Raw genomic sequence first — 67,681 nt, 5'->3', positions numbered from 1 at the left:
TTCCTCCTTGGCACTGAGTCACAGATGTGAGCCCATCGCTGCTCCGGGGCCTGATTTCCTGGTGTTCAGAGAAAGCTCTTCTGTGGAGAAAGAAGGAAGGGCCCAGGGGGAGGAAGACCAGGGATCAGGGGTGCAGGGCGGGAGGAGGGGAGCGGGGAGAATTCCTCTTGGCACAAAGCCACTCCTGAAGCAAGCTGAAGTCGAACCAATCTTCTGTGTATTTTGGTTCAATGAGTCAATCTCCCTCCCCGCCATTGACAGTTTTGTTGTTGGTGTTTTAGTTGACAGACAGACACGTTGCAGTATGAGTCTTGACTAAAGCATTGCTTTACCGTACCATGCACTGATGACCTGTAGACTGTGTGTGTGTGTGTGAGAGAGAGAGAGAGAGATCTTTTTAGCAGTACTATAGCTTGTAATGTGAACCTAGGGCCTCATGCTCACTCGGCAGGTGCACTTGAACCTCTTGCTCTTTCTACTTTAGGTTTCAGGTAACATTTCAAGCTGTGGCCCAACAACCAGCCTCAGGGCATGACAGTCCTAGATATGCCTCCCTGCAGCTGACATGCCAGGCATGAACCACCATGCCCAGTTGTGTGCGGGTGCATATGTGTGTGTGCTGTTGTATGGTTGTTGTTGAGATAGTGTCTTGCTAACTTTTTTTTACCCGGGCTAGCCTTGAACTGCGTTCCTCCTGATCTCTGCTTCCTGGGATGACAGGTGTAATCGCCGCTGGGAGCTACTGATCCCAGTCTTTCACTTGGGTTTTAATTTTGTCTCATTCCTTATTCCTCATTCCCCGCCCCCTCCCAGATCCTGGGCTCTTTTAGGGCACGTGTGAAATGTCTCCCCAACTCCTTACAAAGTGCTCCTTTGGTTTTGAATAGATTAACTGGGTAGAATTTGATTTCTTCACGTGTGGGACAGGGACATGGTACTGTAGTGTTCAAAATTTTCCGAAAATTCCCGAAGCACCCAGGGCTGCAGAGGACTGCCACGAGAGTCCCGAACTCCCCCCGGCAGGACAGCTCCTCCCCGTTCCGTGACACGTGTGTCCCCAGGTTGTGAGGCCAACCAATGTCCAGCTCCTTCGGCGGGGCGGAGGATGGGGTGGGGGGTAGGAGCGGGGGGGGGCCTGCAGGAAAGCCGGCTCACGCGGCCCCCCAGAAGTACAGTCAGCCCTGGAGGGGTGCTGAGATTATCGGCATGGGGGAGGCATCACACACGTGTACATACACTACCACACAGCCGCACACACCTCGCACGCCCACACACCAGGAGCGTGGCCAACACACCACACAGTAATCTCTCTCTGTGTGTAACATCTTTCTCCAGCAGGGGATTTCAGGGGCTGGGAGCTGGCAAAAGCCACCATGAGGTCACGAAGTCACCCCGTAATAAGAATCACGTCCCAGAGCAGACAAGCGCCTTGCGGGCCCTGTTACCAGACACGTGGTCAGCTGAACCCAGGACCCTCAAAGACTGACAGAGCCGTCTGTCCATCCCAGCTGTGCCTGTGTGGAGAAATCACCTGGGGAGCCCCAACTGTACCCAGAAAATGAACTCACACTCCATCTCTGGGCAGAGTCGGGCATCGATTGTGCAGCTACGGTGATGATTTGTAGGTTCAGATAAGGCTGAGACTCAGCTTGGGTGACTAAGGGTAGATAGAGACAGACAGACAGACGGACGCACACACAGAACTGTGGGCCCAGCTGACCACCAGAGGGCGCTGTGGAGCAGAAATCTCAACATTGGTTCCACACACTGTCCCCCAGAATCAAAAGGCAGAAGTCAGGCCTGTTACCCAGGCAGAGGCCCAGGGATGGGGCAGCCGGGGTTTGCTGGGGGCCAGGCTGTGCCCGCCCCGCCCCGTGTTCTCTGGGCCTCCCACCACTTCCGCTTCCAGGAAAAGTGGGTGAATTTCCATCTTGGTGCCAAAGCTTCAGCCTGCCAGGGGCCCTCACCTGTCCCCCCCCCCCCCCGCCCCCTTCCAAGTTGAGGGAGTCTCAGTCCGGGTGCTGGTGGCTCAGGCCACTGCTCACCTGGTCATCCTAGCCACTTAGGAGGCTGAGATCTGAGGGGTGCTGTTCGAAGCCAGCCTGGGCACGAAAGTCTGAGAGACGTTCATTTCCAATTAATCACCGAAAAAAGTGGGAAGCGGTGCTGTGGCTCAAGTGGTAGAGTGCTACCTTGAGAGAGAGAAAAATAACAACTCAGGGACAGCACTCAAGCCTTGAGTCCAAGCCCTAGTACCAGCATACACACACACACACACACACACACACACACACACACACACACACGCAGAGTCTCCACAAGCACAAAATGCACCGTGATTAATCACTGTGAGTGGGTCACGTGATGGCTCTTTCAGGCTTATTTCTTACCTTGACTGGAATTAGATGTCCGTCGGTATCATCTCCCCGGTCTGTGACACCCCCACCTCCATTCTCGGCTTCCGGGGTGGGGTGGGGGGGCTGTGGCTTGCTGAAGGTCCAGTTTCTGCCTTCCAGGGGCCTTGTCTGTTCTGAGGACGGCTACCTCCGCTTCCAGGTGAGTGGGTGTCAGGAAGCGTGTGTGTGTGTGTGTGTGTGTGTGTGTGTGTGTGTGTGTGTGTGTGTGTGTGTGTGTGCTCTAACACAATGAACCATTTATTGGGAAAACTCACTTTCCTTAAGAGGGAAATTGTGTCATTTTCCATAGCTGTCCTCATACTGTCACTGGCAAGGGGCCCGATTTCGGCAGCCAAGGAAGAATCCGGCCCTTCCAGGCCTTGGGGCGGTGATGGCAGGCAGGGCTGGCCGCTCCTGTGAAGGGTACAGCACCCGTGTTGGAAGCAGAGCCCTGGCCCCAGCCTTTCCCACTGGGGGACCCCTTTGCCCCCCTGTGGTGTGAGCAGCTGCCCACCCTCAGCTGGGTGAACAAGTGGACAGTGTCCACACTTGGGTTTGTGCAGCCGGCGACTGTCTCAGCGAGCCACTAAAGAGCTGCCGGACTCCTTCATTTCTCAGACTTTTTTATTTTTTGGTGGTCATGGGGCTTGAACTCTGGGCCTGGGCGCTGTCCCTCAGCTCTTCAGCTCAAGGCCAGAGCTCTACCACTGGAGCCACAGCACCACATCCGGTGGTTCACTGGAGATAAGAATCTCATGGACTTTCCTGCCCAGGCTGGCTTTGAACCATGATCCTCAGATCTCAGCCTCCTGAGTAGCTTGTATGACAGGCGTGAGCCACCGGTGCCCAGCTAATTTCTCAACTTTTATATATACTTTCCCCTTTCTTTCTCTCCTTTCTTCTCTTTTACATATACCCCCAAATGCACCCATTTACTTTTTTATTTACTTGCTCATTTATCTATCATCTATTTATTTATTTATTTTGGGCCAATACTGGGGCTTGCACACAGGCCCTCACGCTTTCGCTCAGCTTCTTCTACTCAAGGCTGGTGCTCTCTCTCTTGAGCCACACAGCTCCACTTCTGGCTTTTTGCCAGTTCATTGGAGCTAAGAGTCTCATGGACTTTCCTGCCTGGGCTGGCTTTGAACTGCAATCATCCGATTTCATCCTTCTGAGTAGCTAGGATGACAGGCGTGGGTCACGAACCTGGCTTTAAATATTCATTTTGATGGTACTGTAAATGAAATTATTTTTCCATTTCATCTTCAGATTGTTTGTGTGTAGAAAACATAAAGATAAAACTTTGGAAATCCGGGTGTCGGTGGCTCACTCCTGTAATTCTAGCTATTCAGGAAGCTGAGATCTGAGGATCGCAGTTCAAAGTCAGCCCAGGCAGGAAAGTCCATGAGACTCTTATCTCCAATAAACCACTAGAAAAACAGAAGTGGCGCTGTGGCTCAAGTGTTAGAGCGCTCACTTTGAGCTGAAAAGCGCAAGAACAGTGCCCAAGCCCAGAGTTCAAGTCCCACGACCAAAAAAAAAAAACACCAAAAAACCCCCAAAACCCCCAAAACTTTGGAGTGTCCAGTGTATAAAAATACTCGTGTTTTGTTTACTGATTGATTTATTTTGGATGTAGATCTAATCTCCTGCAACAAGCTTGCGAAATGCAGTTGTGTGTGAGAGAGAGATTTCTTCGGATTTTCAACGGATAAGATCTTGTGAGGAGAGGAAATGTCGCTTCTTCCTTTTTCAACCTGGATGGCCTTTATTTTCCTTGTTCTCCTGGCCTGGCTTAAGCCTCAGAACAATGCTGAATAGAAGTGTCCAGAATGGACATCCTGGCCCTGTTTCCTGTCCTGGGAGAGGAGGCCCTCCGTCCCCACGAGGTGAGCTGCGGCCTGACACCTTCGTCACCTCGAGGAAGTCCAGCCCAGAGTTCTGGGAATAGAACCCCAAACCTCGAACATGCCAGGCGAACTCTCTACCCCCAGGGCTACACCACAGCCTCAGGAAGTCCTCTTCTGCTGCTGCTTCTTGAGTCTTCACGTTTCTAAGTCATGAAAGATGGCTGGAATTTGCCAACTGCCCTTTCTGCATCTGCTGAGACCTGAGCATCATAGTAATCCTGTGACCCCCACCTACTCAGGAGGCTGAGATCTGAGGATCATAGTAATCCTGTGATCCCAGCTACTCAGGAGGCTGAGATCTGAGGATCATAGTCAGCCTAAGCAGGAAAGTCTGTGGGACTCTTATCTCCAGTAGACTACAGCGCCAGGGCTGGAATTCAAGCCCCAAGACTAGCACAAACATCAACAACAACAAAACAAACAACAACAACAACAATATGCCTTAGCTGAGCACCAGTAGCTCACGCCTGTCACCCTGGCTGGGCAGGAGAGAGTCTGTGAGACTCTTCTCTCCAATGAACCACCAAAAAGCCAGACATGGAGGTCTGACTCAAGTGGTAGAGTACCAGCAACAAACAAACAAAAAAACAAAAAAACCGAAGTGAGAGCAAAAGGCTGTGAGCTCAACCCCTAGCACCCACCCCAAAACAAATACTTATGTAGAATTACATATGTTCAGAGCCTCCCTGAGCAAGCCTAAGCCGGTGTGTGGTTAAATCACTAGGTTATTCAACGCCATCCTGTTACCGTGTGTGCACACCTAGACAAGCTGGTGCAGAGAACTGATCTCCCTGGGGGAAGGGGGGGGGGAAGGGCGGGACTCCAGGCGGCAGGTTTGGTCTGGATTTTGAGTTGTTTCTACCTCAAGGCCGCAGAAATTCCTTTAGAGTGGGGCATGGTGGTGCCCTGAGGTTCAGCAGGTTGGTGTCCGCCCAAACGTCATTGATGCTTTCCTCATCAGATACACGGCAGACCAGGGACTCAAGGTGTATTGGTTTGGTGGCCCTGGAGTTTGACCTCTAGGATTACAGGCGGGAGCCGCCACACTCAGCTTCCAAGTGTTGAGCATGGGTGTTGAAGATTTAAGGAGGATACGGCCTGGCGCTGGTGTGGTAGTCAGCCTCTACTAGGCTCCCACACAGTAACCAGGAACGCCCAAATCCGGGCAGCGCCCTGTAGCAATGGCTCTCATTCCTGTTGGGCCGTGTGGCTGGCTGTGACCCTGCTGCCCGGGACCTTGCACTCTAAGCCTAGCAGGGATTGTGGTGTCCCTGAGGCCGAGAGAAAGCCCAGACAGCTGGAAGGGGTCCCCATTCGGGCTCTGAAGGCCTCCAAGCTGGCTCATCCTGAATCATGAGACAATGGGGCGATATTTCCTTCCTCAGGGTCCCAACTGAAAGTTCCTGAGGAGGAGGGGGCTGGCTTGGGGGGGGGGGGCGGGCAGCAGCCAGGACACTGCCCTGGGCTTGGGAGCAGTGGTGGAAGAGTTGCGGGAAGAGTGTGTGTGTGTATGTGAGTGTGTCTCCTTCCAATAAACAAAGCCTGCCCTGGAGCTGGCCCTGGTAGGCGGGCGTCTGGAGCCAGCGGAAGTGCTGTGGTTCTGATTGCAGTCAACATCAGGATGTAGGAGGTGTGGGCAGTTGTGCAGACAGAGATAAAGTCCCCCCCCTCTCTATTTCTCCTCCTCCTCCCTCCTCTGTTCCTCTTTCTCTCCTCTCTCTCCATTCCTCTAGTTGCTTTGATAAAAAGAACCAGATTGCTAAGCCAGTGCAAATTCAGATCTAACAGACTTCTGAGGCTTGGGGGCGTGGCCGCGAGGCCCGGGGGCGTGGCTTGAGGGGGTGTGGTCGTGAAGCTGTGAGACTCAGGGGGCGTGACAGTGAGGCCTAGGGGCGTGGCCTGAGGCCTGAGGGCGTGGCTGGGGGTGGAGCTCCATCCTCCTGTGCCCCAGCCCTGGTCCCAGCCCTGGTCCCGGCCCTGGTCCCGGCCCGGCCCTGCAGGCAGGTCCGTGGGCTTCCTGAGGCTGCTCCCGCTCTGGGTGTTTCCGGAGCCAGGCCGCACTTCAGACCCAGGTTCCACTTCTGGGGTGCGATGCAGGCGCACTCAGCAGTGGTGGGGCGGGGGTGCAGGGGTCCCCCCGAGTGTCCCACCCACCCCAGTCCCCGCTGCCCCCCGACTGTGCCGGCTCAGCCACGATCGGGGCGTGAACCCAGGGCCTGGACGCTGTCCCTGAGCGCCTTCGCTCAAGGCTGGTGCTCTATCACTTGAGCCACACCTCCAAGCCCTACAGACTCTTTTAGTCCTCATAAACACACTAGAAGGCCTGAGGGGGTGTAGGTCAGTGGTGGAGCACATCGCAGGGCCCCATTCAATTCCTAGCACCTGAGGAAAGAAAAGAGAAAGGAAAGGAAAGGGAGGGGGGGCAGTAGTGAGGGAAAGAAGAAAGCCAAACAAGGGAAGACAGCACCCAGGAGCACAGATAGGGTTAGTAATTTGTCCCAGATCACACAGCTGGAAAACAACAAGGGCTGGAACTTGACCCCAGACAGGGGGTCTGTTACTCAGAGCACATTGCCTCCAGCAAAGAGGTCGGTTAGAGCCTGTCTGACCTCATGGCTCCTCCAGGCAGGGAATTCGGCCCTCCAGGCCTTGGTGCCATTCATGCTTCTGGCCAGAGGAAAGGTGCTCAGAGAGCTGGAATCATGACACAGATGATCGGCGGGCGCCAGGGGCTCATGCCTGTCAGGAGGCTGAGAGCTGAGGACTGTGGTTCAAAGCCAGCCTGGGGCAGAAAACCCTGTGAGACTCTTATCTCCAATGAACCACCAGAAAACCAGAAGTGGCGCTGTGGCTCAAGTGGTAGAACACTGGGCTTGAGCTGAGGGACGGGGTCCCAGGACCAGAGTTCAAGCCCCATGATCGACAAAAACAACGAAAAGCAACTAAAGATGGATGGAAGGATGATAGGAGAGGGGAAGGTTAGACTTGGGTCAGTAGAATTCCCCAAACTTTCCAACATGGTGCCCCTCCTCTTTTTTTTTTTTCTTTCTTCCAAGCAGTTTATGACCTGGGAAAGTCTAAGAGTTTCCTTTGGGAAACCAGTGTCACCCTGGAGAGCATTGGGTGACCTTGGCTGCAAGGTCACCTGGGTGTTGGAGAATGGATTCACAGGGCCAGGGACCCATCAGCCCAGCCCCGTAGAAACTGCTCAGGACCTGGTTGGTGCAGACTGGTGTGGGGCAGAGATGGCATTTGTGGGTCACTGCAGAAATTTGGGGGGCAGAGGGGTGTGTGTGCGCCAGGCCAGGATGGGACTTAAAACCTCCTGATCACCTTGGCCAGACTTATCTTGGCATCTGTCCCATATCTTTCTGCTTACCAAATACCGCCCTGACCGCATCTGGCTCCCCTCACTCCCTGGGGGGAGAATTCTTTAGTCTGGATTATTCCAGTTCGTTTCTTTTGGTTTTTCGGACCAGGGTCTCCCCCAGTAGCCCTGCCCAGCCTCAAACTCAATGATCTTTCTTCCTGGTTCTCTCAGCTGCTGGGATTACAGGCGTGTAGCACTGGGCCTGGTGAACCTTTCCTTTGCCATGATCTGTTTGATCCAGCAAGAGCGGGTGGGGCTGCAGAGGGGACTTGGGCATGGGGGGGTGGGATGGGAAAGAAGCCAGGGATGTGTGTGGTGGCCCTGGGGACAGAAGAGGCCACTCTTCCAGCTCTGGTTTAGTCTGCAAGGAGTGGGACTCATGGGCTGTGAGCCATGGCAGTCATGAAACCAGAAAGGCTCAGGACCCATCCAGGAGGATCGCCAGAGCCTGGGGGACCCTGTCCCATGGGGGGGGGGGGGGGTCTGTCCTTGTTCGGGCCTCCATCTCCTCCTAAGGCCCAGAGCCTCCATCAGCTCTCCTGGCTGCCCCTTTGGGGGGGCCTCCTCCTCTCACGTACCTCCTCCTGCCCCCTGCCCCCTGCTCCCGCTGCTCCTTTGACTGTGGTTTAACCCCTGCCTTGATTTAAGGTTCTCCAACCCCACTATTGTTTTGTGTTATCATTAGGATTTACTTGAGTGAAGTCTGTTTTCTTTGTTCCATGATCTCTTTTTTTTTTCTTTTTGAAAGAAAGGAGTGCTTTGTTGTCGCTAGTGGCTCCTACCTGTAACTCCTAGTTACTCAGGAGAGGCTGAGATGGGCAGGGTCGTGGTTTGAGGCTAGCCCAGGCAGAAACGTTCACAAGACTCCTCTCCAAAATCAACAGCAAAAGAAAAGACAAAGCTGGAGGCTTGTCTCAAGTGACAGAGTGCCAGGCTGCTGAGCACAGGGCCTCAAGTTCAAACTCCAGGCAGCCTGGGAGGGAGCGGCTGGGCTGCATTCTTTTCTTTATTTTTGTGCTGGCTCTGGGCTTGAACTCAGGGCCTGGGCATTATCCCTGAGCTGTTTTATTCCAGGCTAGTTAGTGCCCTACCACTTGAGCCACAGCTCCACTTTGGCTTTTTTTTTTTTTGGTTGCTTAATTGGAGACAGCAACCTCACGGACTTTCCTGCCTGGGCTGACTTGGGCCTGCGATCCTCAGATCTCAGCCTCCTGAGTAGCTGGGATGACAGCTGGGAACGTAGCTTCCGATTGCTCGGAGGAAAGTCTTCCTCCTTCTCCTGCTTCCAGTCACCCAATTTCCCTTTCTTGGGCAGGTCAGGGTGTGGGGAGTTGTGGAGGGGGGAGGGAGAGACTGCAAACATCCCACCATTGTTTGTTTATCCTTCTAGAAGCTCCACATCGGGACAGCCCGGCTGATGGGTACAGATAGACACGTGCCGTGCATCCTGCACCTTTGTGCTGACATGACCTCTCTTTGCTATTTTCAGAAGCCCCCCCCTCCCCTGCAGGCTTGTGGGGTGCTGGGTGAGAGGGCGTGTAGGCCTCTGCCTGCAGAGCTGCCCACACCCCCTCTCCTCAGGGGGTGCTTGGGCTCTGGTCCAGGGGGGTCCCTCTCCTCATGGAGGCCTGGGTAGCTCTTCTTGGCAGCCTGGGAAACTGCGAAGGAACTGACCAAGAGCAGAGGCCCCGGCCGAGGCTTGGACGGCCTGGGGAGAAAAGGGTTTTGTTCTGGGCTCTCTGCAGACTGGCAGGAGTTGGCCTGAAGGGCCGCACTGCCTTTCTGTCTACCCTCTCCAGGCGCAAAAAGGTTTTCTGTTTGTGCCAAGGCCCAATGGCAGCCTGGCGGCCCCGTGGGGGTCCCCCGAGGGGCCGGCTCCCACGCCCCACGTCCTTTATGCATCTCGTGGGAGACAGGCAGCTGCAGGGGTCCCTGCCAGAGCCTGGAAGGACACTTGGTGCCTGTCCTTGGGGCGAGCCTGGCGGCTGGGGGCTGGGCGGGGGCCGCGGGGCCTGGCTCATGAGAAAGGGTCCTTGGTGGTGGGTGTGCGACTGTGCCTTCTCCTACAAAAGAGCGCGTTTGCGCCTCAGGGTCACAGCCCAGCCCCGGCCCAGCCAGGCTCAAAAGCAGCTTCTTCCCCAGGCTGCTTCCGGTCCCCCTGGGGGAGGAGGGATGCTGGGAGCAGAGGGCTGTCCCATGGCCATTCTCCCAGGGGAGCAACTGCCCCCCAAGCCAGCGGGCACAGAGTCTGGCCTTCCCAGGCAGGGGCCTGGCAGCAGCTGTGTGCCTGGGCAGACAGCTCATAGGGGAGGCGGGGGGGCTCTGCACCTTGCCCTCGCCCCTGTGAAATGGGTACAGTCAGGAGGTTTGATAAAAACTAAGGGGCCCAGCAGGGTGCCGGTGGCTCACGCCTGTCACCCTAGCTACTCAGGAGGCTGAGATCTGAGGGTCATGGTTCAAAGCCAGCCCAGGCAGGAAAGGCCGTGAGACTGATCTCTAATGAACCACCAGAAAACCAGAAGTGGTGCTGTGGCTCAAGTGGTAGAGCACTAGCCTTGAGCTGAAGAGCTGAGGGACAGCGCCCAGGCCCAGAGTTCAAGCCCCAAGCCCGATCAAAAAAAAGAAAAGAAAAGAAAGAAAACTAGGGGGCCCCGTGGAGGTAGAGGCAAGGAGGTGCAGCTACCGCAAGTCTGCAAGGGACAAATTTTGCTGGAAAAGCAGGTATGGAAAGCCACGTGTGAGCCCAGTGCCGGTGGATCACGCCTGTCTATAAAAAAAAATCTTAGCTACTCAGGAGGCTGAGATTTGAGGATTGGGGTTCAAAGCCAGCCCTGGCAAAAGAGTCCTGGTGAGACTAGCTACTCAGAAAAAGCTGGAGGTAGAGCTGTGGCTCAGGTGGTAGCTTGCTAACCTTGAGTACAAAGAGGCTCAGGGACAGCACCCAGGCCCCGAGTTCAAGCCCCAGGACAGGCCAAAAAGAAAAAAGAAGAAAGAAGCCAGCTGTGGTGGTGCACACCTGTAATCCTGGGGAAAGGCTGAGGGGCGGGAGGATGGCGAGTTCCGGGCCAGCTTGAGCTAGAGTGAGACCGTGTCTCCTACACACACAGAGTTAGCTCCTTTCCGTAAGGGAAGCCCTGGCGCGGAGGGGCGTGGCCCTGACACTGTCGCCACGGCCCCTTCTAGCGTGTCCCACCACCTCCTCGCTGGGAACCAGCAGCCAGGCTTGGGCTGTGGGCCACACCGGGCTGGGCCGGTCGGGCCGGGCTTGCAAAGGGCACCGAGGGCCGGGTTGGGAACGCGGAGGCTGGTGCCAGCCTGTGGCCACCATGCTCCTCTGTAAGGCTCTTGTTTGCAGATACGGGCCTGCACCTACTTCTTTGATTATTGTTCCACTTCCTTACTTTAAACTGACAGGATTGTGGTTACTTAGCGGACGGAGTACCTTATTCCTATACCGTTCATCAGATTATAACGTGAGTTAGAACTGGGTCTTGATTCCTTCCTTCCTTCCTTCCTCCCTCCTTCCCTCCTTCCTTCCTCCTTCCATCCTTCCCTCTCTCCCTCCATCTCTTTCTCTTCCTTCCTTCCTTCCTTCCTTCCTTCCTTCCTTCCTTCCTTCCTTCCTTCCTTCCTTCCTCTCTCTCTTTCTTTCTTTCTTCCTTTCTTTCATTTTTGTGCTTGAACTTAGGGCCTGGGCACTGTCCCTGAGCTCTTTTGCTCAAGGTTAGATGCCTGTGGCACACAGAGTCCCTAGGCTCCCTCCTGCCCTGTCTTAGCCTAGAAGTATTTGGGGAAACTGAGGCTGGCCTTCTCCCTGCCCCATCTTAGCAGCCGGGGCAGCCGCCTGGATTGTCCCAGGATGTGTGGACTCTGTCCAGCGCCAGCGCCAGCACGCCTCACACACTGTACCGGGGAACCGAGGCACAGGGATCGCTGGAAGAAAAAGCCCCTTCGCCCCCCCTCCCCCCCAGCTCAGGGGACACGGGAAGAACACCCCTCCCCCCCATACAGAGGGGAGGGCAGGATTTGCAAGGGGTGATTTCAAAGCTTCAGCTGCATCTAGAGTAGCTTCCGGGGCCTGGCTGGGCTTGGGTGGGAGTGGGAATGAACCCAGACCAGGCCTGGGGCTCAGCACCCTCCGGCACTGGGGTGAATCCCGGCGGAGTCAGCAGGTATGAGCTGGCTTGTTGGGAAAATGCAATTTGTGTGTGTGACTCTGAAGGGGTCAGCGCGCCCCACAACCCCCCCCCCCCCCCCCCCCGCTCCCTGCCCGTCCCACCAGACATTAGTGTGGAGTCCAGATTCCAGAAGGACAAACAATTTTGCTCCCAGGAGGGAATGGACTCTGGCTCACAGCCCACATCCTGAACAGTTCTTGTCAGGCTGCAGGACTCTCAGGAAAGCCAGGGTGGGACAGCAGGGCTGGAGACCAGGCTAGCCCCTTGTGGCCCCGGGAGCCAGGCCTAGCGTCTTAGGGTGTGCATTCTCAGGGCTCCGGGCTGAAGGCCAGGATCAATGTAGACTTTTAATCCGTTGCGGAGCTTGAACTCAGGGCCTTGGTGCTGCTCATGGGGACAGGTCTACTTCCAGCTTTTCGATGGCTCCCTGGAGATAAGAGTCTCACAGACTTTCCTGCCCAGGCTGGCTTGGAACCTTGACCCTCTCAGATCTTAGCCTTCTGAGCAGCTAGGATTAGCGAGGTGAGCCAAGACATTTTTTGTTTGTTCCTTACAAATTCTTGGTTGTTTACTGGGTGGACAAAAACATGGACCTGATGCAGCAGTGGAGGGATGGGACGGGACTTTTAGAACAAAGGGAGATGAGAAACTCTGAGGCAGATGCGGCTGTTTACACACCTGGTTCTGTCTTCTGCCACCTGCCATCCCAGAGCACACTTCTGGGAGTCTTACTGTCCCCTCTTCCCTGGGACTAGGCTACGCCCAAAGAGAGCTCTGAAGAGCCTGCTTTTAGCTAGATAAAAGGTCTCTCTGGGGGCTGGGAAGGTGGCTCAGTGGTAGAGCACTTGCCTTGCATGCCAGAGGCCTGGGTTCGATTCCTCAGCACCACATAAGCAAAAAGAAAAAAGCCGGCAGTGGCGCTGTGGCTCAAGTGGTAGAGCGCTAGCCTTGAGCTGAAGAGCTGAGGGACAGAGTTCAGGCCCCACGACCGGACCAAAAAAAAAAAGGTCTCTCTGGGACATTTCCCCCTCATCTGTGGGATCTGAAAGGTACTCCTTAAATTCGTCGTGAAAACTGGGGGTGAATTGCCTTCTGGTTGTTAGCGGTGGTGATGACTGGGATTTGAACCTTGGGCTCAGTGCTTGCTGGGCAGGCGTTTTCTACCACTTGAACTCTATCTGTCATCCTTCAAACATTGTTCTTGGATAAATGAGTGAATGAGCGAGTGAACATCCCCTAGGGTTAGCGGGGGAGGGGGGGCTGGGGGGAGGGGGGCTGGGGGGAGGGGGAAGGGGGCGCTGTTAAGGGAAGAACTGGGCTGGTCACTCCTCACAGTCTCCCTTCCTCCCCACCCCATCCTGCCCAAGTTAGGACTGGCTCGCTCCCTCCCTCCCTCCCTCCCTCCCTCCCTTCCTCCCTCCCTCCTCTTCAAAGCTTCTCTTCACAGCTGAATTGACAGACTGGCCCACGGTGTCCAGCTTTCCTCCATGGAGCTGATGGAGTCCGTGGACTCCTCTGCCTGGGCTGGCCTGGAACCCCCGTCCTCGGCCCCTCAGCCTCTCACGGGCTCGGTGGCTGAGTGCGAGCCGCCTGGCCCGATTCTGGCTTTCTTTTGATTCGTTCTTCCGGAAGTGCCCTTCCTGCGGAGTGGGCCCTGAGATGTGTTGTCCAGATGTCTAGCTGGACCTCTGAAGAAGGCTTCGAGCAGCCCCATAAAAACATCTTATCTAAGACATTTCCTTCCATAACCTTCTACTCTGCCGACCAAATACGCACCCCAGGCCCGGCCCTTTCTACAAAACTTCAGCACCCCCCCCCCCTCCCCAGCCACAGGCCAGTGTGTGGGAAGGAGGAAAGGAAGCAACTTCTGTTTGGTTTTTGTTATTTATTCATTTGAGACAAGGTCTCACTGGGTAGCCTGGGGTTGGTCTTCAACTTGAAATCTAAGAGCTGGGATTCCAGGTGTGAACCACCAAGCTCAGCCTGAGAGGGTAACTTGTGGAGCAGCCTGGCCCTCAGCGGAGCCTCTCGAAGGTAGGGGAGATGGGAAATTGGGACTCAGATCCGGGGCCCAGGCCTTTTCCCGTCTCATGCAAGGGCACTGCTCAGCTGCGAGCCAAGGCTCAAGGGTTGGTGCCAAGTGTCAGGGCTGTGGATGTCCAGAGAAGAAATCAGTCAAGACGTCAAGGAAGCAGCAGCTAGCCATGGAGAATAGCGGTGGTCAGAATTCCCCAGGGCAGTGTGGAAAATCCCGCGAGGAAGAGGAGAATCGGGGCCACCCACCCACTTTCCTGGAGAAAACACTTGTCTACTTGTCCACTGTTTACCCCTGGCCCTGGCCTCCCGCCCTTGGCCTCTGGCTTGAACACAAAAGCGGGTTGTTTGGTCCCAGGCTGGCATTGGCTGGCAGATCACGCTGTGTAGCCAGAGCATCTGGTTTGGAAGTGGCAGGCGAGGAAAGTGCGATGTGGCGCTGCTGGTGGTGTGTGGATACTGGAAAGGGAGCTGGAGGGGCTGGGCCAGCGGCTTACACTCGGGGCCTGGGCGCTGTCCCTGAGCTTTTCCGCTCAAGGTGCGTGCTCTACCACTTGAATCACAGCTCCACATCTCTTTTGGGTAGTTCATTGGAAATAAGAGTTTCAGGGATTTCTCCTCTCAGGCTGGCATCTTCAGCTCTCAGTCTCTCAAGTAACTGGGATTATAGGCGTGAGCCACGGTGCCTGGCCAAGAGCTGTTTCCTGTCACCTCCTCTGGTGGCTCGGAAGCTGCCCAGGGGAGACAGTGACAGTATTCAGCCACTGGATACTTGGGGGAGGGCTTTCCTTCGTGCTGGGCGCTGTGAGCAGTCCCAGACACAAGGAGATCTCCTGCTCTAGGTGACTGAAGTCAATTACCTGGTGATTGACTTCAGTGTATTTGTCAGCCGAGGCCGGGCAGAGCCTCAGTGGTATCCCGGGTCCCTTCTTTTGCCTAACCCTACACGTCCTGTCTGCTAAGTTGGGTGATCTTCCAAAATACATATGGTGTTGTTCATCCTCCATTTCCCAACTCCCCTTCTCTGCTTCAGTCTCCCGAGTGCTGAATTATACAGGTGTGTGCTACCAGGTTTAGCTCCTGAAACAGTCTAATGAAGAGTGTCTTGAGCCAGACGCCGGTGGCTCATGTCGGTAAATCCCAGCTACTTGGAAGGCTGAGACCAGGAGGGTCTCAATTTGAGGATAGTTTGGGCAGAAAAGTTCCTTAGACCCTTTCTCAACCCATAGATGGATGAAATGATGCAGGTCTGCATCTCAAGCTGGGATGGAGATCTGGGAGGATCGAGGTTCCAGACCAACCTCGGCAGAGACTCCGTCTCTACAAAAGGGCAGTAAGTGAGATCGTCTTTCAAAAACAACCAGCAGTCGGATGATGGTGGCTCATCCTTGTCATCCTAGCTATTCAGGAGGCTAAGATCTGAGGATCACAGTTCGAAGCCAGCCTGGACAGGAAAAGTCCTTGAGATTCTTATCTCCAATGAACCCCCTGGAAAAGCTGGACGTAGAACTGTGGCTCAAGTGGTAGAGTGTCAGCTTCAGAGAAAAAGCAAGGGGCGTTGCCCAGGCTTTGAGTTCAAGTCCCAGTCTAGGCATAATAAATAAATAAATAAAAACAGGGCTGGAGGCATGGCTCAGCAGTGGTAGAGCGCCTTGCCCAGCCAGTGGAAGGCCCTGAAATCAGAACTCCAGTGTGGGTGTGGGTTTCCACACCGGCTCCGGGGCTGACGTGTGGCTTGCTTGTCGGTTTTCATGTTGCTGGGCCGACTGGGGCATCGCTATTAAAATCATTTATTTGTAGACGGATTGTACTTGGGGAAGCAAGGCATCAGGCCACACACGCTGCTCACTTCCTTGCCATTGTAGACGGCTTCTTTCCTGAGACAAGGACAGACATTTGTTGTTACCTCGGAGACCTGAGGGCCCACGAGTTCTAAAATATTTTGTTTGGAATCTTTACAGAGACTGGCGGCTGATTCCTTTTTTGGTCTTTTTGCGGTTGCTAATGCCGCTGCTCTGCCTTATTGCAAATGTCGCTCCCATGCAGGGTTCAGAGGTGCAGAGGCCTGAAGCCAGAACTCCAGGGTCTTCCCCTGTGGGCATTTGTCATTCTGATTGGGTTTAACCAGAAAGAAGCTGAGCCAATGTAGGCCCCCTCCAGCCGGGCACAGACAGAACTGTTAGCAACTCCAAGCTGGCCAAGCCGATACATGACACACACACTCGAGTGTGTCTGCTTCTGAATAAGCTTTAGCGTCTTTATTTGAAGTATCTCATTGATTCATTTGTGAGACGTACGTGTGTAGGGTCGTTGGAGATAGCGTCTCACTGACTTTCCAGGTCAGGCTGGTTTCAAACCTCAGTCCTCAGATCTCAGCCTTCTGGGTATCCAGGATTACAGCTGTGAGCCGCCAGCACCTCGCCTCTTACATATGTCAGTAACATTTATTTATTTACTTGCATGATCTGTCAGCAGCTGTGCACAGCGGCTGCCCTAGGACAGAGCAGTTCATGCATGTGGATGCATCTCCGCCAGGGTCCCCCGTTTCATGACTCTCTCCCACAGCCTTTGTTTTTTACAGAATTCTTTTCTTGTTTGTTTTCACGGTGCTGGGCACTGGAATCCAGCCAGCGTTGCAGCTTGCTAAGCCGGCAAGCATTCTGCTCCTGAGCCCGAGCCACACCCACCCCAGGTTTTGGAGGCGGGGCCCCAGGCCCCCCCCATACCACGTCGGCCCACCCCAGTAGTTCAGCCCCGCCCCCAGCACCTAAGACCCGCCCCCATGAACGAGGCCACGCCCCCGTCAGCTCAGTCCCACCCAGACGCTCAGTTCTGCCCCCGTCGGTACAGCCACGCCTCCAGCAAAGTCTGCCCCGCCCCCAGCATGGAGACCACGCCCCTATATCGCGACCACGCCCCCAGGCCAGCCACGCCCCGAATCGTCTCGGTGCCGCCTCCAAGCCCGCCTCTGACTGGTCTGGGCGGAGCCGGTGGGCGGGGCTGAGCGGCCGTATTTATTCCGGTCCGGAGCCGAGCCGCAGCCCGAAGCCGTCCCGCAGCCCGTCGGCCGGTGAGTCCCGTCGTCCTGTCCCGTGCGGGTGTCCGCGAGCATGCCGGGGCCCCGCGTGCTGGCCGCGCTGTGCGGCGCGCTGCTCTGCGCCTGCGGCCTCCTGGCCGACTCCGGTAGGTGCCCGCGCCGCTTTCCGGCCGCTCCGAAGTTCTCTCGGGGCGCCTCCCGCCCCCCTCCCACGGGGCGGGCGCCTCCCCCTCCCCCCACGGGGCGGGCGCCTCCCCCTCCCCCCACGGGGCGGGGCACCTCCCCCTCCCCCCACGGGGCGGGGCACCTCCCCCTCCCCCCACGGGGCGGGCGCCTCCCCCTCCCCCCACGGGGCGGGCGCCTCCCCCTCCCCCTCCCACGGGGCGGGCGCTTCCCCCTCCCCCCCACGGGGCGGGCACCTCCCCCCTCTCCCTGCCCCCACGGGGCGGGCGCCTCCCCCTCCCCCCCACGGGGCGAGGTACCTCCCACCCCCCCCTCCCACGGGGCGGGCGCCTCCCCCTCCCCCCCACGGGGCGGGCACCTCCCACCCCCCCTCCCACGGGGCGGGCGCCTCCCCCTCCCCCCACGGGGCGGGCGCCTCCCCACGGGGTGGGCACCTCCCCCTCCCCCCACGGGGCGGGCGCCTCCCCCTCCCCCCACGGGGCGGGCGCCTCCCCCTCCCCCTCCCACGGGGCAGGCGCCTCCCCCTCCCCCCCACGGGGCGGGGCACCTCCCACCCCCCCTCCCACGGGGCGGGCGCCTCCCCCTCCCCCCCACGGGGCGGGCACCTCCCACCCCCCCCTCCCATGGGGCGGGCACCTCCCACCCCCCCTCCCACGGGGCGGGCACCTCCCACCCCCCCTCCCACGGGGCGGGCACCTACCACCCCCCCCTCCCACGGGGCGGGCACCTCCCACCCCCCCCTCCCACGGGGCGGGCACCTACCACCCCCCCCTCCCACGGGGCGGACACCTCACAGCCCCCCTCCCACGGGGCGGGCACCTCCCCCTCCCCCCCTCCCACGGGGTGGGCACCTCCCCCCTCCCCCCACGGGGCGGGCACCTCCCTCCTACCCCCACAGGGCGGGCACCTCCCACCTCACCCCCCCATCCCACGGGGCAGGGCGCCTCCCACCCCCCCTCCCACGGGGCGGGCACCTCTGCCCTCCCCCCCTCCCACGGGGCGGGGCGCCTTCCATCCCCCCTCCCATGGGGCGGGGCACCTCTAGTCCAGCCTAGGGGAGATGGAGAGAGGAGGGAGGGAGAGAGGGGGGAAGGAGGGAAGGGGGCGCCCATGGGGCCTCCCGCTGCGGGCAGGGTCGGGACCCACACGAGCCTCACACACCACAGAGGCCGGACCTCTCTTTTCCTGTCTGTGAAATGAGGCCGTTGGACTCGATCTGGAAGATTCGGGGCTCCCCCCTCCACCTCTGACCCCTTTGCACTGGGCGTGGGCTGGGGTCGGCGAGGGGCAGCCCCGGGCCGGGGGGACCTTGGGGAGCCGCCGGGCAGGGTCCCGGCCCCGCGGACGGCTGGGCCTCGCTGCAGTGGGCAGCGCCAGAGAGGGTGCAGCAGGACCCAGCTCTGCCACCCCATTCAAGTCGAAGCCTGCCTGTCCTCACGGCCACCCCGGAAAGATGTCGGGTGTCCATGGCCCTGCCCCCCTCCCCGCCCCTCTGAAACCCCAGTGCGGATTCTGGAGGGGAGGTGGGGAGGCAGGGGGGTTGAGCTGAGTTGGGAAGCCTGGGGTCTGTCCCCTCCCAGACGCCCGGCCCCCTCTGTGCCAGCCCCCACCCCCCACCAAGTCTGTCCAGGCCCCAGGGATGGAGGACAAGTTTCCCTCTTCCCTTTCTCCTGGGGGCTGTTTGTTGTCCCTGGAGAGAGAGCCCTGGTTGGGCCTCAGCCTAGGCGCTGTCTGAGGTCTGCCAGGTCGGGGGAGGGATTAACCTGCTATTTAAAGTCAGTGACTAATAGCTCTCTGGGAGCTGCCTTAAGCTCCCCAGGCCCCTGGCCTGGGCAGGGGGGCGGGATCTTACCGGCCCATCCTCATTAGTGCAGCTTGCCTGAGGGACATGGGGACGTGGGGACCTCCTTCCAGCCCAGGATGGTGATGGGGTGGGCGTGGGGGGGGAGCATGCGGCCCCGGTCTCAGCCCCTGTGTGGGCTCTGGGGTGCTAAGACCAGCCAGGGGGGCCCTCCTCAGGTCCTGCCCACCTGAAGGCTGCTTGCTGCTCACTGGTTGGACCCCAGATCAAGGGTCTGGGGTCCAGCAGAAGAGGGGGGGTGGGCTTCTGGGGGGGGGCTCCTGCTTGGGCATGGGGATGGGACGGGGTTTGAGGGCCATGATACCACAGCCTGTCCTGTGTTCTCCAAACCTTGGAGAACCTGAAGCCTTGGTTCCCCCCCCCCCCCCCTTAGCCACTGTTGGAGGTGGCTCTCAAGCTCTGCTTGTCTCCTTCCTCCTGACCTCCTGTCCCCATTTCCTAGGGGCTGGGTGGCGGCCACCCTGCCCTCCCTACCCCTTCTCTGCAGGTGAGATTTTCACCCAGGATGGGGCAGGCTTCTTACTCACACCCAGGGAGTGTGTGTGTGTGTGTGTGTGTGTATGTGTGTGTGTTTTCTTTCTTTTTTTGGGGGGGGGTCAGTCGTGGGGCCTGAAGTCTGGGCCTGGGCGCTGTCCCTCAGCTCTTCAGCTCAAGGCTAGTGCTCTACCACTTGAGCCACAGTGCCATTTCCGGCTTTTTTCTTTTTGCTTATGTGGTGCTGAGGAATGGAACCCAGGGCCTCTGGCATGCAAGGCAAGCGCTCTACCACTGAGCCACCTTCCCAGCCCGTGTGTGTCTTCTTGGTTGTGCTGGGGTGGCCCAGGTAGGGGCAAAGCTATGATCGGAGAGGGTGAATCCGGTGGTGAGCTCTGAGTGGATCCCTCCTACCTGTCTGCAGGATTTGCACTCTGAACTTGTCCCTCCCAGAGGCTCCCTGCCCTGGCCTCAGCCCACCATTCTCTCATTGGCTCTGCTTCCTGTGTGTCTGTTTTTCTCCAGAACGTTCCTCCTTCCTCAGCCCGGCCCCGCCCCAGTCTGTCTTTTAGACCCAGCTCCCGTGTCCTCTGGTCTGTGGGCTCCCGACAGTGTTCGTCCGCCAGCTGGCCGTCCTCCTTCCCGCTGCCTCCCGCCTTGTGAGGGTGCCGCCTCTCGGGCGGGGTGCGGGGGGTGACGGGTCTGCGCTGCCTTGCAGGGGACTTCTGTGACCCCAGTCTGTGCCTGCACGGCGGGACCTGCTTGACCGGCCACGAGGGCACCCCTCTCTACTACTGCCTGTGTCCCGACGGCTTCACGGGCCTCACCTGCAATGAGACGGAGACAGGTAGGGGCCTTGCCAGGGCCAGGCCTGCGCCGCCTCCCAGACCCCCGCCGTCCCCAGCTCCCCTTCCCAGGAGACCCCTGGCTTCTGAGTGACTTCCCGTGGCCGTGGCCTCAGCAGGCAGGCTGGGGGCGGGGGGGAGGGGGGAGCGCCCCTCACCTGCCCGTCTCCGCCTCCGCTCCAGGTCCCTGCTCCCCGAACCCCTGTCACCACGACGCGGAGTGCCAGGTGGCCCGGGACGATCTCCGAGGGGACGTGTTCACCTCGTACGTGTGCCGGTGCCCGCGGGGCTACTCGGGCACCCACTGCGAGACCCGTGAGTGCTTACGGGGGTGGGGGGGCCCTGGCTGGGCTCAGGGGGTCCCGGGGGGACTGGGAGAGGGGCGGGGAGAAGGGTCCCCTGTCCCTCCACCCTGCGTTTGCCTGCACGCCTCCCCTGGGACTGCAGGCCCGGCCGGGGTGGGGTTCGGGTGACCCCGAGGTGGCGGGCCTGCTGTTACCCCGAGCCCACGGGCGGTCCAGACACCCAGGGCTGGCGTAGAGCCTGAGATGCGCCTACCAGTGGGGCAGACACACACATTCTTCATCCGTAGCTCCATAGCTCCTTGCGTCGGCCCTGGCCCAAGGTGGACCTGTGGCTTTACGGAGGCTGGGTGGAGGGAGGCTGGGTCTGGAGCTGTGGGTGGAAAGATGCAGAGCTGTGTTTCAAGACTAGTGGAGTGTGGTGGGGTCAGGTAGACCGAGCTCATTTTTGGGGGGAGGGTCTGAGCAGGAATTAGCCCCTCGGTCTTTCTTCCCCCAGCTCTGGGCCTGGGGTCCGCCAGGCTGCGCCAGGCTGGATGGCCAGGGCTGAGGCGCGGGCCGCGGCCCCTCTGGCTTGTGGCCGCTTCCATTTCCCCGGAGCCACCCGTTGGTCCCACACTTGGGCCCTTGTCCCATTGGACGTGCGCCCACCTGCGCCACGCCGTCACGGGTGGCTGGCGGGCCGAGGACAGGGCAGAGGAAGTGGGAGGGGCCCCGGAGAGCGGGGTGGGATCAGCTCCGGCCCAGGCTGTGCCCGCCAGCTCCGGGCACGCTTTGCATGCGTTGCTGCTGCATCAGGGCTTCGGTGCCCAGCTGGCCAGACCCCGCTCCCAAAGAGAGGATCGGAGGGGCCCCCTGGCCCGGTTCCCCACCAGAGACCCTTCTGCTCCGTCCCCAGCAGAACCCTGGAACCGGCAAGGGGGCCACCTGGCCGCCCAGAACCCCTCGGCCTGCGCCACGCCGCTGGGCATGGAGGGGGGCGCCATCGGCGACGCACAGCTCTCCGCCTCGTCCGTGCACCTGGGCTTCCTGGGCCTGCAGCGCTGGGGCCCCGAGCTGGCCCGCCTGCGGCGCAGCGGCCTGGTCAACGCCTGGACCGCCAGCAACTACGACAAGAAGCCCTGGATCCAGGTACGCACAGCCCAGGCGGCCTGGGCGGGCGAGGGGTGCTGGCGCCGGGGGCGGCCTCCGGGTCTGGGGGGACCACAGCAGAGCGTCAGGAGAAGGGGACACTCAGCGGAGGAGGGCTCCCGTCCGTACCCATGGGATCTGGCCCCTTGTGCTTTCCCACTCGAAGGGAGAGGCCAGGAGGAGAGGCAGCCCCAGGGAGGGGTGAGGTTACCCCCGCCAGGGAGTGTGTCCAGCTGCCCCTCTGCTGTCCCTCTCTGTGTGGGTGGGTCTGGGGCTGAAGGACTCAGGAGATGAGGACCACATCCCCCCCGCCCCGCTCCAGGTGAATCTGCTCCGGAAGATGCGGGTGACCGGCGTGGTGACGCAGGGCGCCAGCCGCGCGGGGACTTCCGAGTATCTGAAGGCCTTCAAGGTGGCCTACAGCCTGGACGGACGCAGGTTCCAGTTCATCCAGAATGAAGAGGGGACTGGAGACAAGGTAGCCCCGTGAGGGGCCTGGAGAAGGGTCCCGGGGTCAGCAACCCCCCCCCCCCCCGCCCCAGGGACCCCCAGTGAGGCAAAGCATTCTGGGTGGGTGGCCACGAGGCGAGCTTCTCCTGGTTTCTGGAAGCAGGGAGACCCAGATTGCCCCGGGCTCGGCCTAGCGATGACACCGGAGAGGCTGGGAGCGGGGTGGTGGCGCTGGCCTGCGTTCTGGGTCTTCGGGGCGGCACACTGCGCACGAGGCACGGGCAGTACAGGTGTTGGGGGCCGCGTCCTTGGGCGGCCACTGTGTCTTTCCGGATGGGCACTGCCCTCTGGGGTTGTAAGGGGGTGGCCCTGCGAGGTGTATGCCCGGGCTGCTCCCGTGATAGCCAGGGCGGTGAGCGGAGGAGAGCTTGGTGCTGGTCCGCCTCCCGGGCCCCGAAGAAGCTCCCAGAATGGGGCCTACTCGGCCCCCGAGCTGTGCCTCCAGCCCAGCCCCCTCTCTCCTCAGGAGTTCGAGGGCAACATGGACAATGACAGCCTGAAGATCAACATGTTCAAGACCCCGCTGGAGACGCAGTTTGTGCGCCTCTTTCCTGTGGCCTGCCGCCGTGGCTGCACCCTCCGCTTCGAGCTCCTGGGCTGCGAGTTGAATGGTGAGAATGGGCACGCCTCTCTGAGCCTCGCCTCCACCACGCGTGGTGCCCGGGGGTCCTGAGCCAATCAGGATGTGCGCACACACACACACACATGCACACATGCACACACATGCATGCACACACACATGCACACACGCGCACGCACATGCATGCACACACACATGCAAGCACACACACACACACACACACACACACACACACACACACACACACACACACACGCACACACACAGGGCAGCTTGCCCCTTTCCTGGGCAGTCTGCTTGGTGAAGGAGAGTTTTCTTTTTTCCTTTTTGTGCCTCTGCTGGGGCTCTTGACCTCAGGCTTCAAGCTTGCGTTTGGCTTTCTTGCGCATGGCTGGTACTCTACCACTTGAGCCATGCCTCTAGTCCAGCTTTTTTGCTGGTTTATTGGAGTTGACCTTGCAGAGTTTTCTGCCTGGACTGGCCTTGAACTGCAACCCTCCAGATCTCAGCCTTGAAGTAGCTAGGATTACAGGCGTGAGTCACCAAGCCTGGCTGGTTTTCCAAGTATTCTCCCTCCCCTCAGCTTGGTTCCTGGGGCGGCAGTTAGTTGTGTTTTTCCGAGGGTGAGCTTGCCAATGGCAGAGAACCCTTCTGTACTGTGCAGACGAGCCTGCAGGACTCACAGGTAAATCTTGGGCGAGAGCAGGTGGATGAGTGAGAGGTCCCAGGCTCCACGGCTGCGGCGTGAGGAGCGTGGGGTAGATCCTGAGCTCCGACCCCAGCACGCAGCCCAGTCAATACCAGCCTGGTGCGGCTCGGCCCTGGTTCTTCTTGCTGCCTCTGCAGACCAGGAAGGGACAGGTTTTTCTGCCTCACCAGGAGAGCTGTGCGTTGGGTGCTTGGCTGGGCCCAAGCCCTCTGGAACTTTTCCCCCTTGAACTGAGTTGTTTTTCCCTTGAAGCCACAGTGCCACCTGCTGGTCAGCACCAGGGACCGCAGCGTGTGCAGGGCTGGGTGAGTGCATGCACCTCATGGCTGTGGGCGTGGCCGTGGGCGTGGCTTAGGTCCAGTGTCCTAGAAATCCACTGGGGACCGATTAACTAGTTAACTGAAAGCCCGCTCCTTGGGACCCCTGACCTCCTGGGATTTGCATTCTGGTAAGGGAGGCCACTCCATCCAGATCAGGAGCAAACGGAAGGTCTGAGAGCTCTGCACCCAGCTCAGCACGGGCAGGGCATTGTTTTGTGGACTGGCCTTGGGGGGGAGCTTGGACGAAGCCCTGGGAAGTTATCAAACAGCCTGGAGAGCGCTTTCCAGGTGCAGAATCGGCAGGTGCAAAGGTCCTGGGACATGATGGAGGATGGAAGGAAGCTTGCTGGGGCCGGAGCCAAGCAGACAGCTCACCGAGGTGGGCCATGAGCTCTATGGGCCAGCAGTATAACGCCTTCCTAGAAAATCAGACTTCCAGCCGGGTGCTGGTGGCTCACGCCCGACATCCTAGCTACTCAGGAGGCTGAGCTCTGACGATGGAGGTTCGAAGCCAGCCTGGGCTGGACTTTCCAAAGTCCATGAGACTTGTCTCCAATAAACCACTCAGAAAAAGCCAGAACTGGCGCTGTGGCTCAAGTGGTAGAGTGCTCGCCTTGAACACAAGAAGGTCAGGGACCGGGCCCAGGCCCTGAGTTCAAGCCCCAGGACCAGCAAAGAAAACACAAAATCATACTTCCAGCCCTAGACGTCTAGAAGCAAGGCTGTTTGTTTCTGGAAGACCCCGGGGGACTGAGGCACCCATGGCCGGCTGTGCACACTCAGCTGGCACGGGGCAGAACTGGTGCAGACTGCAGGGAGCCCAGGCAATGGCCGATGAAAGGAGCTTGGCGGGGCGGGGCGGGGCAGGCTTTGGTCATGGCTGCAGAGAGGCTCTGCTTACACCGCAGGGGTCAGAGAACGCGGGGGGGAGGCATGTTGGGGGTTACGGTTTTTACACACCTGAGTGTAAGATCCTCTTTGGAATGTCTGTCCTGTCCTGTCTGGGATTTATGGTGTTGACAGTCCTGCGCTTTCAGATAAGGTCAGGGGTGAGGTTTTCTTGAGCATGGGTAGAGGGCTGTGGTGGGGGGGGGGGGTGTCTACAGGAGTATCCAGTGGTGGCTAGGTGCTCTGCCCCTTGGAGGCAATGAGGCGATGGCTGGAGCGGCTGCATCCTCCCACACTTGGGAGGCAGAGAGGCAGGTGACGGGCAGGAAGATAAAGCGTGGCGGATGGACACAGGCTTCTCCAGGCTCCGCCCCTCCACTCAACTCCCCAGGGGAGAAACAGTCCCATGAGTGAGACACACCCCTCACCTCCTGGGAGCATCACCTGTGTTGCGGCCACACAGGTGCAGATTCAGGAGCAAACAACACATTCCTGGGCACTCTTGGTGGGCCTGCGTAAAGCAGGCACCGCCTGCCCGGGAGCAGCCCTCTCGGTGTGGGTGACTGCACCCCAGAAACAAGCAAGAGCCTCTGCTAGCTACTAAGGAGGAGCCGCAGGCAAGCCTGTGTCTTAGTGAGACCTCCCCCCCCCCCCATCTCCAGAACAATCCCCAAGCCCGGCGCTGGTGGCTCACACCTACAATCCTAGCTGCTCAGGAGGCTGAGATCCAAGGCTTGTGGTTTAGAGTCAGCCTGGGCAGACAGATCTGCCAGACACTTATTTCCAGATAAGCTGCAAAAAGCCAGAACTGGAGGCGGGGCTGGCGTGGCAGAGCAGCAGCCAGGAGCAAAAGAGCCGAGGGCGGGAGGCCCCGAGTTCAAGCCTCCGCAGTCAACGAAGGTGTCAGGGCGGGGTGGGGGTGGGGAGCGGGGCCGGACGGTCTTTCTGGCAGCAGGGTGCTCGGGACCGCTGGGCCTGAAGGACGGCAGCATCCCGGACAGGCAGCTCACCGCCTCCAGCAGCTACAAGACGCTGGGCCTGCGCGCCTTCGGCTGGTACCCCTTCTACGCGCGGCTGGACCGGCAGGGCAAGATCAACGCCTGGACCGCCCAGGGCAACGGCGCCAACGAGTGGTTGCAGGTGGGTGGTGCTGGAGCCGGCCGGGCACGGGCCGGGCCTGGGGGGGGTAGGGGGGGTGCTGGAGCCGGCCGGGCACGGGCTGGGCCTGGGGGGGGCCGGGCAGGGGCCGGGCCTGGGGAGGGGCGGGGGGGCTGCTGGACCCCCGGAGCCCTCAGCAAGAGCCGTGTTCTCCGTGACTGTCTCCTCTTCCCACTTGCTCAGCTGTGTGCGCGTGCCGTGAACCCTGGGTCTGGGCGCTGTCCCTCAGCTCTTCAGCTCAAGGCTAGCGCTCTACCACTTGAGCCACAGCGCCACTTTCAGCTTTTTTCTTTTTGCTTATGTGGTGCTGAGGAATCAAACCCAGGGCCTTGTGCGTGCAGGGCTAGCACTCTGCCGCTGAGCCGCCTTCCCAGCGCCCCAGCCCTTGCGTTTTGCAGGCGAAGCCTCCCTGTGTGCACAGGCTGGTCTCTGGTCCGCGGTCCTCCTTCCCCAGCCTCTCCAGTGCTGGGATCGCAGCAGCTTTATACCCACTTTGCAGATGAGGAACACTGAGGCCCAGGGCGGCACCTCGGCTTCACACAGCGACCGACGGCGTGTCTGTTTCCCCCACAGGTGGACCTGGGCTCCCAGAAGCAGGTGACGGGCATCGTCACCCAGGGGGCCCGCGACTTTGGCCACATCCAGTACGTGGCCGCCTACAAGGTGGCCTACAGTGATGACGGCGAGGTCTGGACCGAGTACAGGGAGGCCGGGGCCACGGAGAGCAAGGTGGGCGTGTCAGGGTGCCCGGGGGCGGGGCCAGGGGCGCCCGGACTCGCCTGACACCACCCGTTCCCCCCCCCCTCCAGGTCTTCCCTGGCAACTTGGACAACTACTCCCACAAGAAGAACGTGTTGGAGACGCCCTTCACGGCCCGCTACGTACGGGTCCTGCCCGTGGCCTGGCATAACCGGATCACCCTGCGCCTGGAGCTGCTGGGCTGCTAGCGGCCGCAGGAGGGGTGTGCGGCCAAACCTGACCTGTTTGTTGAGATGGGGTTTTGCTGACTGTCCTCTCCCAGCCCTGCTGAGTTGTGTGGCCTGCTGCCTGCCCAGCCCTCCTGTAACTGCAGGGGCTGGGGTCTGGAGAGGGGGGGACCTTGCCTTCCCTCCCTCCCTCTCTCCCTCCCTTCCTTCTTCCCTCTCCTGCCCACCCCAGCAAATGCCCACACCAACCCCTGCCATCCATTTTCTCAGGAACCCGGGAGCAGGGCAGGCCTGGCACCGATAAGGAGGGGTGCCTGTCCCTCCCGCCCCGCCCCAGCTCCTGGCCTGGCTCTTGAGGGGCCTCGGGTCTCCCCGGCTTCTCTGCACACCATGTTCCCGGTCCTGGGTGGCCGGCCTGGCCGCGTGGCCCTGCCTCGGGGCGGGCGGGGGTCTCTGGGAGCCGAGGCGACGCCCCGGGACCGGCGGCCCGGCGCTGCTGGCTGCACACTGCAGGGCCCGCTGGCATTTCTGGAAATACATTTCTATCCTCCTGAGCTGTGCGTGCTCCTTCTTGGCTGGCGAAGCCCCTGACTCACCTCCCGGGCCTGCAGCTGCCCCCGCCAGGCGCGGGGCGCCCCGAGAACCCCGGGAGCTCCACGCCGCAGGCTCTGCCACTTCTGCAAAGGGAATGGCGCGAAGCTCGAAGAAACCAAGCAGTGGGGCGCGTTCACGCCATGGGGCCTGGCATGCACGCACGTGTGTCTGTGCGCGTGTGCGTGCATGTGTGTGTGTGTGTGTGGAAATGGGGTCTCGCTCCCTGTGACCTGCCCGGCCGTGGGGCCCCTTGGCGGGCAGAGCGGGCTGCTGCTGGCTGGAGGTGGCGGGCAGGGCGCAGGGCTGGGGGGGAGGGAGGGGTTCCCTGGCTGGCAGGGCGCAGGGCTGGGGGGGAGGGAGGGGTTCCCTGGCGGGCACCCTGGCCGGCTCCCTGCCCCCGTGGCGGTAGCTTGAGGGGAAACTCGTGGGCTGGGAAAGGGGTGAATGAAAACACCCCATCTTCGGGTTGGACCCCGATGAAACTGAGGCACACAGGCGGTGGAAGGGCAGGCGGACGGGCGCCAGGCACTGGAAGCTCTGCGTCCTCGGCCAGCGCCCGGCGCCAGGGCCCCGCTGGGCAGGGCTGGAGTCAGCAGCCGGGAAGGAGCGATGCAGGCGGCCGCTCACCCCGGGGCCTCCCTCCCTCCTGGGACGCTTGTCCCTCCCACCCCAGCCCCGCCCCTGCTCTGGCCCCCTCGGGGACCAGCATCCTTCCCAGCATGCCTCTCGGCTGCCCCCCCCCCCCCACATCAGTTCACTGAGGCTGGCCAGACCTGGAGTCCAGAGTCTCCCGTCACCTGCTCCCCGGTTTGTCTCCCTGGGTGTTTTGGTGGGTGGGGATCACAGGCCCCAGGAACCCAGGGGCTGGCCACGCCAGGCCGCCCAGGCCTCCCTGCTGCTGCCAGCTACGGCCTCAAAGCCAGAAGTGTTTGGTCCCTGGCGTGAATCCCCTCATCTTGGTCCATCACCCCCAGGTTTGCTTTTCTGACCTAAGTCCCGAGGGCTAACGTGGACCTCGCTGCCACCTGCACCTCCACCCATGTATTTTTTGGGTTGATTGTGGGGCTTGAACTCAGGCCTGGGCTTTGTCCCTGAGCTCTTTGGCTCAAGGCTAGTGTTTCTGCTACTCTGAGCCACAGCACCACTTAGTGGTTCATCGGAGATGAGTCTCTTAGACTTTCCTCCCCCTCCCCCCCCCCCCCCGAAACTGGTTTTGAACCAGGATCCTCGTATCTCAGCCTCCTGAATAGCTAGGGTTGCAGGCGTGAGCCCCTGGTGCCCGGCCAGACTCTTCTTTGCTCCTGGTTTCAGAATGTTGGGGTGATTAGGAGCTCCAAGTCTCAAGTCAGACAACCCGAGTTCAAATCTTGTCTCTGAGCAACTTGGAGCAATGTCCTGAAACTCCCTGGAGAGTGTAAATGATAAGATCAGTTCCACAGAAGGACACTAGCCAGCCCCTTCCACAGAAGGGACACAGACATCGGCCCAAGCCCTGGCTGGGGTCCTGGCTGACTCACACTATCTTCTTTTTTTTTTTTTTTTTTGGGTCCGGTCGTGGGGCCTGAACTCTGGGCCTGGGCGCTGTCCCTCAGCTCTTCAGCTCAAGGCTAGCGCTCTACCACTTGAGCCACAGCGCCACTTCCAGCTTTTTTCTTTTTGCTTATGTGGTGCTGGGGAATTGAACCCAGGGTCTCAGGCAGGCAAGGCAAGCGCTCTACCACTGAGCCACCTTCCCAGCCCCACTCACGCTATCTTCTGTGCCGGCATAGACTGGCCCAGGGCAGTCAGCGCGGCTCCCCGCAGAGAGGCCTCGGGCCCTCTGGTAGGTCCCCCCCCCATAGTCCACTGAAGGTCAGCTCTGCTTGGCTCCTGTCTGTGTGACGAATATCCAGAGAGACAGACAGACAGACAGACGGGCATGACTGTCTGGAGGAGGGGTGAGGAGGATGCCCTGTGCCTCATGACCCTTTGACCTTGCCCCTAACCCAGGCTGAGGGCCTCCCGTGAGTTTCTCTTCTGAGAGACCAGCAGGTCGCTGTCCAGCTTCCTGCCAAAGAGAGGCCCCAGTCCCCAAGAAGTGGCTGTGGAGAGCCCTGCATGAGGGCCCGAGATCGGGGACCCCAGTCCTCACTCCCCCCCTCAATTCCCTCCCCGCTCCTCATTCCCCTCTCCCAACTCCCCCCCAGATGTGGCTGCAGGCAGGGCAGGGCAGGGCAGGGTCTGGGGGTGGCACTGACTGCCAACGCTGCCCTGGTGGGAGAGGCGTAGAGGCGTGTGTTCCTTTAAGGGGCCAGGGGAGCAAGGGAGCACGGGGTACGGTACGGGGGGGGGGGGGGGGGGGAGGAGCGTGTGCTTCCTCCCACCATGCAAGACCCCCGTGGGGAGCCAAGGAGCTACGGGGTGCTGGGTGCACAGCTGGGGCCGGGGGTCCAGGGTCTGACAGTCCCGCCTTACCGCTCAGGGGTCTCCTGGGCCGGGTGGAGGGACCCAGGGCACCGGGTTGGGGCATGAGCCATACGGGGCGTGAGGTCTGGTGACCCTGCTGGCAGTGACCCCGCGGAGCTCCCTGTAGCCACAGCAAGTCCTTGTCCTAGCGAGACACAGGGGTGCCCGCGGGTGCCGGGGTGCGCCGCACATAGCCCTCCCCTCCCTCGCCCCCAGCCCAGCGCTTGCCTGGTGGGGAGGCAATGTCCTTGCCTCAGTTTCCCCAGCTGTGAAGAGGTGTCTACTGGGCCTGCTTCCGTCCTATGGGTCCACCAGGAGGGCAACAGACCTTTGTCCACTGTTTAAAAATAAGAGGGGCTGGGAAGGTGGCTCAGTGGTAGAACGCTTGCCTCGCGTGCATGAGGCCCTGGGTTCGATTCCTCAGCACCACATAAGCAGAAAAAGCCAGAAGTGGCGCTGTGGCTCAAGTGGTAGAGCGCTAGCACAGAGTTCAAGCCCCATGACCGACAAAAAAACAACCATAAGATAGAAAGCAAGTGAGTTAAAGGTGGCTAACACTATGTTTATAATTTTTTTGTCAGTCGTGGGGCTTGAACTCTGGGCCTGGGCGCTGTCCCTCAGCTCTTCAGCTCAAGGCGAGTGCTCTACCACTTGAGCCACAGCACCACTTCTGGTTTTCTGGTGGTTTATTGGAGATAGGAGTCTCATGGTCTCTCCTGCCCGGGCTGGCTTTGAATCATGATCCTCAGATCTCAGCCTCCTGAGTAGCTAGGATTACAGGCGTGAGCCAGCCACCAGCCCCTGGCTGTTTATAATATTTTTGTATATTTCTCTGTAGCTTTTATGCTTCTAAAAAGAAGTATAGAATGTCTGTAAGAGAAAAGATACAAGTAGTACTTATCATGAAAAAAAAAGAAAGCAGAAAATCCTCTGGGGATGTGGCTCAAGGGGTAGAGCACCTGTCCCAGCAAGTGGAAGATTGATTTTCACCTGGGCATTGGGGAGGAATCAGGGCTTTGCACATGCTCGGTACAAACGTTACCATGCACATCCCCAGCCTGGCTCAGATGTGTGTGTGTGTGTGTGTGTGTGTGTGCGCGTGCCAGTCTTAGGGTTTGAACTCAGGGCCTAGGTGCTGCTTTTACATTATTATTATTTTGTTTTTTGCTCAAGGCCGGTGCTCTACCACTCAAGTCACAGCTCCCTTTCTGCCTTTCTGGCGGTGAATTGGAAATAACACTCTCAGATTTTTCTGCTTTGGCTGGCTTTGAACTGCCATCCTCAGACCTCAGCCCCCCGAGAAGCTACTTTTGGCGTGAGCCACCTGCCTCCAGCTTGTGTTTTGTTTTTGAGATAGTGTCTGGCTAACTCCCTCGGCCCTGGCTGGCCTTGGCCTCTAGATCCTCCCGCTACCACCTGTGTAGCTGGGATTAAAGATGCACATCATGGCACCTGAAATGCTATTTTGACCTTGACTTGAGAACTATGCGTCCTATTAGATAAAAAGCAAGTTCCACCTCGCGACCCTCCCCGCAGACACTTCTGGAGTGCACACGTTTCTCAGGGCGGGACTTATTTTGACACACACACAATGCACCTGCTACTTTTTCCAATCCAGTCTGGTCTCCAGACCTCTCCCCGTCAAACCTGCTGTGGACTGTTTTCTTCTCCTCCGTGGTTAATTCCTCCGGGGGAGTCCGCCGTCCCAGGATTCCGACCTGGCCGCCACACGGTCGCCTGCCTGTCGGGTGCTGCTGCTCCTGCCGCTGTCCCCACAGGCCTGCGCCTCCGGCTTGCCCTTCCACAATGGCTTCTGCTACAGCGGCACCCCAGGCTGGGACCCAGGCAGCAGCCCTAGGACCGGTGAGTCCTGGCCTCCTGCTGTGAGGTGTGGGTTCTGGGCTGGGGTGGGGGCAGCGGCCCCTTCCCTATCCGGGCCTTGCCTTGAGATGTGGGGGCCAGGGTCCCCTGCGGATGGCTTAAGACTTTTTTTTTTGGGTCCGGTCGTGAGGTCTGAACTCTGGGCCTGGACACTGTCCCTCAGCTCTTCAGTTCAAGGCTAGCACTCTACCACTTGAGCCACAGCACCACTTCCAGCCTTTTCTGCTTATGTGGTACTGAGGAATCAAACCCAGGACCTCCTGCATGCAAAGCAAGTGCTCTACCACAAAGCCACCTTCCCAACCCGCAGCTTTCGACTTTTTTAAGCTTTTCCCCACACTCTGCCTCTTTTCCTTTCTGTTATCAGTCATAGGGCTTGAACTCAGGGCCTGGGCGCTGCCTGTGAACTCTTTTGCTCAAGACTAGCACTCTATACCACTTGCAGCCAAAGTGCCACTTCCGACGTTTTCTAGGAGTGGAGATGAGGGTCTCACAGGCTTTCCTGCCTGGGCTCGCTTGGAACTGAGATGCTCAGATCTCAGCCTCCTGAGCAGCCAGGATGACAGGCGTGAGCCATGGGTGCCCGGCCCCCACATTGCCTCTTTATTTTTTATTTTTTTTTTGTGGGTTGTGGGGCTTGAACTCTGGGTCTGGGTGCTGTCCCTCGGCTCTTCAGCTCAAGGTGAGCGCTCTACCACTTGAGCCACAGCACCACTTCCGGCTTTCTGGTGGTTTATTGGAGATAAGAGTTTCACGGAAGGACTGGGAAGGTGGCTCAGTGGTAGAGCGCTTGCTTTGCATGCCTGAGGCCCTGGGTTCGATTCCTCAGCACCACATAAGCAGAAAAAAAAACACCAGAAGTGGCACTGTGGCTCAAGTGGTAGAACACTAGCCTTGAGCTGAAGAGCTGAGGGACAGCGCCCAGGCCCAGAGTTCAGGCCTCACGACCGGACCCAAAAAAAAAAAAAAAAGAGTTTCACGGACTTTCCTGCCTGGGCTGGCTTTGAACTGTGATCCTCAGATCTCAGCCTCTTGAGCAGCCAGGATGACAGGTGTGAGCCATGGGTGCCCGGCTCCCACCCCGCCACTTAAAGACGGGCTTCAATGCCACATTCCACAGCCACATAACGTGGACCTGAAGGTCAACCCTGCCACCAGCTGGGTGGCATTGGGCAGGAGACATACAGATCCAGAGCCCGTGAGCCCGTGGTTGGCATTAAGAGAGGGCTCGGCGTCTCCTGGTCCTGTCATTGTTGGTGGCTCTTGCTGGGAGGCCAGCCGGCCTCCGTGGGCCCCGGCAGGTGAGCAGAGTGTGTGGTGAGGCCAGTAGGAATGGTAGAGGCTGCCCCCGGGGCGGGGGGGGCGGGGGGGCGGGTAAGCTGGGCAGGTTCCCACATGCACTGGTCCAGGCACACAGAGACCCAAGCAGCGTCCCTGGGGAACAGCTGTCACCTCTCCCTGCACCTGGGCGGGGCACAGCACCTGGGCCTCGGGCTAGGGCTTGGGAGGGCCTTGCGGATGCGACCATGTGCAGCAGCCCCCCCTGTTCCCCCGCCTCTCCCTCAGGCCTCTTCAGTAGGGTGAAGTGGGTAGTGGAGACCCCTGAGGGGACCCTGTTCACCCATCCAGGGGCCCGGGTGACCCTGCCCTGCCGTTATTGCTACGAGCCAGGCCCGTGCGGGTCAAATGGTGGGAGCTGTCGGAGACCCAGGCCCCTGAGCAGGATGTGCTGGCTGCCACCGGCCACAGGCAGCGCTCCTTGGGGGCCTACCAAGGCGGAGCAGGACTGTGGCAAAACACGGTGTGGGAGGTCTCTCTGGAGCCCCGGGAGGACTCGGGGCGCTACCGCGGTGAGGTCAAGGACGGGCTGGAGGGCCAGAGTGGCCTGGTGGAGCTGGAGCTTCGTTGTGAGGCCCTGACTGGGCACGGGGTGAGGAGAGGCCCGGAGGGACCACCCAGACCCGGCCAGGGGTGGTGGCTCGGGTCTGTGGTCCCAGCTACTGGGTGGGGAGGATCACAGTGTGAGGCCAGCTCAGGCAAAACATTAGCAAGACTCCCATCTCCACCCACTAGCTGGGCATGGCGGCTCCACGGTTCTAGTCCTAGTTATCCGGGAGCTAGGAGGCCATAGGTAGGAGGATCAGGGTTGAAGGCTGACGTGTAAGACTGTACTTAAAAAAAGATTAAAACAAAAAAGTAGCTGGGGGCATGGCTCCAATGGTTGAGCACCAGACCGGGCCGCCAGGAGGGAGGAGGGAGGAGGAAGGAAGGGGGAGGGGGGAGGGGGAAGGGGGGAGGCTGCTGCCCGTGCCCTCCCTCCCTCCCTTCCCCCCACAGCTCTGTCTTTCCCTGATGCTGGGCGTCTCCCATGGAAAATCATTGCATTTTCCTAAGAAATGACCACATTAGTAACCACAGGAGCGGCTAGAGATGCCACCGCCGCTGCTCCGGCCGGTGGGTCTGGCAATCCCATCAGTCTGGACCCATTCAGTCAACCTGGAAATTCAAACACCAGCCCAGAAAGAGGAAAATTCCAGAATGGTTCTAAAAAGCCAAACTGAATTTCCTGCCGATGGGGGTGGGGTGGGAGGGGGGCAGAGGGGGTGGGCGGTGCGCTGGGGCCGCAGGAAGGAAGTCCAGTCTGCCTGGAGTTCCCGGGTCTGGAGGAGGCCTTGAGCGGTGGGGAGGGGCTGGCGGGAGCCCTTTGCAGGAGTGGGGGGGGAGGGGAGTTCTAGGTCTCAGGCCCGTCTCAGCTGTCGGCTGAGGACCTGGGAGCCAGGTGCTGGCTCTTGGAGACAATCGCCCGCCCTTTGCCCAGGTTCTGCAGCTGCGCTGTGAGTTCGCCAGGCCGGGACACCTGCTGACTGGCCTAACTATCTTAACAAGCCAGGGCCTGCCTCCCGGACGCAGGCAACAGACCAGAGCCTGTTCCCAGAGCCTGCAGGGCCCCCCGCAGGCAACAGACCCGTGGTAGACGGGCCTCTCCCCCCTCCCCCCCCCTCCACCGCCCTCCTGCCTCCCTTCCAGCCGTGGTCTTTCCCTACCAGTCCTCACGGGGGCGCTCCCGGCCCACGTTCCTCGAGGCCCAGGAGGTCTGCCAGGGTGGCTTCCTTCCAGCAGCTCTTCCGGGCCTGGGAGGCCGGGCTGGACGGGTGCAGCATGGGCTGGCTGGCTGTGGGAGGCACCCACGCGGTACCCCATCATGCTGCCCTGGCTGCCCTGCGGGGACCCGGGCCTGGCCCCCCGCCATGCACAGCTAGGGACGCCGACACCTGCACCCCTTCGACGTCTTCTGCTTCGCCCCGGCCCTCAGGGGTGAGTCCTGCGGCCCTGGTGGCCCTCTGTTTGGTGGGGACCGGCCTGGAGTGATGGGAACCCCAGACCACTCATCACCCTCCGGGAGGAGGGGCTGTGGCAGGTACTAGAGAGGGGATAGCATCTCCCAGCCTGTGACTGGAGAGGGGGTCAGTTTTATGTTCTTTCTCTAGAGCTAATTGGCCTCTTGTGGTAACTGGGGTGCTACCCTAAGGGAAGGTTACCCCCGCCCCCCATAGTCGCTGTAGATGACCACCGCGGGGTGGCTCTCTGGTCTCAGCCGTCATGTCCTGCCTGGCACAGGCATCGTGCAGGCCCGGCCTGCTCCGGCTGCCCCCACCGTACACCCCACATTCCCTCAGGGCGGGTGTACTACCTGGAGCACCCCAGAACGCTGACCCTGACGGAGGCCAGGGAGGCCTGCCGGGAAGACGGGCGCCCGCACAGACAGGGTGGGCCAGCTCTTTGCCGCTTGGCGGCCTGGACGGCGGCGCTGCGGGCCGGCTGGCGGATGATCCCGTCGCTCACCCCGCCCCGACTGCGGGCTCCCGAGCCTGGGGTCCAGAGCTTCGGCTTCCCGCCCGCACCCTCAGGGCCGGTCCTGCCGTGTCTACTGTGGCAAACTGGCCAGGCGCCGGCCGCAGGTACCTTCCCTTTGGTTTGTGCACGCGTGGGCTTGAACCCAGGGCCTGGGCTTTTGTGCTCAAGGCGAGCGCTCTACCACAGCGCCACTGCCCGCTTTCTGGTGGGTCACTGGGGATGAGAGTCTCACAGGCTCTCCTGCGCCAGCCAGGCCTTCAACTGCATTGTGATCCTCCGATCTGGGCCTCCTGAGTAGCTAGGATGACTGGCGCGGGCCACCGGTGCCCAGAGCCCAGAGGCTCCGAGAGGGCTGCTCTGTGCCATGCGCGACGCTGACCTCTGGCAGCGCACGGTAACTCGTGGCCAGCCCTCGGCCCGCAGGGGTGAGGCGTGGGGGTGAGCCCGCCCCTCCCCTCCTCCTCTTCTGCTCCTGGGGAGTCCGGGTTTTGTTGTCCCGTTTGGGGTGCGGCCTGGCGCGTGTGCGTCTTTCCTGGAAATAAAGGGCGCTGCGTCTCTTCCCCCAGCCCGGCCTCCGTCCGCCTCTGTCTCCCTCAGCCGCCGTCCCTGCCTTCACGGACGGCCTGGTCAGTGCTGGGAAGTTGAGCCACCTGCGTGTAAGAGTGTGTGCGCGTGTGCAAAGCCCAGCGCGGTGTCCACGGGAGGCCGGAGAACCCCTTGGCCTCCAACAGGACTAAGCAGGGTTCCTTGTTCTCAGCGCGTCTGCGCATTGGCTTTCCCATTTCCCTGCTTTTGGCCTCCGTTTACCCTCTGCCTCCTCTCAGGTGGGCGAGCGAGGGGGAGCGCAGATGCGAACGGGGGTGGTGGTCGGAGAGCTCTCTCCGTTGCTTCTGTTGCGCTTTTGAGGCAGGGCCTCGCGGTGAAGCTCCACGCAGGTCTCAAGCTCCCGAGTGCTGGGATTCCAGGCATGCACTACCGCACCCAGCTCTTGTGGACAGCGGGTTCATTGTAAATCCACCGTCGCAGCCCCCCTCCTTGACGTATACACAGGCACCCACACGTGTGATGGCACACACTCGCGCACGGGCTCCGGGGCGCAGGCCCCCTCCGACGCGATCGCCGTAGCGTACGCCACACACAGCAGAGCCCACAGGAGTCACACCCCAGGCTGGGTGCTCTGATCAAAACCCTGCCCCCCCCCCCCCCCCCCCCGAGCACCCAGGTCATGGTGTTCTTTTCCTTAAAAAAAAAAAAAAGAAAAAGAGAGAGAGATCTCCTCCAATGTCTTTATTATTTATAATTATCATAATCTTTAGTTTTCCAAAAATATAAATAGGTGCATGGAACACTGGTGCCTGCACTGTCCCGGGGGAAGGGGGGTGGTGAACTCCCCGGGGAGGAAGTGGCCTTACCCAGCCCTGCTGAGAGAGGGAGAGAGAGAGGGAGGGAGGGAGGGAGGGAGGGGAGACCCCTCCAAGGTGGCAGGAGCTGGAATAGGGGCTCCGAGGGAGGACCCCCCAGGCGGCCCACACCCCTCTGACGGCTGCCAGCCAGCGGCCCCCGCCCGCCCCAGGCCTGGCCCGCCACGGGCCCCGTGCGGCCCCACTGGTTCCCTTTGTCTAATACATTCAACTGGGGTCCCCTGGAGTCTGGTCGCTTTTGCCCCCCCCCCTCCCCTGGGCCCCTCCCCCTCCCCCTCGCTCTCCCAGGGGGGTGGGGGTGGGGGGTGAGGGGGGCGGGCAAACAAAGACCGACCCGATGGGGCTGGGGTGAAGTCCGGGAACAAAAAAATAATCTTCTTTATTTAACTTAACCCCTCCCTGCTCCCCTGTCCCTGTGCTGGTTCTTGGAAAGGCACGGTGGGCAGATGGACGGATGGACGGATGGACTGACTGAAGAATTTCTCTCACCCCAGTCTCTGGGTTAATAGTGAGTTTGCTTGGCTTTGGCTTTTGGTGGGGGGACAAATTAGATGCAGTTTTGGGGGGCATGGCGGTGGGTGGGCATACGCGATGTCGGGTTTCGTGTTTCCTTCTTTAATGGGATTCCTTATAAGACAAGAAGCAACCAGGAGAGGACGCTGTCTGGGTGGGGGGGCCCCCGGGCTCAGCATCCTGGGTACGACAACGTTCTGGAAGCTTCTCTCAGTGCGCTGCCCTGGGCGGGCTGTGCCGGGCTGTTGGCCGCCAGCTCCGCTTCTGCCGTTTACTCTTGTAGGCGGTGGCTGGGATGAAGGGGGGGGGAGAAATTGGGGTGAATCGTGGGGAAGTGGGGGCCCTCCCCTCTTGGACTTGTCTTCGAATCCGGAACCTGCTCAGACCAAGTGGCTGCAGGCTGGGGACTTGTGCCGCCCCCTCCCCCCGCCGTGACCCCAGGATGGCACGGGGTGGGGGCTCCTGTGGGCAGGCAGGCCACTGCCATGGTTCCCTGGGGACAGGCCAACCCCGGGGCCAGTGCTCACGGTCTGTGCAGGTGACACGCGGCTCCTCCCAGTGCCCGCTGGGCTGGCAGCGGACGGTGGGCACGTGGCGCTGGACGAAGCCGTCGGTGCACTGGTACCGCACCAAGGAGTTGATCTCGTACCGGTCTCTCTTCTGGCCCAGGGTCCTGGCATGTTCCACTGTGGGGGGCGCACCGCAGGCCACTGGGGGGCAGACAGCAATGGAGAGAGGCCTGGACCAGCCGGGTGGGCTGGGGCCCCGCTGAGCTCTGACCGCCAGGGGCAAACCCCGGGCTAAGAAGCTGGAGACGAGCCGAGCGCCGGTGCTCAAGGCCTGTTAACTCCAGCTACTCAGGAGGCTGAGGCCTGAGGATCACGGTTCACAGCCAGCCCGGGACAGGAAAGTCCGTGAGACTCCTATCTCCCATGAACCACCAGAACACTAGAAGTGGCGCTGTGGCTCAAGAGGTAGAGCGTGGCCTTGAGCTGAAGAGCTGAGGGACAGCGCCCAGGCCCAGAGTTCAAGCCCCATGACCGACCCCCCCAAAAAAATCCCAGAGTGAGAGAGGCCCCCCACCCCAGGAACCGCTGGGGGTCTCTGGACCGTGGGTACTGGGGGACTAGGGTCCTGGGGGTCTCTGGGCCGCGGGTACTGAGGGACTAGGGTTCTGGGGGTCTCTGGGCCGCGGGTACTGGGGGGCTAGGGTTCTGGAAGCCGCAGAACGGGGACTCTCCCCGGATGGCCTCCCTCGGAGCCGCTCACCCGTGCCCTTCTTGCAGGTGAAGGGCAGGTGGTAGTTGCAGGGCACGTCATTCCACTCGCCCGCCTCGTGCCAGATCATCACCACGCAGTCCTCGCCCGCGGCGAAGAAGTTGTCCGGCTGGTTGGGACGCCATTTCTCAAATTGCTGGGGGCGGCAGAGGGGAAGGGGTGAGGAGGGGCGGGCGGGCTAGCGTGAAGGCTGCCGGTGGGCGGGGGGGGGGGGGAGGGTTGGTAGAATGTGGGTTCTAGAGGGAAAGCTGGCTGCAGACCCCGGGCTGCCGGGAGCTGGGATCCCGGGCGGGAATCCACCCCGTGCCGCGTGCACCAGGCACCGCCATCGGTGTTGCTTTGCACCTGTCTGCCCTGTGGACCTGGGGGATGCTGCGGGCGAGACCCCATTTTCTTCCTGCCATCTGGGCTCCCCCCACAGCCACCCAGCTTAGTGAGCATTTTTGCCGGGTCTGAATGTATGTGGCTGGGGAAAAGGGGGGCGTGCTCAACCCCCCCCCCCCACTCCTCTGGGCCGCAGCTGAACTCACCAGGGGGTGTCCATCTGACCAGCGGAAGTCCCCTTCGATGGTCCTGTCATTCAGGCCGACCCACTGGTAGTCCTGAGCGTTTTCTGCAGAGGGAAGGCAGTGGGGGTTGGTGTTGGACTCCTGGGAGGCCGTTGGAAACGTGGGGATCGAGGGGAAGGGGGTGGTGTGCCCCCGCCTCGAGCTGCCATGACCCCTGGCCCTGAAGACTCTAGCTTTTCTTCGGAACTCCAGGCCTGGGGCTGAGCTCTCCACACCTGCGCCCTGGCCCTGCAGCCTTTCTGGGTCCAATCTGTTTTTCTTTTTTTCCACTCCTGGGCCTTGAACTCAGGGCCTGGGCACTGTCCCCGAGCTGCTTCTACTCAAGGCTTAGCGTGCTACCACTTGAGCCACAACACCACTTCTGCCTTTTTCTGAGTCGTGTATTGGAGATAAGAGTTTCCCGGGCTTTCCTGCCTGTGATACTCAGATTTTAGCCCCCTGAGTAGGTAGGATTACAAGCATGATCCACCAGTGCCTGGCTTTGATCTGCTAATTCCATTTCTTCTCATAATGCTGGAAACCAGGGCTTTGGGCATATTAGGCAAGTACTCCAGCATGGAGCAAGGCTGGTGCTCTACCACCTGAGCCACACCTCTACTTCTGGTATTTTTTTTTGCTGGGTAATTGGAAAGAGAGTCTGCCATAGTTCCTGCCCATGTTGGTTTTGAACCAGGCTCCTCCAGATCTCAGCCTCCTGAGTGGTTGGGATTACAGAGGTGAGCCATCACACCCGGCTCCAGTCTGCTGATTGTGCCCGCTCAGCAGCCTCAGCCCCCCGCGGCCACACTCACTGTTGACGAACTCCTGCTCCTCCTGAGTGAGCACGCTGCTCAGGTGAGCCTGCAGCTCGCGACACCGCCTCTCCGCGTCCACCCAGGTCTCGCGGTCGGGGAAGTGGCGGTAGCAGTGACCTTGGAACTTGGTCCAGCCTTCCTCACACACCTCCTGGTCTGTAACACAGGGCAGGGGCTCGGATTGGGGGCGGGAGGCCGGCTGGGGGAGGGGTCCCCTCAGCCCTCTGCAAATGCCATGCTCTGGAGATGAGGGACAGGTAAGCAGAGCGTCTGGGCACTGTCCCTGAGCTTTTATTTTGCTTAAAGTTGGTGTTCTACCACTTGAGCCATAGCTAGCTCTCCTTCTGGCTTTTTTGATGGCGAATTGGAGATGATAAGACTCTCACGGACTTTCCTGCCCAGGCTGGCTTTGAACCGTGATCGTCAGATCTCAGCCTCCTGAGTAGCTAGGATGACAGGCGTGAGCCTGAGGCCTGTTTCAGAAGGCAGTGAAGCCTGGCCCTGGGAACTCCCATTTCCTGTTGGTGTCTAGGAAATGACAGGGACCGGGATGCAGCTTTCCTCCTGCAATGCCTGCCCGGGAGGCTGGCAGAGCACAGCAGGCCTGGCCGGAAGCGTTGAGACCCAAGGCCGAGCGAGGCTCGGTGATTGTGGCGTCTGGGAGGAGGGGAGCTGTGTCCGTGGCAGGCCGGGAGTGAAATCTGCCCACGGATCCTTGAGACCACAGCTCCCTCCGCACTGGGTCCTGGGAAGGCTGGGGGCTCCCTGCTGGAGCTGGGACCCTGCGGGAGGCTCTGCCATCTGGTCTTTTGATTGGCAGACTGGATGAGGGGGAGGAGCTTCTGACTTTGTGATGCGGCCTGTCATCTGCAGAAGGGGCAGACCCCGGGGTAGGGTGGGGGCAGCGGCGGGGACATGCTGGGGACAGCTCACTCACGGGCACCGCCTCCTAACGCTGCCCTCAGGGCCAGCACACTGTGGGCCCCGGCAGGTGGGCAGGTCATGAAAGTCAGGACTCGGGTTTCCACGATGGGAGCTAGCGGTTGGCACAGCTCTGGACTGGGGGGGGGGTCCAAGGCCCCCTCTCCCCTCGGGCCTCCAGGCAGTACTCTCTGGGGTTCAGGGAGGGCTGTGAACGGCAGCCCCACCCCCGGCTGAGCCCCCCACAGTCTGGCTGTCCCAGGAACAAAGCCCCAGCCCCTGTGGGTGAGCGTGTGGCCAGGTTGAGAGGAAAGAAGAAGGAAGACGGAGGCCGGGCCTCCGCGGTGGCCGCCTGTGCCCTCCCCAGGGGCGAAGCACAAGTCTGGGGGGGCAGGCGGGGAGCCCCCAGGGTAGCTCAGCACCAGAAACTGCACCCCGGGCCAGCGCCAGGGCCCATGAGGGCTGAGCTCGCTGGGCAGGCCGGGCCACAGCGGGGCCCACGCGGGACTGGGGACAGACAGGCCTGCAGGGAGGCTGGAGCCTCAGGAAGGAGGCCGCGGCGGGACAGGAGCGGACGTACGGCCATGTGCTGCTGGCAGCCAAGGGCCAGCCGGGTAGCTGTGGCCCCATCCCCCCCCCCCTCTGCTCTGTAGGGGTGTGGAGTCTGGACGGCCCCCCCCTTCCCCCATCCTGCTGATTCCCCCAGAGCCTGGACATTCCAGACCTTTCCAGACTACTTCAGATCTTTCTAGATCTTCCCACGCCATACCCCCCTGTAGCTTTGGCACTGTGGGAGGAAGGCCCTGGAAGCTACTCCCAGCCCAGCCGAGATCCCCCCCCCATCACTAGTCGCATGGGGTCTCACGGGGGAGGGGACGGGGGGGTGCAGGCCTTTCCTTCTAGAATCCTGAAGACTCTTCGCCGGAGATGTGTGCTCTAACTCTCTCCCCACATTGTCCACGCACAAAGGGAGCTTAGCTTTCCCGGGAGTCTCAGCTGTGCTTCCTGGAACTTTCTGGAGAGTCCTGTTGGCTCAACAGGGCTTCGAGCCCCTGACGCTGGAGTTGTGTGTGGGCCAACACTGTCGCAAGTGTCTCCCCCCCCCCCCCAAGCAGGCTGTTGCCACGGCGACAGGCCCAAGCCGCCACAGCTTCACCCCTGCCACAGGGGGTCGCGCCCGCCTGGCTCTAGGGGAGAGGCCGCTGGGCTGGGAGGCAGGTGTCGTGGAGGGAAGGTGGCCCGCAGCGGTCCTGGCCCCAGGAGAAGGGGGAGGGTGCCACACCGTCGGGGCCACCAAGGCCTCTCGAGCCACGTGGCGGGCAGGCCTTGCTCCTGACCCAGCTGAGACTACCTGAGCTTCGTCCAGACACACAAAACCGGCCGCGCCCGGAGCCACACGCACGCACCCGGCTTGGTGGCACCGGAAAGCCCCGTCCCAGAGGAGGTTAGCGGTTTAGAGATTTCCCAGGGCCCCGTCTCTCACAGTGGCCGAGCCGGTGCCCAAGAGGAAGGGTGATGAGGGGAGGAACAGGACAGAGAGTGGGACTCCGTGGGGGCAGATCTCACGCCGGGGGCCCCTGGGGGGGCTGTCCGGATGGACCTGGGGCCCAGCGGGGGGCCGAGCGCCTGCGTGCGTCTAGAAGGGAGGGGCGGCGGGGGGCGGGGCGCACGTGTTAGTGACATTAGCTGAAGCCCAGCCGGCCGTACCAATCTCACACCGGTCCCCTCGGTAGCTGGGAAGGCATAAGCATGTGAAAGAGGCGCCGGTGTCCGCACAGGTGGCTCCATTCACACAAGGGCTTGACAGGCATTCATCCACGTCTGCAAGAAACCAAGGGCCGCCGTTAGCTCCCCGCCAGCCGCCAGCCTGGGGGGCGCCTTGTGGGTGGCCAGCTCTGATCTCTCCTGGGAGGGGACAGGCTGGTTTTCCTGTGGACCTTTGCTGCTGCTGCTGCTGCTGCTGCGTCACCACCGCCATCTTGGAATGCAGACTCAAGGACCCAGATGTATTGGTGATGGTGATGGCAGTCGTGGGGCTTGAACTTGGGTCCTGGGCGCTGTATTCGAGTTCTTTCGCTCAAGCCTAGCACTCCACCGCTCAGAGCCACAGTGCCACTTCTGGTTTTCCGGTGGCTCATAGGAGAGGAGAATCTCGGGGAGTTTCCTGCCTGGGCTGGTTTTGAATCGCCATCCTCCGATCTCAGCCTCCCAAAGTAGCCCGGCTTCAGATGCGATTCTTCATCGGCCAGTTTGGAGTCTTGGAGCCAAAGTTTCGAAGAGAGCTGGTAAATTCTGGAATCAGAGGCTGCCTTTTTGTGAGAACGAGCGTTGGGTGTCTTCTCAGGAACTACATCAGGAAGCCATGACTGGCTGGGGACACAGGGCTGGGCGAGGAGGGTGAGGCGGGGCGGGGCTGGGGGAAGTCAAGGCGAGGTAGTGGTCTGCAGAGTTCAGATCCATGGGGAGTAACACGTGGGGTATGGACATGAGACTCCTGGCTTGCCAGACAGCGTTGCCTTCAGTAAGTCAGACGCCAGACTGTCCCGCAGAAATGGAGTCAGGACGATTCTCCAGTGAGATGGGCTTTTGTAGAGGCTCAGCCCAGCCAGGGGGCTGTAATTTGTGAGCCTGCCCGTACCAGTCTGGGACGCAGGCAGGTGCTACCTGCCTCCTCTTCTCAGGAAGCCTCCTCGCTCCCGTTCTTCTGGTGTTCTGGAAGGACTTCTTCAACTTTTGAATTGGCCGAGGTGAGAACAGACACTTGGAATCGGGTCTTCTTGTGCCTTTTCCGAGAAACCAGGTGCCCCAGGGCCCTCCTCCTCTCCTCTTGCCATGTGAACTCTGGAACTCCTGCTGGGGTTGGGTTCCTTTTCCTGGGAACATGATGATAAGTGGCATGCAGTGCCCATTGCTGGGGAGGAGGGATGCAGAGGCTCTGAGTCACCGGGGTCTCCCGGCTCACGGTACACTGCATTGCCAAGCCCTGCTGGTCTTCGGGAGCCTGTGGCATGTGGGCAGGGTCTCTGCAGGTGCGCGCAGCAGCTGCGTCCACCTCCTCCCCTCCGGTGGAGAATGGAACCTCTGAATCTATGCATGTTCTGGAATCTGATTCCTGCTCCTCCTCAGGGTTAAGTAGGCCTGTGTTGGGAGAAGCTAGAGAGCTTCCCACTGGGTCCTCAAGCTTGGGTAGGTAGATAATACTTCCCGGTCAGAGTTGGGTTTGTTCTGTGGACATTTCACGAAGCTCTCCTCCTCTGCACCCCTCTCTCGCCCTGGAGTCCTTCCGTGGGGCGCACGCCAGGGGTTAGAAATGGTGAGCTCCCAGCGCACAACTGTTTCCAATTAAACCCAAGAGTCATGGAGCAGCGGTTGGAAATCCCAGCATGCACTTGGATTCCCAGCCTGCACCAGGACTTGCAGTGGCAGCGGCAGCAACGGCGGCAACAGCAGCAGCAGCAATAGGTCAGGCCAGTGGGCAGGGTGGGAGCTGGGGGCGGCTGTCCTGATTCGGGAGAGCTGTGTTCTCTGGTACCCATTAGAGCCATTAGAGGAGCCGGGAAGCGCTGGGCAGGGGTGGGGTGGGGAGGAAGCCAATGTGCTAAAGCAGTTGTACAGAGCAGGGGGTGGGGTGGGGTCGGGGCGGCCTCAGACAGCAAGGCCAGGGCCTCTGGCTGACCCATGGGCGAGGGGCCGGGAAGGAGGGAGGCCCGGATGTGCACGAGGCCCCTGTGTGCTGGCTATGTTCTGCCCGGGCTGTGAGGACCAGCCGAGGAGGGAAGACAGGGCCACTCTGTGGTAGCACGGGGGCAGGCCAGAGAGGCGGAACAGCATAGCAGTCAGGAAGGGGCGGTGTCCTATGTGAAGCCTCCTCCATGTCCAGTTGGTCCCCTAAGACCTTGTTGTCTCTTCCTCTGGCTGCAAGAGACGCCCCCCCCCCCCCCCCACTCTGACCATCCCTCTCTTTCTCTGAAGTGCATTAGGATACTCTCAGCTGCTAGAACCAGGGAAGCAGCTGGGGTACAACCTTTTGTCAGCATCGACAAGTGGGGGAGGTTGAGGGGGTCCCAGATAAGAGGACAGCAGGTGGAGGCAGGGAAAAGTTCAAGGCAATGGCAGCCTTCACGAGGGAAGGAAGAAAGCTGGGGGTCAATATCCGGTCAGATGACGCCCCGATTCCCACACACATGTGACACAGACACCGTTACACCATTCTCAGGCAGGGAAACAAGTGGAGCGATTCGCTTGTGTGGCACGTGGCAGGTGGATTGGAAGAGATGGAAGAGAGAGTGGGGATGTGAGACAGGAAGCCAGGCCTCCATCTTATGTGGAGGAAGAGAGACATGGGTTCTGGACTCTTAGCACCTTGTGACTGCTTCTGCTACAGCCTCCCCTCCCCCCCCCCCCCCCCCCCCCCCCCCAGGGCTCAGCCACCGTTCCTGAGCTGGGATTTTCCACTCCATTCTTCCTACTACTGAAGCTAGAAGGGAAAGGATGGTTTGATCCCAAATGAGATCCTGCAGTGACAGCTCTCGTTCAAGACAGAAAATAACCAGGAGCCCCAGTACAGGCCAGAGATGCAGAGACACCTGAACACAGTCACACTGGTGTCTAAATGGAAAGCCTCAACTCCCTGCCCACCCCCTCGCAGCCAGAGACATCTTGCTTGGATCTGAGCCCAGGACCTCTAAGAGACCAAGACTTTCTTTCTTTTTTTTTTTTTTTTGGGGGGGGGGGGGGTCCAGTTGTGGGGCCTAAACTCTGGGCCTGGGCGCTGTCCCTCAGCTCTTCAGCTCAAGGCTAGCACTCTACCACTTGAGCCACAGCACCACTTCTAGCTTTTTTCTTTTTGCTTATGTGGTGCTGAGGAATCGAACCTAGGGCCTCAGGCATGCAAGGCAAGCGCTCTACCACTGAGCCACCTTCCCAGCCCTAGAGACCAAGACTTTCTTGGGTTCAAAGAAAATGCCAAAGACTGATGATAGCAGGGGGTTTGGCGCTCAGCGACAAGGTTGGCTATTTAGATAAACAACAACGTATATGTTGTTCTTCAAGTGACTCAGTGTCCAACCTGTGCAACTGAGTGATAAATGCAGACCTAAAATCCCTCCAATGCCAAAGGCTACAGAGCGAGCTCCATAGACTCATGGGTCCTGGTATGCTGATGGGTTAAAGGAGGGAACCACTACCAGTGAGGCAGGTGGGAGCCGGCTGCAAGTGTTGAATGCAGCCTTACTCTCCAGCTCCTTCCTGTCCTGCTCCCGGAAATCTAGCTTTAGGTTTATTTTTTAAATTTTTTTTGGGTAGTTGTGGGGCTTGACCCTTTCCCTGAATCTTTTTTCTTTTTTTCTCAAGGCTAGTGTTCTACCACTTTGAGCCACAGCCCTACTTCCTGCTCAGGCTGGCTTTAAACCGGGATTCTCAGAGCTCAGCCTCCTGAGTAGCTAGGATTACAATGCGTGAGCCACCAGTGCCTGGCTTTAGCCTTAGTGTTTTGGAGCTCAGCAACGTGGCTTCATGTGCAGGAGGGAGCTTCTTATGAAGCCGAATGGGTGGTACAACCTACAAGTGAACAGAGGCCCCGATCCAACCCTGTGGAGTTAGCCAGGAACTCCTTGGAGATTCCCTACTGGAGGGCGAGGCAGAGAGCCACGCCCCACACTCTCCCCCAAATTCAACATTTCCTTCAAGTTTTACCTTCAATGTTCGGGCACCTTTTGTGATCTACTCTTAAAATGAGCATTGGCTCGGTATAAAACGAAGTACTAACCAGCCTAAGGATTCAACTTGAGTTGTTTCTTTTCTTTCTCCTCCTAAACCTCTCTGTGGTCTCAGTGCTCTGGAAACATGTGCCTGACACATTTTCCCTGGGGTTTCTCCCCCTTCCCCACCACCCCGGCCTCCCAAGTGGCTGGGATTACAGGATTGAGCCGTTGTGCCTGGTTTGTGCTTGGGACTTTAAAACGACACTACCTCCTTCCACACCACAGCTGTCTAGGGCCCAAACTGCAACACACATTTAAAGGAAGAAGATCCCCGACAATACCTTCACCGGTCCACTCTGCTTCCCCTGACCCCTGTGTTCGAGAAGTAGGGCTGGAGGCATCTGTTGGGGCAGCGGCCGTGTTGGAGGTTTGGGTCTGGTCCTCTGTCTGCCAGGGACTCAGGGACTCAGTTTCCAGATGCGCCTCTGCGGGGCCCTCTGTCGGCCGCACAAACTCCACGATGCTGGCGGTGATGTCCATGTCCGGGCCTGAGGTGTGACCAGACGGGTCTCCGCTGATCTCGGTCCTGTCTCCAGAAGCGGAGGGAGCGACCGGTGCCTCTGTGTCCACATCGTAGCCGGTGGTGACCTCTGTGTTTACTTCTGGGCTGGCTGTTCCCACTCCGGAACCTTCCTGAAAGGCCCAAGGGCTGCCGTTGGCCCCCAGGCCCGAGGCACTGGCCAGCCCGGCTTCTGGGAAGGCAGCGGGGGTGGACCATGGCGCTTCGCTGCTGGCCTCGGGGTTCACCGTGGCCTCAGGATAGGCAGATGACCCGCCGCTAGCTTCGGGGGTCACAGAAGCTTCTACCCCGGCCCCGGAGAAGGCTGGCGTGGCTCCACTCCACACCGGGACCTCCCCGCTGGCCTCAGAGAATGGGGGCGTGTGTGTCGCGGGGGGTCCCCGGCCGAGCTCCTGGGAAACGGTTGGCTCGGTGACGCCCTCCACCAACTCGGAAGCGATCCAGGTGATGTCCGGGGACCCCGAGGCGTCTCCGCTGGCGCTTGCGCGGCCTGAGGAGTCGCCACTTAGATCAGTGGCGGGGCTGGAAAAGTCCCCGCTGGAATCGGGAGGGCTCGGTGGGTCGCCGCCGCTCGCTTCCCGTCCCGGCTGCAGCCCGCTGAGGTCCACAAATCCAGAATGTTCTCCGGAGTGCGCCCCGCCAAGCTCCCACAAGCCCGAGGGCCCTTCTCCAGCTTCCTGGGCGGTGGGGGCCTGGGTTCTAGATGCCACCCAAGTTCTGTCCACTAGGGAGACGGTGGGGAGGCCGGACGCCAGCCCGCTCCCGGCCTCGGCCCCCCAAGAGTCGCCGCTGACCTCGGCCACACCGCTCGGGAGGCCGCTGAATTCCGGAGCTCGCGATGGAAGCCCACTGGAGTCGAATGTTCCAGAAGAATGTCCACTGCCATCCAGCCCCCCAGAGGGGAAGCCGCTGAGCTCCACAGACCCCAAGCCTTCTTCCTCTTTAGATGGAGTGGGGGTTACCTCCACCAAACTGGCGTCCACGAGCACAATGCCAGAAAATTCGCCGCTGCCGCTCACAGCCCCAGAGGCCAGCTCAGGGACTTGGGGGGTGGCTTCCCCAAATCCCGCCACCCCCGAGGACTGCCCACTGAGATCGAGAGCCCCGGAGAATTCTCCACTCGGGTCTGTTCTGTCAAATGGCTGACCACTACCAGAAAGAACTCCAGAAGCTTCTCCGCTCACGTCTGGTTGTCCAGAGGAGAGGCTGCTGGACTCCGTCACTCCAGACGCTTCTCCGCTGCCGTAAGGAAATCCTGATGGCTGCCCACTGACCTCGGAAGTTCCAGATGCTTCTCCGCTCAGGTCAGGAAACTCAGATGACTGTCCACTAGTGCTGAAGAGTCCAGACGCTTCCCCGCTGAGGCCACTGAGCTCGGCTCCCGAAGCAAATCCACTGGTGTCCAGCTCACCGACGGGCAGCCCGGAGATTTCCCCAGCACCGCTGATGCTGACGATCCCCCTCCCTTCCAGCTCGCTGGCCGTGGTGGCCGTGACCACTTCCACCAGTGTGGCGTCCACAAGGGAGACCGTCGGGAGTCCAGAGGGGAGGCCGCTGAAGTCAGGCAGGCCCGAGGCTGGGCCGCTCCCAAGGTCCCCTCCAGAATACTCACCACTGGATCCAGAGGGGAGGCCGCTCACTTCGGGAGCATGGCCGCTTCCTGGCGTTCCTGAAGGTAGCCAGCCCAAGTCTGGGGCCCCAGACGCAGAGCCCACCATGTCCTCTCCTCCAGAAGGGAGCCCACTGAGGTCCTCAGCTCCGGAGGTAGAAGTTTCTAGGCCCTCCCTTCCTGAAGGCAGCCTGCTGAGGTCCTCAATTCCAGACGCAGAATTCTCCAGATCTCCTCCTGCAGTAGGAAGCACACTGAGGTCTTCTGCTTCAGACGCAGAAGTTTCTAGACCTTCTCCTCTGGTAGGAAGCACACTGAGGCCCTCATCTCCAGAAGTAGAAGTTTCTAGACCTTCTCCACTGGTAGGAAGCACGCTGAGGCCCTCATCTCCAGAAGTAGAAGTTTCTAGACCTTCTCCACTGGTAGGAAGCACGCTGAGGCCCTCATCTCCAGAAGTAGAAGTTTCTAGACCTTCTCCACTGGTAGGAAGCACGCTGAGGCCCTCATCTCCAGAAGTAGAAGTTTCTAGACCTTCTCCACTGGTAGGAAGCACGCTGAGGCCCTCATCTCCAGAAGTAGAAGTTTCTAGACCTTCTCCACTGGTAGGAAGCACGCTGAGGCCCTCATCTCCAGAAGTAGAAGTTTCTAGACCTTCTCCACTGGTAGGAAGCACGCTGAGGCCCTCATCTCCAGAAGTAGAAGTTTCTAGACCTTCTCCACTGGTAGGAAGCACGCTGAGGCCCTCATCTCCAGAAGTAGAAGTTTCTAGACCTTCTCCACTGGTAGGAAGCACGCTGAGGTCCTCATCTCCAGAAGTAGAAGTTTCTAGACCTTCCCTTCCAGAAGAAAGTCTGCTGAGGTCCTCTGCTCCAGACGCAGAAGTTTCTAGACCTTCTCCTCTGGTAGGAAGCACACTGAGGCCCTCATCTCCAGAAGTAGAAGTTTCTAGACCTTCCCTTCCAGAAGAAAGTCTGCTGAGGTCCTCGGCTCCAGATGCAGAAGTTTCTAGACCTTCTCCAGTAGGAAGCACACTGAAGTCCTCTATTCCAGATGCAGAAGTTTCCAGACCTTCTCCTCCAGAAGGCAGCCCACTGACATCCCATCCTCCAGAGGTGGAAGTTTCCAGACCTTCTTTTTCAGTAGGAAGCACATGGAGATCCTCTATCCCAGAAGCAGAAGTTTCTAGATTTTCTCTTCCAGAAGAAATTCCACTGAGGTCTACTCCAGAGGTGGAAGCTTCTGGACCTTCTCCTCCAGAAGGCCACCCACTGACATCCCATCCTCCAGAGGTGGAAGTTTCTAGGCCTTCTCCTCCAGAAGGCCGCCCGCTGAGGTCCCCTAGTCCGGAGGCAGAAGTTTCTAGACCTTCTTCTCCAGAAGGCCGCCCGCTGAGGTCCTCTGCTCCGGAGGTGGAGCCGTCCGCACCCTGGCCTGCAGAGGGCAGACTGCCAACCCCAGGCCGGCTGGCTGGCTCTACACCGTCTTCCTCCCCGGAGCCCGCTGCGGAGGTGAAGCTGTGGAGGTCCAGGTCGCCGGAGGGCTGGCCGCTCCCCGCTGCCCCCTGAGGGCTGGCCGCTGGCGTCGGGGCCTCCCCAGGCCTCTCCGCTGCCTGTGAGGTCAGGGGCCCCCGACGTCTCCCCAGAGCCCGGCAGAGGCGGCTCGGTCCCGCGGGGTGACGGTGAGGACAGCCCCTCTGGAGGTTCAGAGGCAGAGGGTTCCACAGGCTCAGCAGCAGTGGCAGTAGGTCCGCCTGTGGCTCCTTCCGTGGCCCCTTCCGTGGTGCTCTCTGCTTCTGGGCCACTGGCAGTCCACGTGGCAGGGGTCCCTGGAGGCAGGGAGGGAGCAAGGTGAGCTCACAGGTGGAACTGGACTCCACGCCTGGACTCCACATACGACCTCTCTCGACAGTCACGGAGACGGTCACAGAGGCTTTGTAATGGAGTTCCTTGCGGGGAGAGAGGGCAGGAGGGAGGAGAGGGAGAGCAGGAAGGAGAGGAGGAGGAAGGAAAGGAAAGAAGGAAGGGAGTAGGGATAAAAAGGAAGGAGGGCTGGAGGGAGGGAAGGAAGAAAGGCCTGAAGAGCAGAGAAGGAAGGAGGGATGCAAGAAGTGAGGGAGAAGAGGGTGGGAGAGAGAGAAGGAAGAGGGAAAAAGAAGAAGGAGAGGAGGAAAGGAAGGAAGGAGGAGAGAAGAAGAAGAGGAAGGCAGGACGGAGGAGAGGAGGGGCGAGGGGAGGGGAGGAGGGGAGGAGGGGAGGAGGAGGGGGGAGGGGGGAGGGGGCAGAAAGGAGGGGAAAGCCAGGATCAGGAAGTCCCCTGTGCCGTGCTCAGGGCTTGGGACCCACCTGTTGGTGAGGCTGTGGCCACCGAGGTGTCGATTGGCTCCCATGCAGTCTGGTTTTCGGGCTCGATGGTGGAGCTGGGGGCCAGGGTCCTGTCCAGCCCTGGGGGGACGGCGGCCACGTCCGGCCTCACCTGTGTGACGATCCAGTCCTCGGGGCCGGTGGGTGGTGTGGCTGTGCCATGCTTGTCTTCTCCCGGAGAGGGCGCCACTGAGACACCTGAGGGGAGGGGAGGGAGGTTGTGAGGCTCCCGCTGTGTAGGACCCACCCCACAGTGGGCCTTGCATAGGGAGCTGGGGAGTTCCCAGCTCAGCCAGGTAGCCCTGGGCCTGCACGGTTCAGAGTGGCCACCTGCACGGACGCACCATCTCCCCGGGCTCTGGGGAAGCCACTGCGCCTCCCCTGCAGTCTGCCGTGCCGGCCTGGGATTACCTCAAAGGCAGTGAGTTTGTGTACAATCTCACATTAGCTGAGTGTGGCCTGCGGCTCATGCCTGCAAGCCAAGCTATTTGGAGGCAGAGATCAGGAAGGTTATCATTGGAAAGCAGCCCAGGCAAAAAAGGTTTGTGAGACCACCCCTTCCCCCACCCCCACACCAGGTGTGGAGGCTCAAGTCTGCCATCCCAGCCACGCGGAAGGCACAAATAGCGGGATCACTGTCCGGGTTGGCCCTGATCAAAACGCAAAACCCCCATCTGAAAAATAACACACAAAAAGGGCCGGGGGTGTGGTTCCAGTGGTAGCGTGTCAGCTGAGCAAGCTCAAGGCCCTGAGTTTAGGCCAAGACATTTTTTAAAAAAATTCAACCCCCCCCCCCAAAAAAAACCCAGCCAATCAGGGAAGCTGAAGAGGAAACAAACTTTTGTGTGGCTAGTACAGGGGCTGAGGGCACTGAAGGGTGGGTGGGTGCTGAGGGGCTGACGGCCAGGTTTCTGCAGCTCATGCCAGGGAACAGGGCCTGGAATGAGGGCCTCACCACCTCCCAGGGGAAGGGAGCCTGAACTGGGAATGGGGTTTGAACGGTGATCCTGGAGATCTGGGGAAAACTTGGGGGGGAGGGGAAGATGACTTTCTGTTTTGTATTTTATTCCTCCCCCTCCCTTCATTGTATTTGGAAATTTAATTAGAAGTTGCAAAGGTACTTGGAAGACTGGAAAGGTGGTCCGAGCTGTTCTGCAGTTAATACTCCAGTCAGCACATCCTGTCCTGTGGGTGCTGGGGGGGCTGGTCCAAGCAGGGGCCATGCCCTGGCCACGCTCAGATTTCCACAGTTACAAACCTTGAATGATTTGGTGCTTAGTAAAGAATGACTGGGCTAAACTGGTGAGTAGATCTTTGCAAGCGTGTACTCATGAGCAGAGTACGTGCCACACAGATGTCCGTACGCGTGTGTGGATAGATGTTTTTCTACGTTTGCAACCGCTCAATCAGATCACCATTTACAAAGAATCAGAGGGACAGAGAGGTTAACTCGCCTGTCGGGCGTCACTACAGCTATCTAAATAGCAGGGCCATAATTCGATTTGGGTCTGGCTGTCTTTATGTTTCTCTCCGTGTTCGTGGGGAACTTTAGGTTTCACCTTTCCTTGTCAAACTCTGGAGTCCAGCGAGCTCCGCGCTGTGCTGGGCAGGGCAGGACGGCTGTGTTCTGACTCTGCTGAGTGGCAGGGGTGGACCAGAGGTGGACCAGGCCTGGGTGGCAGCCTGGGGGGAGGTGTCCTCAGCAGAGGGGGCTCCGGGGAGGAGAAGGCCATACCTCGGAAGCAGAAGGCGTGGTGTCGTGACAGCGGGTCGGGCAGGCCGGTCTGGTTGGGGTAGAGGTAGACGGTCCTCACGCCCGGCTTGTCCCCGCCGCAGGCGGGCCTCGGGGTCACGATGGGGTAGCGCAGGCTGCCATCTGCCAGCCAGCCGGCGTAGCACTTGTCCAGGCCGCGGCTCCAGGCGGCGTACAGCTGCCCGGTGGAGGCCAGGGTGGCGTTCTGGGACTCGCAGAAGGCCACGGCTTCCTGGAAGGTGAACTGCTCCAGACGAGTGACAAAGAACACCTCCCCTGGGGACAGAGGCAGCCCTGTGACCCTCCAACACCTAACCTCGCCCGGTGCAGGGATGCTGGCGGGGGCAGGGCTATGCCACCACGGCCCCGCCCCTTCCAGGCCCCGCCCACTTCCACCTCTGCTCCTATAGGTCATCTCCACTCAACCACGCCCACCAGGCCATGCCCCCACAGGACCACTCCCCTTCCAGGCCCCGCCCACTTCCACCTCTGCTCCTTAGGCCATCTCCACTCAACCACACCCACCAGGCCATGCCCCCCACAGGCCCACGCCCCCACAGGCCACACCCACAGCCACCTCTGCTCCTATAGGACATCTCAGCTCAACCACGCCCACCAGGCCATGCCCCCCACAGGACCACGCCCCCACAGGCCACACCCACAGCCACCTCTGCTCCTGTAGGACATCTCAGCTCAACCACGCCCACCAGGCCATGCCCCCCACAGGACCACGCCCCCACAGGCCACACCCACAGCCACCTCTGCTCCTGTAGGACATCTCAGCTCAACCACGCCCACCAGGCCATGCCCCCACAGGACCACGCCCCCACAGGCCAGCACACTACAACTTCTATAGATCCTCATCTCCATTCAACCACGCCCCCATGTCATGCTCCACCAAAGGCCACGTCCCCACAGGCCACACCCACTCCAACTTCTGCTCCTATAGGTCCCCATCTCCATTCAACCATGCCCCCCCCCCCCAGGCTGCGCCCCCTCTAACCACGCCCCACGCCCCAGCCCTAAGATTTCTTGGGACCCTGTGAAATAGGTTGGCCCAAAGGCCTTGGTTTGACCGGGCTGGGCTCTAGACTTTTCCGAGACTCAGGACAACCCTTCATTAAAAGAAAATAAAAAGGCAGTGTCACCAGCCAGCTGGGCAGAGGTGGCCACAGGGACCTGTCCTCTCTGCCCCTCCCCTTCTTCCTGCATTCTCCAGTCATACCTAAGCCTACCCAGGCGGCTTGTCTGGATGCCCCCTGACCCCCTGTCCCAGGTAGACAGACAGCCCATATCCTGGCTGCTGCAGACCTGTCCCAGGTCCCCCGTGGGCTCACGCAGGCAGAGCCAGGGCTTCTGGGAGTTAGGAAGAGGGAGGCTCACATTTCACTTCTACCCAAGACCTATTTGCGCTGTCAGGTCCCATAGGTCCCATTGGTCTCATCTGCAGCTCAGTGAGGACTCAGAGAAGCCTTTGGTGTGGGTGGGAAGCAGATAAAGGTCTGTGGCTGGGGAAGAGCCAGATTAGACAGCTAAGGAGGGTCTGTCTCACTGCAGGACTTCTCAGGGCCTTTGCTCTGCTCCGAAGCCCTGGGACAGCAGGAAGCTGATGTTTACACCGAACGGATGGACTGACCCACCGAACTCGCTGCTTGTTGAAGGAGCCGGTATCCCCTGCTCTGTTGGGGATCCCACAGGGCAGAGGGGCTTGAGCTGAGGGGGGCATGCACCCCCTCTCTATCTCCCCTCTGAGGCCCCGGCCCATGCAGGGACCAGCCCGGGAGAAGGGGGTCCGTACCCTGAAGCTCCGCCACGTAGCAGTACACGTCGTAGGTTTCCGATGACGGCCGCACGCCGTAGGTCCTGACCCCGGGGCTGCTGTCCTTGTCGCCCACACATGGGGTCCGGGGGCTGACAATGGGGTACCTGCAGCAGCGGAGGGGGGAACAGAGGCGGGGGGGTGTGAGATGGCTGTGGAGGAGGGGGCTGGGATCTCTGGGAGCTGCCATGTTTATGATCATAAATGATGGACGGCGGGGTGGGATTTGAACCGGGGAGCACCCCATGCAACAACTATCTGAGATGGGAAATGGGGAGGGGGAGCCCCTGGCGTTGGCAGGGGGCTTGGGCGGGGGTCTCCGGAGCACCACACAGCCCCAGCAGCGCCCAGTGTGTCTGAGGAAAGAGGTCGGACTCACCTGACCGTCTGGTCCCGCAGCCAGCCGGCGTCACACTGCTCGTAGCCCGCCTCGTAGGCCGCCTGCAGCTGCTCCGGCGAGGCCATGGCGGCCCCCGTGCGCAGGCAGGCCTGCCCGGCCTCCTCGAAGGTCAGCGAGTAGCGCGTGGACCCCGGGCGGTAGTGGAACACCACCCCTGAGTGGGGAGCCGAGGGAGATGGAGTGAGGTTGGCTTGCCGTGCCCTGGGGTGGGTCTATGCAATGTCCCCCCCACGGGACAAATAGGATTCATCCTGGCAGGTGGGCGACCGCTCAGCAAGGGCGTGTGCCCCAAAGCCTCCCTCCCCACCTGGAGGCCACGCCAGAATGTTCTTCCTGGGTACAGGCTCATGTTCGAGGAGCAGCTAGACTCTGTGGTGATACCCCAACTTTCCAGACATTACTGAGTGAACGGAACACAGCCATGGGGCAGGAAGAACTTTCTAGAAAAAGGGTCTATACCAAGCTTTATGGTTTTTTGTTTTGGTTTTTGGTCAGTCGTGGGGCTTGAACTCTGGGCCTGGGCGCTATCCCTCAGCTCTTCACCTCAAGGCCAGCGTTCTACCACTTGAGCCACAGCACCACTTCTGGTTTTCTCTGAGTGGTTTATTGGAGATAAGTGTCTCATGGACTTTACTGCCCAGGCTGGCTTTGAACCCTGATCCTCAGATCTCAGCCTCCTGAGCAGCTAGGATGACAGGAGCTGTGAGCCACTGGTACCCAGCTGTATTTGGTCGTTGTTGTTTGTTCTTTAACTTTTTAAGACAAGGTATTGCTAGGTAGCCCAGACTGTGCTGGGATTCAAAGTCCTCTCGCTTTAGCCTCCTAAGTGCTGGGATTACAGGTGTACACTGCTCTGCCTGGAATCCAGTCAGGCTCTGTGAGCCATTGGAGTCCTGCGCCCTCTGCCCGGCTTAGCTCCCGTTGGCCTAAGTTAGCCGCAAACAAGTCAAGGGGTTTGGCTCTGCATTTGCAGACACTGAAATCTGACGTTCGCATCATCTTCCCTGTCACGAAGTATCGTTCTTCTTCTGACTTTGTGCCCCACCGGCCGCCCCACGTGCCCCAGTGTCCGCCCCGCATGGCACTCACCCCCCGATGAGCCAGGCTGTCCTGGAAGCCCGGCTGCGCCTGGTCCGACGGTCACCTGTACCACGGGGTCCTGGCTGGTGAAGGCCGTGGCGGGGCCCAGCCCGGGCGTGGATTCTTCTGGAAGGTCCCAGGGCCTGGTGGCCTCAGGGGCGACCGGGAAGGGGGCGTCGGGCTCCGGGGTGGTGGGGGAGAGGTGGAAGAGGGGCTTGGCGGTGAGGATCACGTTGCCCCGGGCCTCCCCCTCCGTGGCATTCCCGGGCAGCGGCAGCTCCAGGTCCGGCCAGGTCACCGTCTGTACGGTGATGTCCTCCTCGCCGCCCAGTCCGAAGAAGTTTTCAGGGATGTCCAGGAAGTCTTCACCTGGGGCAGGGGGCGGGGCCGAGCCTTAGCCTGGCAGCCTGGGATTGGCTGGAGCAGGAAGTTCCTAGCTCCAGCGAAATGGCCAAAAGCCTCAAGTGGGGCTGTGGCTCAAGGGGTGGAGCGCCAGCCTCGGGTGAAAAAGCTCAGGGACAGCGAGCGCCGGGGCCCTGAGTTCGAGCCCCAGTACTGGAACAACAACAACAGCGACAAAACCAAGTCTAACTTATCAAAGGAAGGTTCTGGTTCCACCTTTTCTGATTCTTTCAGTAATGCGTTGGCCTTCTTTTATTCACATTATTCATAATTAATCATTATTATTGATTACCTGCCATACCGGGGCTTGAACTCAAGAGTCTGGTACAGAAAGTTCACCACTTACACCCGGTCCCCAGTCCTTGTTTATCTTTATTATTTATTTTTGTGGGTTGTGGGGCTTGAACTCTGGGCCTGGGCGCTGTCCCTCAGCTCTTCAGCTCAAGGCGAGCGCTCTACCGCTTGAGCCACAGCGCCACTTCCAGTTTTCTGAGTGGTTCATTGGAGATAAGAGTCTCATGGACTTTCCTGCCTGGGCTGGCTTTGAACTGTGATCCTCAGATCTCAGCCTCCTGAGTAGCTAGGGTGACAGTCGAGAGTCACTAGTCGCTGGCGCTGTATTATTTTTTTTACATGGGGTCTTGCTTTTGTCTACAGCTGGTCCTTGACTTCCATCCTCTTCCCTTTGCTTCCTACGTAGCTGGGGCCACAGACCTGTGACACCACACATTGTTAAGATGGAATCTTTCTTTTCTTTTCCTTTTTTAAACCCAGACTGGCTTTGAACTGGGATTCTCCTGAGGACCTGGGATTACAGGTGTGCACTACCCTGCCCAGTCCTCCTTTCAACACATTCTATTCAAAAGGGCAGGTATCAGCGGCCTCCCGTGGGTGAGGGCACGCGAGGCTGGGGCTCCGGCTTTCCCAGGGTGGTGGGGATGTGGGGACGGTCAGCGATCCACACTGAGGACCCGCAGGATCCACACTGAGGCTGCGAATCCCCGCCCTCCCCTCACCTGTGTAGCAGATGGCATCGTAGCGGGACGAGGGGTCGGGGTAGCCGGTCTGGTTGGCGTGCAGGTAGACGGTCCTCACGCCCAGCAGGTTGCCCCCGCAGTTGGGCCGGGCTTTGGAGATGGGGTAGCGCACGCTGCGGTCCGCCAGCCAGCCCGCACTGCACACGTCCATGCCGCCCTGCCAGGCCAGGTAGAGCTGGCCGGTGGTGGCCAGCCGGGCGCCCAGCCGGCGACACTCGCTGGCCGCTTCCTGGAAGGTGAACTTCTCTGGGGACGTGGCGTAGAAGACCTCGCCTGGGGATGATACGGGTGGTGGGTGCGGGTGTCCTCTCCCTCCCCGTCCTGCTCCGGCCAGGCCCCCTGGTTGAGCCCAGGCCCTAATCCACATACCCCAATCTCAGAGCTCACCCCTCACGTCCCGCTTTCTGGGTTTGGGGCAGGATGACATCAACTATTTGTGTGTGTGTGTGTGTGTGCATGCACGCGCTGTGTGTGCCCGTGTGCCCAGTCCTGGAGCTTGAACTGAGGACCTGGGCGCTGTCGCTGAGCTTCTTTTGCTCAAGGCGAGCGCTCTACCACTTGAGCCACAGCCCCATTTCTAGTTTTCTGAGTGGTTCATTGGAGATAAGAGTTTCAGGGGCTTTCCTGCCTGGGCTGTTTTGAGCTGTGATCCTCAGATCGCAGCTTCCTGAGTAGCTAGGATGACAGGCGTGAGCACTGGACCAAGAGCAGGAGGAAAATCTCCCTGGCTCAGAACCATCCACGCCCAGCCTCGTGCTGTACCCAGTCCCACCAGGAGGGGGCGGTCTTGCGACCAGAGCAGACCTCCCACTGGGGATGGAACCCCGGCCTCCTCCGGCATGCTAAGCAAGCGCTCTACTATTTGAGTGACTCCCTCAGCCCTTCTGCTTTTCTTCTGTTTTCCAGACAGGGTCTCCCCCATCACCTGCATCCACGTCTAGCCTTGAACTCACGATCCTCCTGCGTCAGCCTCCCAGGTAGCTGGGATTACAGGCATGCACCACCACACCCGGCTAAAGCAGAGGCGGGCTGGGGGTGGGAGGCCTCACCCTCCATCTCCTCCGCAAAGCAGTACACGTCGTAGGTCTCGTTGGTGTCTCGGATGCCGTAGGTCCTCACGCCGGGGAATTCGTCCTTGTCTCCATAGCAGCCTTCCCGGGGCGTGTGGATGGGGTACCTGCCAGGAACCCCCAGTGGGGTGTGACGCGGGATGTGGGGGGCTGCTTGGAGTCTGTGTTCATAGTCATTCATGAGGACTGCGCATCAGCACTGAAGGCGGTCCTCGGGACTGAGCATCAGTACCACACTGGGTCTACCGGGACCAGATAGTAACTACATGATCGTGGGCCACTAAGGCCTAGAAATGACCACTCTGCTACTCTATGGAATGAAGCCGACCCAGCATGCAAACCAAAGTGGCGCTGTGCTAATAAAACTTTATTCAAAGGAACAAAGGATGGGCAGGACTTGGCCCGTGGGCAATTGAGTGCTTGTTGGCCTGTGCTCAGGGTCACTAAGTCTCCTTGACCACATGAGGCAGATGCTGTACCCGTGTGTGTGTGTGTGTGTGTGCTTGCGTGTGCCAGCATGCTAAGATTCCGTCTCGGCTCTGTTGTCTGGCTGTGTGTGTGCGCGTATGGCTGGTTTGTGCGTAGACGCTCTCCTGTGGGAGGCCTGGGGCGGTCCCCGCTCTCCTCCCCGCGCCCAGGCGGGCTCACCTGACGGTCTGGTCGGCCAGCCAGCCGGCGTCGCACTGGTGGAAGCCGTCCTCGTAGGCGGCCTGCAGCTGCTCGGCCGTGGCGATCACCGCGCTGTTCTGCAGGCAGGCCCGCTGCGCCCGGTCGAAGTCCAGCGTGTAGCGCGTGGAGATGGCGCGGTAGTGGAACACGATGCCTGCGGGGAAGCCCCGTCAGGCACCCGCTCGGCCTGCCCCGGAGGAGGCCGGGGACCTCAGGCACTGCCGGGGCTGGGGTCCCCCTGGAGGTGAGAGGGGGAGGCCCACAGCCCACCGGGCGTTCCTATTTGGGGATCACAGGACACCAGAGCCTGCTGGGCACCCCGAAGCACCAGTTCCAGGCCCAGCTCTGGGAGACCGGGCTGGGCCCGGTGTGCATGCCCCTCTCCCCTGCGCCCCTCACCTTTGACCACCACCTCCAGGGTGGCCTCGCTGTCCGCGATGCCGTGCGTCACCTCGCAGCGGTAGACGCCCGAGTCGTTGGAGCGCAGGCTCTGGAGCTCCAGGGTGGCGTCGCTGGGGATGGCGGGGTAGTTGGGCAGCGAGACCTTGTCGTGGTAGGCGCTGTGGACGCGCACGCGGCCCTCGGTGGCCACCAGCAGCACCACCTCCTCCTCCTTCCACACGCGGCTCCACTTGATCCTCGGGGCGAGCGCAGCGGTGAACGGGGCGGTGGTCACGGGGTGCGCGGGCTCGATGAAGTAGCAGGGGATGGTGAGGGAGGAGCCCAGGAGGACCCGCAGCGGGGATGGCTGCGGGATGCTCACGCTCAGCGCGTTGTCATGGTCTGCGGGGGGAGGGCACACAGCCGTCAGGGACCGCCCTAGAGAGGCTCCCCGGGGAAGCCGGGTGGGCTTCTAGAAGTGTTGCTCCCCGGGGAGGCCGGTCCACGATGGGCTGTGTGGTACGGGAATGCCCGGAGAGCCATGTCCTCCACCACCCCGCTGCGGGTGGTGATGCACGCCTGTAATCCCAGCTCATCTGGGAAGCACAGGTCTCGGGTGAGGGGGATCACAGTCCACCAAAATCAGTCTTGCCGAGAGCAAAGAAAAAATATGGCGCTGGGCAGAGGGGTGCGTGTGCAATCAAAACACGAGATCCAGTCTGAAAAATGAACCAGCAAGCGTAAAGCCCTGAGTTTAAACCCCTGAAGACAGAGAGAGAGACAGACAGACAGACAGACAGACAGAGGCAGAGAGTGAGAGAGAAGAGAAAGAAGAGAGAAGGGGGGGGAAACAGAGGACAACCTAGGCAGAAAGGTCCTACTGGAGACGCATCTCCAGTGAACCAGAAATGGAGCTGTGGTTCGCGTGGTAGAGCGCTCGCCTTGAGCTGAACAGCCCAGGGACAGCGCCCAGGCCCCAAGTTCAAGTTCCATGGCTGACAAAACAAACAAACAAACAAAAGAAAGAGCAGGTGCTGGTGGCTCACACCTGTCATCCTAGCTACTCAGGAGGCTGAGATCTGAGGATCACAGTTCAAAGCCAGCCCGGGCAGAAAAACTCTGTGAGACTCTTATCTCCAATAAACCACCAGAATACTGGAAGTGGTGCTGTGGCTCAAGTGGTAGAGCGCTCGCCTTGAGCTGAAGAGCTGAGGGACAGCACCCAGGCCCAGAGTTCAAGCCCCACCACTGACCAAAAAAAAAAAAAGAGAGAGAGAGAAAAGAAAAGAAAGAAAGAAAGTAAAGAAAATACGTTCAACACCAGCCACGCGTCATTCCCTCTGGGTATTTCCCTCTTCCCTCGGTCCTCCCTGGGTCAACATGTGGCAGGGGTTTGAGTGAGGCCTGGGACCTGTGTGCGTACGCATGTGGGTGTATGCACGTGTGCATCGCAGGATCATGTGTGCAGGACCATGAAAAGGCCAGGAAAAGGAGTGTGTGTGTGTGTGTGTGTGTGTGTGTGTGTGTGTGTAAGTAACTGTGTCTCTGTATGAAGCAGCACTAGGTTCAGTACCCAGAACTGAGAACCCAGCACTCAGGGCCTACGCGGTGCTGTCCTCACCTGGCATTTCCTCTGCCCTGGCTGCCGCGAGGACCCGCAGAGTCACGAAAACCAAGAGTAGCGTGGTCATGGTTCACCTGCAAGAGCGGCGGCGGCGTTAGCTGTGTGCTGAGCTGCAGGGAGGCGACCTCTGACCCCCGACCCCCGGTGCACCCTGACCGACTTACGGGGGGGGGGAGCTGCAGGGGTCCACCAGGCCTCTGTCCCTCCCCAGACCTGTCCCCCTCCAGGTCCTCGGGTCTCCTGAACCTTAAACCCCATGGAGCAGATGGGGCTTTCCCCAGGGGTGTCGGCCTCCGTGGGACAGGAGGGAAGGAATCCCTCCTCCCGGAGCACTCTGGAGCCGGGACGCTGCTGGGCTGTGGCCCGTCCTCATAACCCGGGTGGGGGCGCCCGTACTGGCTGGGGGGCGGCTGGGATCACTGGTGTGAGGAGGGACAGGGGAGGAGACCATGCTGCCTGCTGACCTTGCTCTGTCCCCGACCCGTAGCCCACCAGGTGGCGCTGTTGGCCCGGTCACCATTGCTGGGGGACTGGCTAACTTGGGGACACTGGTGTCTCCCTCTGGTGGGGGAGCAGGCTGGGACGAGGGGGGGAGCTCAGGAGCCCCTCTCTTGCCTCTGCCCCACTCGAGTCCCATGCGTCCGTGTTGGGCACGGGGGGGGGACGTGGGGGGCGTCCCATGCCAGTCTGGAAAATTCCCAAGTTCCCAGAAGGAGCCCCGGCTCTCTCCCAGGGCTGAGCTCCTGGTGTAAAGCTCAAACATGTCCCGGGCTGGCTCCCGAGGGTGAGCGCGAGGGGCTGCGGGGTGGAGGGCCGGCGGCCAGGGCTGGGAGAGCAGAGGGGGTCCCTGTGGGGGCCCGGGGGGGGGCGGGTGGGAGATGGAGGCGCCCCTCGGGGCCGGGCTGGGACCCCCTACATCCCCCCTTGGAGCCTCGGGGCCGGAGGCAGACACAGGGCGCTGTTCATCCTAGACCGCCCTTCGCTGGGAAGTTGTGCACACACGTGTGTATGTGTGCACGCACGTGTGGAGTTGTGTTTCTTCTCTCCCGCTCCGAACAAGCTGGACATTGTGTGTGGGGATGCAGTGCGGTTCTGTTTTTTTTTTTTTTCTTTCCCTCCTCCTTGGCCTAGACCAGGAAACGGGAGGGCAGCAGGGGGGGCTGGGGTCCTGGGCAGCAGGGGGGCTGGGGTCCTGGGCAGCAGGGGGGCTGGGGTCCTGGGCAGCAGGGGGGCTGGGGTCCTGGGCAGCAGGGGGGCTGGGGTCCTGGGCAGCAGGGGGGGGCTGGGGTCCTGGGACGGGGGGGGGGGGGGGGAGAGGCGTTGGTAAGACCGGGCAGAGAAGTGGCATTTTATGTCTTCTTTCTGGAAGACCAACTTTGGGATGGCCAGGCGGCCATAAATACGTTCTTGTGCGTGTGTGTGTGTGTGTGTGTGTGTGTGTGTGTGTGCGCGTGCGTGTGTGTTTTCTCAGCTGTAAAGAAAATAGGGAGAAATTCCATTCTGTCTGGGCTCCCAGCGTCTCGGGGACTCACTGCGGCTTTTATTCGCGGGGAGACTGACTGCCGGTCCCAGACGGGCGGACAGACAGGGCGTCTTTCTCCCCGGGCAGCAAAGCAAAGCGAGGTGGAGGCGGGCAGGGCGGGGCTGGGGAGCGCAGGGGGGGGGGGGAAGCTGTCATCTTAGAGGCGACCAATGAGGAGGCTGGGTGTGTTCCTGTGCGAGTGCGGCGTGCACGCGGTGGATGTCCCTGTGTGTGCACAGGTGTGTGCATGCGTGCGCTCGGCCTTGAGGGAGACCCGCAGGCCCTCAGCCTCAACCTGGGGCTGGGAGGGGAGGCTTTGGGCTCTGGGGGTGAGGGTTGACTTGAAGAGGACTTTCCAGAACATTCCTTTCATGAACAGCACCAGGACATCGGGAGGAAAGGGATGCCTGCCATGCTCTGTGGGACCCCGGCGCCACGAGCGTTTGGTTCGCTTTCCTTCTCGTCTTTTCCATGGGCATCTGCTCGGCTACTGCTTTAGTTCCTGTGATCCCCCCCCCCCGCCCCCCAGTCCTGGGGCTTGAACGTGGCCTGGGCGCTGTTCCTGAGCTGCTTTTGCTCAACTAGCACTCTACCACTTGAGCCACGGCACCACTTCTGGCTTTGTCTGTGTATGTGGCATACAGGAATGGAACCCAGGGCTTCAGGCCTGCTAGGCGAGCACTCTGCCACGGAGCCACCTTCCCAGCCCCTGCTTTCCATGTCTTTGCATCCCCTTTGCTTTGCCGTGGGACGCAGTGAGTGAACGGACGGAGCCGTGGAAGGTTGGAGAAACCCCGGTGCACACCAGTTTCACAGGAGCAGAAACGGAGGCTAAGGACCACACAGATGGTGGACGGTGGAGCTAGAACCAGTCTGGGGACCGGCCCCCCACAATTCCCAGTGCCCGGGGGCTTGGTTGGGCGGTGCCCGTGTCTGTCTCTTTGCCCACCATGTGCTAGTAACCCTCTGGGGTTCCCGAACGAATCAGCAGCGGAGTGTCTTACCCTGCCGAGGGTTGGTGGTGTAGCTTACGCCTGTAATCCCAGCTGCTCAGAAGGCTGAGGTCTGAGGATCCCTATTCAAAGCCAGCTCAGGGAAGCTCGTGAGACTCTGATCTCCAACTGACCACCAAAAAGCCAGAAGCAGTGGTGTGGTTCGAGGGGGCAGAGCACCAGCTCAGGGGCAGTGGCCAGGCCCTTCAGTCCCGCCTCCTGGGGGAGGGGGTTGGCAGGGAGGGGGGGCAGTTCCGTATGGCATGTGCCGTAGAAGCTCACGCTGTTCTCTGAGGAACAGCCTTCCACCCCTGGGCTCCAGGGAAGCCGCGCCGTGGGGCGCACCTGTGGCTTGCATTTGGGGGTACAGGGAGAGTCTGCACCCCGGCACGGCATTATGACTGCGTTTTCCTTCTTCTGAGTGTGGCTTCCCTGGGAGTGGTGTGTGTGTGTGTGTGTGTGTGTGTGTGTGTGTGTGTGTGTGTGTGTGTGTGTAAGAGCCGGGGGCAGAGCACCGCGTCTCTAGCCGGGGAGTGACGGCTGCTCTGTTCGGGTCACTGTTCTGTGTCCCCGGGACCGGGGCTCTGAAGCCCGAGGCCGCAGGCCCGCCCAACCCCCACGCTGTGATCCTCAGATCTCAGCCTCCTGAGTAGCCAGGGTGCACCAGCGCCCCGCGGACACAGCCCCGGGGACCAAACAGCGCGGAGGACTGGGGTGTTAGACCCCGGGGTGGGAGTGAGGGTGGGGGTGAGGGGGGGGTGTGAGGGTGGGTGTGAGGGTGGGTGTGGTGTGAGGGTGGGGGTGAAGGTGAGTGTGAGGGTGGGGGTGAGGGTGAGGGTGGGGGTGAGGGTGGGGGTGAGGGTGAGGGTGGGGGTGAGGGTGAGGTGGGGGTGGGGGTGAGGGTGGGGGTGAGGGTGGGGGTGAGGGTGGGGGTGAGTGTGGGGGTGGGGGTGAGGGTGAGGGTGAGGGTGGGGGTGAGGGTGGGGTGAGGGTGGGGGTGAGGGTGAGGGTGGGGGTGAGGGTGGGGGTGAGGGTGAGGGTGGGGGTGGGGGTGAGGGTGAGGGTGGGGGTGAGGGTGGGTGTGAGGGTGAGGGTGAGGGTGGGGGTGAGGGTGGGGGTGAGGGTGGGGTGAGGGTGAGGGTGGGGGTGAGGGTGAGGGTGGGGGTGAGGGTGAGGGTGTGAGGGTGGGGGTGAGGGTGGGGGTGAGGGTGAGGGTGGGGTGGGGGTGAGGGTGAGGGTGGGTGTGAGGGTGAGGGTGAGGGTGGGGTGTGAGGGTGAGGGTGAGGGTGGGGGTGGGTGTGGGTGTGGGGGTGGGGGTGAGGGTGGGGGGTGAGGGTGGGGGGGTGGGGGTGAGGGTGGGGGTGAGGGTGGGGGTGGGGGTGAGGGTGAGGGTGGGGGTGAGGGTGGGGGTGAGGGTGGGGGGGTGAGGGTGGGGGTGAGGGTGAGGGTGGGGGTGGGGGTGAGGGTGAGGGTGGGGGTGAGGGTGAAGGTGAGGGTGAGGGTGGGTGTGAGGGTGAGGGTGGGGGGTGAGGGTGAGGGTGAGGGTGAGGGTGAGGGTGAGGGTGGGGGTGAGGGTGGGGGTGAGGGTGAGGGTGAGGGTGGGGGTGGGGGTGAGGGTGGGGGTGGGGGTGAGGGTGGGTGTGGGGGTGAGGGTGAGGGTGAGGGTGAGGGTGGGGGTGAGGGTGAGGGTGGGGGTGAGGGTGGGTGTGGGGGTGGGGGTGGGGGTGAGGGTGGGTGTGGGGGGTGAGGGTGGGTGTTGAAGGTGGGGGTGAGGGTGGGTGTGGGGGTGGGGGTGCGGGTGAGGGTGGGGTTGGGTGTGGGGGGTGAGGGGTGGGTGTTGAAGGTGGGGGTGAGGGTGGGGGTGAGGGTGGGTGTGGTGGTCCTGAGGGTGGACTCGTGGGTGAAGGGGGCCGCCCTCCTCCTCCGTAGGAGGCGCCCCCGCTTCCCAATCACTGACCAGATGCTCCTTCTCTACCAGCGAGGACCCGCCCTTCCTGCCCCGCCCCGCCCCTGCCCTGCACCTTGGGGTTGTTTTTCCCTGCATTAATTTCAGACTCTCTGTCAACACCACGCCTGATGGACAGAGGGTTCTGGAAGGGAATGTCCCCCAGCCCGAGCTTCCCGACGGGACCCTGGGCCAAGCTGGCCTGGCTCACGGAGGGGTCAGGGTCGAGGGCCAGGAGACAGCGGCCTAGGCCTGAGCTCCAAGCGAGCTGCCCGCCCCGGCCCTCAGCCCTGCCCAGGGCGCTCGCTCCCTCCCTCCTTCCTCCCCCTCCCCCGCTTCCCTCTCCCTCCCTCCCCCCTCCCTTCCCCACTCCCCCCTCCCTCTCTCCCTCTCCCCCTCCCTCCTTCCCTTCCTTCTTTCCCTTCCTCCCTTTTCTTTCAGTCTCCCTTCCTCCCTCCCTCCCTTCCTTCCTCCCTCCCCCCTCCCCTTCCCTCTCTCTCTCCCCCTCCTTCCCTCCCTTCCTTCTTTCCCTTCCTCCCTTTTCTTTCTTTTCCTTCACTCTCCCATCTTTTCTTCCTTCCTTTCCTTCATTCTTTTATTCCCTCCCTCCCTCCCTTCCTCCCTCCCTTCCTTCCCTCCTTTCTTCCTTTCTTCTCTCCCTCCTTCTTCCTTCCTTCCCTCCCTCCCTCCCTCCCTCCCCTCCTTCCAGGACCATTTTCTCAGCAGCTGGGCCTGAGCCTTTCTGAGGCTGTGGTCTGAGCGAGTCCCTCTCCCCTCTCCCGGGAGCTCTTGGCCCGTCCGGCGGGGTGACGCGGGTCTTAGCGGCGCCCCGGCCCCTCCCTCGGCTTCTGCTGCTTCCACAGACCCCAGCAGCCCAGCCGCCTGAGCTCCAGGGGAGGCCGTGTTAGTTGCCCGGCCTGCTGAGAGTTCAGATCCAAGCCTCGTACAGTCAGGCGGCTGCACCGACTCCCCGCTTTCCTGGGATGCCTAGGCCCGTGGGGGCCCAGCTCAGTGGCCCTCAGCCCGTCCTTGCCCGGGCTCAGTGGGGTGGGAGAGCCTGGGGGGGGGTCACAGACACGGTGGGCCGTGAGTGAGGAGAGTCACATGACACATGTGTGTGTGTGTGGGGGGGGTCCCAGGGGACAGCCCAGCCCGTGAGGAGGCCGTGGGAGCCGGGGGGGTGGGGGGCTCTGTGGGCGGCTGCTCCCCAGGCCGCAGAAGGGAGTCAGGGTGTGTGCGGAGGTCCCCGAGCCCATCAGAGAGCCACTGCCATGCTGAGGAGAGCTGGGGGGGGCACCCTGGTCACCCATCACCGACTGACCACCGCAAGGCCCGCGGGTGCTGCTTTGCTTAGCTCCAGGGGTCCCCGCCCACCCCTTGAAGGTGCTGTGCACAGTCCTCCCCCGCAGGGTGCTGTGCACAGTCCTCCCCAGGAGGGTGCCACCAGGAGTCTGGAGGTGAATAAATGCAGGGAGCGTCCAGTTGAGGGCCGGGCCGGGCTGGACGCGGCTGTCCTTGAACAATCCACAGCTCCTTCGCCTCAGGGGGCGAGGAGGGGCTGGAGGAGCGTTTCTCCTTGGGGCCTTCCCATGGGGGGCCGCTGGGGCGAAGGGGAGAGGCGGCCCGTCCACGGCACGGGGGGATGGGCCC

At 60.6% G+C, this 67,681-nt stretch overlaps 3 protein-coding genes across 8 annotated transcripts; 2 read left to right on the top strand and 1 right to left on the bottom strand.

Moving 5' to 3' along the window:
- The first annotated feature begins 16,925 nt into the window (after positions 1-16,925).
- Mfge8 (milk fat globule EGF and factor V/VIII domain containing) lies at positions 16,926-27,369 on the top strand. 6 transcript variants are annotated; one of them, XM_042698546.1, is made up of 9 exons: positions 16,926-17,074; positions 20,165-20,293; positions 20,475-20,606; positions 21,492-21,719; positions 22,042-22,202; positions 22,701-22,845; positions 25,684-25,871; positions 26,463-26,618; positions 26,699-27,369. In XM_042698546.1, the coding sequence occupies exons 1-9, from the start codon at positions 17,002-17,004 to the stop codon at positions 26,834-26,836; spliced, it is 1,350 nt and encodes a 449-aa protein (XP_042554480.1). In that variant the 5' UTR covers positions 16,926-17,001; the 3' UTR covers positions 26,837-27,369. The 6 variants fall into 6 exon arrangements, with proteins under 6 accessions (XP_042554480.1, XP_042554482.1, XP_042554481.1 ...); XM_042698548.1 differs by having other exon boundaries at positions 16,927-17,074; positions 21,495-21,724; positions 22,047-22,202; XM_042698547.1 differs by having other exon boundaries at positions 16,927-17,074; positions 21,492-21,724; positions 22,047-22,202; positions 25,687-25,871.
- Hapln3 (hyaluronan and proteoglycan link protein 3) lies at positions 27,206-36,495 on the top strand. Its single transcript, XM_042698521.1, is given in 15 exon segments — positions 27,206-27,337; positions 27,427-27,531; positions 31,564-31,717; positions 33,302-33,403; positions 33,406-33,642; positions 34,763-34,835; positions 34,837-34,897; positions 34,899-34,976; positions 34,978-35,050; positions 35,413-35,483; positions 35,485-35,525; positions 35,527-35,598; positions 35,600-35,694; positions 36,188-36,246; positions 36,415-36,495. Coding segments are annotated over 15 exon segments (1,434 nt in total).
- An 831-nt stretch (positions 36,496-37,326) lies between these two features.
- Acan (aggrecan) lies at positions 37,327-61,639 on the bottom strand. The gene is given in 19 exon segments (XM_042698531.1): positions 37,327-37,814; positions 38,052-38,234; positions 38,794-38,938; positions 39,333-39,415; positions 40,163-40,321; positions 42,794-42,907; positions 47,130-49,274; positions 49,578-50,532; positions 50,534-50,802; positions 51,320-51,535; positions 53,073-53,366; positions 54,889-55,016; positions 55,289-55,463; positions 56,399-56,758; positions 57,808-58,101; positions 58,878-59,005; positions 59,547-59,721; positions 59,967-60,350; positions 61,570-61,639. Coding segments are annotated over 19 exon segments (6,357 nt in total). The 3' UTR covers positions 37,327-37,734.
- Positions 61,640-67,681: the final 6,042 nt, after the last annotated feature.

This window comes from Dipodomys spectabilis, unplaced genomic scaffold (assembly GCF_019054845.1).
Source record: "Dipodomys spectabilis isolate Male_0828 unplaced genomic scaffold, ASM1905484v1 ptg000233l, whole genome shotgun sequence".
Classification (NCBI taxonomy): domain Eukaryota; kingdom Metazoa; phylum Chordata; class Mammalia; order Rodentia; family Heteromyidae; genus Dipodomys; species Dipodomys spectabilis.
This window is presented reverse-complemented; position numbering and strand designations above follow the sequence as displayed.

Bases quoted from the DNA above. Each gene is read 5' to 3' on its own strand.
- Mfge8 (XM_042698546.1), top strand. From the start codon at position 17,002: ATGCCGGGGCCCCGCGTGCTGGCCGCGCTGTGCGGCGCGCTGCTCTGC. The intron at 17,075-20,164 runs GTAGGTGCCCGC...GCTGCCTTGCAG, and splicing joins CGGCCTCCTGGCCGACTCCG to GGGACTTCTGTGACCCCAGT. The intron at 26,619-26,698 runs GTGGGCGTGTCA...CCCCCCCTCCAG, and splicing joins CCGGGGCCACGGAGAGCAAG to GTCTTCCCTGGCAACTTGGA.